Genomic DNA, 72,089 nt, shown 5'->3' with positions numbered 1-72,089 from the left:
ATAGGTTTCATTCCCCTTGCACCGGATGAGAAGGAATGTGGTGCTCAGCAGAGTGGAGGTGGCCAATTTGTCCCCGAGCAATAGATAAGTCATCTAAGCCACGCGCCAGAGAGGAGGAAAACTGCTCAGCTTCCTGAGGGAACCCTGGTAAAGAAGGGTGCCGAACAGGCATGCCAAACACTCAAGGCATGGCCAGGTCAACTGCATTTTATTTCTCTAAGCTCTTGCTGTCCTGGAAGACAGGGAAGGACTTCAGTGCAGCAGGGCGAAAAGCAGGGCTTGCTTTGGAAAGTATAATTTGAATCCAGGAACGTGACTTAACTTTCAGATGTGGGTGAAGAAGGTGGCAATATCGTTTCAAGCCTGAGCCTGTGTGAGTCACCCAAAATGAGACGCCGCTTGCAAGAGCCAGTGGTGCAGATGTTTTATGATATAATTGTGCATGCTACTGGCTGGTCCTTGGTGGGGCTTATATAGGTCCCTGCAGTTGCTGTTATTCCTAGTATTAATGAGGAGCATATAATTAGTACTGTTGAGAATGTATTAATTTATGGTCTCTGTGTGTGGTTTGGGAGCTGCATGGTCAGGGAAAACACAATGCGGTCCAGGGTTGTAAAGACTGCGGAGAAAATAATTGGGTGCACTCTTCCCACCTTGCTGCAAATCTATGCTTCCAGGTGCCATAAGAAAGTTGCAGAGATAGTGCAGGATAGTGCGCACCCCGGAAATTATCTCTTTCAGCTTCTCCCTTCTGGAATAAGGTAGGGTTATAAAGACTAGGACTAGCTGCCTGAGAAACAGTTTTTATCCAAATGCGATTTTGGTTTTAAATGCAGTGTAAGGTAGTCTCTGTGGGAGTATATTGTATTTAATTATGGGGTATCAGAGTTTTTAGGAGGTTAACCAGGCTGATATAGCTGGGATAGCAGGCTTGTTGGTGTTTGAATGTCTGATGTAGATTTTTTCAATTTCGTTGTTCTGTATGGGACAATGACAATAAAGATTATCATATTGTATTGCATCGTATCGTACCGTAGACTACACATGCATGCAGCCCAACCTCTGCAGGAGGACAGAATTGAATTGGAGGGGAATAGTAGCAGCACAAGTGTTGTAAATATTGCAGATATCATGCAGGATAATTCCTGCATCAGGAGTAGGATATTGGTTTCACAGTCACTGTGCACACATTGGTCTATTGCTTGTAGGAGCAATGTTGCTGTGTATTTCAGGAAGTAAAATTTTGGACACAGAAGTTGTTGAGCTTTTCCCACCACCACCCCGGACGTTATTCTGGACGTATAGTAATCCTGTGTAGGCAGTGTGTAAGCGATGATAGCATATACACACACAGATATGGATTTCCAGTTTAAACAGAAGAGTGTCTTTGCATTACAGCGTGCACAACATTTAAATTCCTGCCAGTCTGATCACATCCAGGGTCAACTGACATGAGCAGAATATCAGTCTCTGGAGGATCCAATATGGGCTTGTGCATGTAGAACAGGGGTCAGCAACCTTTTCCAGCCATGGGCCGGTCCACTGTCCCTCAGACCATGTGGTGGGCCGAACTATATTTTGGAAAAAAATAATGAACGAATTCCCATGCCCCACAAATAACCCAGAGATGCATTTTAAATAAAAGGACACATTCTACTCATGTGAAAACACACTGATTCCAGGACCGTCCATGGGCCAGATTGAGAAGGCGATTGGGTCGCATCCAGCCCACAGGCCTTAGGTTGCCTACCCCTGATGTAGAACCTGTTGGGATACTGCCAGGGAGATATGGCCCATCACTGCATCCACGTCGACTGGACGTCCATCGATCTCCCGTAGATACAGTATCAGCAATTAGCGACACGAGCTCCAGAAAATAGCTTGCCACATTCCAGAACTGATGCACGCTCTATCAGCAGATAATGCACAGCGAAATTTGCACGCAGGAGAGTATTATTAAGAAGTTTATTCAGCGTTGGTCAGAACAAAGAAAAAACATGACTGCCTGCTTCGGGCTGCTCAGGCACAGAGAGAAAGACAACAGCTCTATCAAAACAGAAACATCCTGTGAACAGGAAATACGCAGACTCTGTGACTCACATAGCCTGCTCCCTTTTAAGGTGGAATGGAAATATCCTAACAGAACCACCCAGCTTAGATTCATCACATAGGAGGTGGAAGTAGTTGGCTTTCACACAACAGCCTCAGCTTATAGCAAGACAGCTAGAAGTTGGACAAGTGCATCTGGAAAAAAATAAGAGCTGTAAATAAAGGCCATACATCGTAACTACCAGACTCTGAAATAGTTTCATGGATGAGCTCGTCAGCAAACAGAGGCCTTGCAAAAGACCATAGGGTGTCTGAACACAGTCACATGTAGAAAATGCCAGTTCATGTCAGTGGGATGGGAGTCTGGTTCTCTGGTGTACCAAGTGGTTCCGAGGGCCAAATCAGATGCAACATTTGTCATCTGGTACAGAATGGATGCCATATTTTTTTTTCTAAAAGGAAATAGCTAATTTGGGCCCAAGACATGGGAAGAGGGTGGGTGGGACTTTAATCTTTTGTCCATGCCAATATGAATCACCCCTATGATTGTTATGTGCAATGTTATGTTATGCGCAATGAAGGACAGCTTCAACTGATGCCAATATATGGAAATTCTGAGTGGGATGGTGGCAAGGGCAAAGAGTTGAATCTCTCCACATATCATGGACCTGATCTGACTCCCACCAGGAAATTTGTTAAGGTAATCTGCCAAGCCATGATGAGGTTATGGATGATTAAGGAGGATACAAATCCTGATAAAAAAATAAGAAAGAAAGAAGGCCAAACCACATCAAAAATGTTATGTCTAGTTGGCTCAAGGTTGTATGTGGCTTTGTGATGAAATCCACAGTTGGTAAATAAATATTTCAAAACTTCAGGATCATAGAGGGTTACATAAATGTTTGTCTTTGAGCCAAACATGGATATTCAGGTACAGACATATCCAAGTGCAAGACTGTTATTAATGAAATTACAGATAAATTGCTAGATAAATTACTATTCATTACTTCTGTAGGCATGTTTTTAAAATTTCCCAGATTAAATCCCAAGAACAAGTGATTTCTCCAGTTGCTTGACATAAGATATAAGTGAAGTCGAAGTTGAAAGTATCTCTTTTTTCATTCCTCTACAGGGCCAATGTAGTGCATCTCCAGCTCTTCGATGCAAGCCTTTTAGAAGAGGTACACAAGACTGTCGCCTTGCTGAAGTTCAGCAGGCCTGGGTCTAATCCGGTTTCTGGAGGAAGACCATATGGGACCTACATGCACACTGTCTTATACTCCATCATGGAAGAAAAATGGGATATGAATGTAAAAAATAACAAAATGAAACGACTCTTCCTTAAAATCACAATAAAACCATCAACATGTGCAATGAAATAATCATGTTTCTGCCCAAGCTGAATTCTTTGAAGTTTGCTTTATTTAATTTTTTAAAAAAATAATAATAATACCCAGATCTTCCTCCAGATTGGAGCACTGGAGAGCTTACAACACAACATACAATATCAACAGTATTACAAAATGTAATTGATTCCAATAGGAGAGTTAAGCTAATGCATTAAAATAGCTCCCATCAAAGTGAGTGGCCCATCAAAGGGTTTAGCTTTGGCTGGATCCTGCTCAGGATTTAAAATATAAAACCAACTAATTCTCCCAAGGCTTTACGAAAGAGCAAAGTTATGAACTTGACATGTGTTTGCAAACTCACATTTGTTGCATTCATACATTGCATTTTTAAGTGCACAGTTGCCCTGTTCCAACAAGTGTGAAGGCCATGCAGTCATCTGGTAGGGATAGCAAGAACAGATGCTGAAAGGCAGAGAATGGCCAGTAAATCAAAATGCCAGGAACTGGAACTGGAAAGTAATAATGGTCAGTTGCAGGTCTTTCAGAACCCTGGACAGGTCTCTCCAAACAGGTCCTATGGGGAAAACAATTTGTTCTAATGCATACTGGATGTAAACTGTATAATACCTGACTTGGTTTTCCAAGCCCAAATCTTTTGCTAGAGAATGGAAATATTTAAATGAATAGCCACTTGGTTGTCAGTGCGACTCCATTAATTGGAGCTCGACACTCTGCTGTGGTGAACAGGTTTGACCTGTGAGGTCTTTGGGGACAAGGATGCTGGTTCCTCAGTACAGTATGTCCAACATGGGGCATAGCTGTCAACTTTCCCCTTTTTAAAGGGGAATTCCCTTATTCCGAATAGGATTCCTTGCAAGAAAAGGGAAAAGTTGACAGCTATGACATGGGGACTGCTGCTTCTGAGGATATTGGCTTGGGGTAGGATCTTAGTTTTAGTTTTAGTCTTAGTCTTAGATTTAAATAGTTTCTGTAAACTGGGTGCAAGCTCAGTGCCAGGGTCCACAATGAGTGCTTTTGTGAGTTGTGCTCCTGATTCACTTGGCCCCTATCCTTCTAAGTCAATTTCCAAGGCACAACTTGTGTCAGCATCTTGGGTGCAGTGTGTGAGGCAGAACTCAGCTCATCATTTAATTGGGACCCGATGCTCAGGTCCAAGTCAAAGATAAGCCCCAAAGTATTTCTGCAAAAGTGTTCCCCTGTTGTTGGCTATCAACTTGTCATTTAACACCTCCATTTTTGTAGACGAATACCACCAGCTTCTGTACACTGATGAGCTCGTTGGGGAGATGGATGTTGAGTTGAGCATTCTTTTCTTATTTCAAACATGCCAGGAGGTGAAGGAAAGGCATTACTCCCTGCAGTAAGGTAGATCTCAGACCAACTACACAATGCGGCCGCACAGAACACGAATCCTACTGTCAGAAGTGCTACTAATTATTCTAATCACTTTTGCATGGCTTCAGCAAATCCACTTTCCCCACTCCCCTTTCAGAAGCCATAAGACCAATGCTCCCATTAACCCGTTTCCTGGAACAATGCAGAGCTGGCAAATAAGCCCCATTATTATTCCGTTCCAGAGGAAATATAAATGATTTACATTTATATGCCAGCGTTTCCCTCCTTGTTGCCCCAGTAAGAGCTGTGAAATGATTTATAAGGATGCCGAAGTGCTGGCACAGATGTTATACAGCTTGAGCCTGTTTGCCTTGCACAGTGTGAGAGGCCATTCTGAGTGCGTGCCAAGGCACAGGTAGGCTATGAAATGACACTTGTGCCAGAGGCATCCGCGCAGTTGCAACACGAGACCAGCAGGGATCTTGATGGTTGTGGAAATATTTTGGCACTCTTCCTTTGAGGAGGGTGTTTCGGTGCGGTGCAAATGCAGGGGGGGGGGGAGAATGCTTAGTTCTCATAATTAGCTGCCTCATTTAAATTCCTAATGGACTTCGGGTTCACAAAAACCATTCTGCTGTAGAACAGTAGGCAGCGATGTTGGGCCCTTCGTGAGGTTTTCTTTCATCCAGGAAGGTGAAAAGCTGATTATGCAATGGCTGCCTCCATGTCTCCTGCGGGGAGGAGGCCAATGGTACCAGGAAGATAGCAATTTTTGACATGAGCGAGGGAAGCAAGGGCCTCAGACTGTTGAAGGTGCCATGAATGGTGCAATAACAAGTGTAAATGTTATCTTATAGTGCAGGGGCCGGGAATCTTAGGCTAGCGCATAGCTGTCAACTTTTCCCTTTTCTTGCGAGGAATCCTATTCATAATAAGGGAGTTTCTCTTAAAAAGGGGGAAAGTTGACAGCTAGGGGCTAGGGTCCAAATACTGGAGGCAGTGAGAGATTTTACTTTCTTGGGCTCCATGATCACTGTAGATGGTGACATTAAAAGACGCCTGCTCCTTGGGAGAAAGGCGATGGCAAACCTAGACAGCATCTTAAAAAGCAGAGACATCACCTTGCTGACAAAGGTCCGTATAGTTAAAGCTATGATTTTCCCAGTAGTGATGTATGGAAGTGAGAGCTGGACCATAAAGAAGGCTGATCGCCGAAGAATTGATGCTTTTGAATTATGGTGCTGGAGGAGACTCTTGAGAGTCCCATGGACTGCAAGAAGATCAAACCTCTCCATTCTTAAGGAAATCAGCCCTGAGTGCTCACTGGAAGGACAGATCCTGAAGCTGAGGCTCCAATACTTTGGCCACCTCATGAGAAGAGAAGACTCCCTGGAAAAGACCTTGATGTTGGGAAAAATTGAGGGCACAAGGAGAAGGGGATGACAGAGGACAAGATGGTTGGACAGCGTTCTCGAAGCTACAAACATGAGTCTGACCAAACTGTGGGAGGCAGTGGAAGACACGAGTGCCTGGCATGCTCTGGTCCATGGGGTCACAAAGAGTCGGACACGACTAAACAACAACCTGGTGCTTTGGTCTCTTCCCATAACCCCCCCCCCTTCACAGTCACATCCACTTTCCTCAGGCCACAGCCAAACCCAACCCTTACTTCTTACCCTTCCTGAGTGTGTTTTGCCTGTCTAGAACATGTCCTTTGACTCTGAACATGCTTCTCACATGAAGCGTAGATGTGCGAGTGTGTAGAAACGTGCCTACTGTACGAAAGTAAAATGTCTATTTGTTCCTCCAGCCTCAAAATTGGCCGGTTTTTGCACCTGGAGAAAGCAAATATCCCATGGGTTGCAGACGTTGGAGTGCCCTTGTACACGAAGAGTCTGAGCGCAGTGTCTGGATTTAAAGAGCAAATTAGAGACTAGTGACTCTGTATATTGGTGTTCATTTCCCCCATGGGTCTCCCAAATAGACTATCTTTCTCATTCGGCACAGAGAGATCTCAGTGCACCGGTTCGTAAGCAACCCAGGCATTTTAGTGCACTTAGATTTTTCTCCCAGGGGCTGCTCTTGGCTCACACTGCACTCCCTTTATCTCAGCTTTAATCTTAAACAGCATGATTTGGGTCTTGTTTACATGTGGGCATGCACACTCCTCATGTGTGATTCCTAAGCTGACAGCTACCTTTCTGGCAAACTGAAAAAAATGTGCCCGAGCACAAGTCTCACCATTCGTTGCATCTGCATATTTAATTATTCATTTTGCATTTTATTAGAGTGCTACCTGACTCATTTTTTTAAATTGTAGTTGCAGTGTACCAAAAATAAAAAGTAAAAAAATAAAGAATGCTTGACCACTTCTGTTAACTGGCTACTGGCTTTAAAAATAACCAGATGTCTATCTATCTATCTATCTATCTATCTATCTATCTATCTATCTATCTATCTATCTATCTATCATCTATCTATCTATCATCTATCTATCTATCTATCTATCTATCTATCTATCTATCATCTATCTATCTATCTATCTATCTATCTATCTATCTATCTATCTATATCTATCTATCTATCATCTATCATCTATCTATCTATCATCTATCTATCATCTATCTATCTATCTATCTATCTATCTATCTATCTATCTCTATCTATCTATCATCTATCTATCTATCTATCTATCTATCTATCTATCATCTATCTATCATCTATCTATCATCTATCTATCATCTATCTATCTATCTATCTATCTATCTATCTATCTATCATCTATCTATCTATCATCTATCTATATCTATCTATCATCTATCTATCTATCTATCTATCTATCTATCTATCTATCTATCTATCTATCTATCTATCATCTATCTATCATCTATCTATCTATCTATCTATCTATCTATCATCTATCTATCTATCATCTATCTATATCTATCTATCTATCATCTATCTATCATCTATCTATCTATCTATCTATCTATCTATATCTATCTATCTATCATCATCATCATCTATCTATCTATCATCTATCTATATCTATCTATCATCTATCTATCTATCTATCTATCTATCTATCTATCTATCTATCTATCATCATCATCTATCTATCATCTATCTGTCTATCTATATAAATCTAGTCCCCTTTTGCTAGCCCTAATGACATTTATAATAATTATTAATATTTATTGGAACTGTCTTTCATCACCTTATATATTAAATATTCAGAACTCTGCTGTGGTGCTGAACGCCATTTCATCGGATGGCTTTGCCTTAAATCATTCCCTGTATAATTTTGTAGCTGGATTCTGCCCATCCACAGCCTCTCATTTACCTCCTTTTCCAGAATGACTCACAACGCAAGACAAAACAACTTGATGCCTGACCATAGTTTTCTTTTTCTAGCTGGTACCATAAGAGCAGGGAAATCCATTAAGAAAAATGCAAGCTCTCTTTCTCCTCCCCAACCCCGGCCACTTCTCCTAAAGCTTCATTTCAGGGAGAATTGGGTGGGCTGGCTGGGAATGGTTTTCTTTCAAAAACCATTAACCTGAGCTTGCGCCAGGGTTGCCACAAGTATGCATTGCTTCCCATCTCCCGTTCAAGACATGTTTCTGGTTTTGATTCTTTGTCTGCAGCGCTCCACGACAGATGGTGTTTTAATAAAGTCCAGTAGGAATATTACTGTGAGTAAACAATCCAGGGCATGCCAATTTTATAATTGCTGGGTACCGACGCAGCCTCTTACCTGCTGAATCCAAATTGGGAAGGAACCAACTGTGCACACACATATACCTACTAGAGGCAGCCAAATTCGCAGCTGTGGTATGCTCCAGCCCTGCGCTTCACCACGGAAGGTAAATTGCAGCTCCAATCAGGCGCCTTGGCACTGGGTGTGAGGAACTACTGCCATCTGGCTTGTCATCAAAGCGCGGTCACTGAGTTTTGGGGAGATGGAATGACTTGCTTTTAAAAAACAAAACCGAAAAGAAACAAAACAAAAACCCAACCTCGACGAGCAGGGAGATTGCTATCTCCACCATTATAGATTCATTTTAAAATAACATTCTTGGCTTTCCTTGCTGATTATGGAACTGGGATTTTCTACTTTAAGTCATTCCCACGCCCTATGGGGGAAATGAGAGTCTAAACCTGTTATATGCTAATTAAGGATTCACACCCACATGACTTGTCAAAAAGATAAATCTTGCTCATTTGTTTTCATCATTAGCAGGATTTTTCTTTCTTTCTTTTTTGAAAAAGAAAAGAGCACAATTCTGTTTTCAGCGAGTATGTCCTTAATATAATATTGATCCAATAAGAAATGTTTCGAAAGATGCTTAGGTTTCATTTTCATCATCATCAAAAAAAAAAAAAGCCAACAGTTATTCTTCATTCTTAGAATTTATTTCTGTGGCTTTAAGGGAAAAAAGGGTTCTCATGCAGACTTGGCAGCAAGGGCCCCATCAGAAAATAGATAAAGAACCAGAGAGATAGAGATAATTTTAGTTTGAGTTGCAGATAATTAATGTAATTTCTATATCACTTTCATGAACGTGACAGAAGCCAAATGTCTTTGGTTGAACAAGTGACATTTGTTCTCTAATGTCTGTATTCGGGAACAGACCACCTCTAAGGAGAAAAATCTCAAATAAAATAAAATAAAATAGATGGGTGCTAGTGGAAATTATAATATTGGGTGTGTCAGGTGGAATGATTCTTGGTTTCTTTTCACCCACTTCTATCAGTTTATATATTTTGCCAGGACACTTTCATATTTATCTCTGCAAGTGTAAGATATATAACTTGGGTCGGGAAGGAGGATGTGGAATAAGTGAAAGGTGGCATTGTCATGATTCCAATAAATAAAATAAAACCATACATTGTTACAAAACAGTCTATAAAGATGCCTCTTCAGTCAGCTAGCCTACAAGATTGTATAATTTTTGACCAAAGCCACTACCCAAAATTCCCCTAAAGTACCATTTGAAATTAATGTGAAAATTCCTCTTCAGTTGAAGCATGGAAAGAATTTGGAGTTAAACCAAAAGCACTTCTTGAGCGCGAGCAGAAGTGCCTTGTTGGCACGGAGGATGGCTATCTTAGTTTCCTGGTAGGTGGACCACTCTTGTTTATCAAGAAGGGTAAGCATGGTGCAAACATACTGGCAGGACTGACAGATTGGCTCTGTTTTGCACCACCCTGCCTCACCCTTCGTCTTCCAGTAAGCAGCCACAACCCACCTGCAGGGCGCAAGTGTGATGTCTCAGCCCCACCATGGCCAGCTGCTTTTGAAGATTAGTGAAGTTCCTGGAGGAGGAAAACTTCTGCACATTCCTTAGATGCTCTATCTAGCTAGTGTTGTTGACACTGAAAGGCATCCAGGGTTTTAGAAAGGTAAGTTCCCCAGCTGGGAACTAAACAAGAGATCTTTTGCATTACAAGTATGTCCTCTCCTACTGAGTTATCCCTCCCACCCAAAAAACCATGCTTGCTGGAGTTTCTGTAGGCCCATCCCTGCAAAACCCCTCCTTTGACAAAATGTGAAGAATTTCAAGGGAAACTAAAGAGCCAGTAAGACTGGTGTGTACAGTGTGTTCTGAATTCTGTGTTGCTTCCTAAATGCAACAGAAGTTATTTCCGTAATCTTGGCTAGCCAAGGCTATGATCCATCCTTTCTTTGCTCTGAGGGCAGAGCATGGAAGCTGAGAAGGCACCTTAGCAAAGGATGAGTGATGAGAGATACAGTGGTACCTCTGGTTATGTACTTAATTCGGTCCGTTCTTAACCTGAAACTGTTCTTATCCTGAAGCACCACTTTAGCTAATGGAGCCTCCTGCTGCCGTCGCACCGCCGGAGCACGATTTCTGTTCTCATCCTGAAGCAAAGTTCTTAACCCAAGGTACTATTTCTGGGTTAGCAGAGTCTGTAACCTGAAGCATATGTAACCTGAAGTGTATGTAACCTGAAGCGTATGTAACCCGAGGTACCACTGTAGTAGGAAAGGGAGGAAAGAGGAAAGGGAATTTGGGAATTTGGGAAGAACAAAAGCTATGAAGAGATGCAGGGTGTGTGGGGGGGAGCATGAAAATATGAAAGCTCCAAAGAGACTTTGGACTCTTTTGAACCTTGTGGAAGTTCAAAACAGAATTGTATTATTTATTCACAGCGGAGTGTTACATCACCGGATAGCACATTACCTCATGGGACAGCTCAGCATAACATGATTTATCTGCAGATATGTAGTACACATCTCCCCTTCAAATATTGCAGATGGACACCTGCACACACAATAAATAAAAAAGGAAACACATATGTCATGCAAAGTGTGAATCAGCCCACTGAGTTTTCAAATGCAGAATTAAATTACACCGGGCTCTGGCTCTCTTCAGTAGAGACTGTCCATCTCAATGAACTGTAGCAGATGCTTAACAACATCTAAAAATTCCCCTGGAAAGAGAGGTTACCATTATTTAACACCAGCTAAGAGAGCTTCCATAACTCACAGAGGATCTGCCAGATCCAATCCGTTTTTGTTGTTGTTGCTAGAATGCCATATACAAGAAGTGCCTTAATTATTCTCCAGGGCAGAATTGATACTTAAATAAGACCTTTTTTTAAAATTTCTAAAAGAAGTGGATGTTATACTACTTTTTCTTTCAGAATTCTCTCCAACATGACTATCAAATGGAAGTTGCTGGTTTTAATGGTCATTCAAACAACTCTGCTGACTTCTCAGATGTCTTTACTGGGGGGTCATCTTTGTGATATAACAGGATAGGCCTACCCACACATAATCTCATGCATCTCTATCATGTCCCCTGTTACTCGCCATTTTTTCTGAACTAGAAAGCCTCAGAAGGTTGTAGCCTTTCCTCACAGCGCAATTGCTCCAATTCCTTGATTGCTTTTGTTGCCATTTTATAGCTCTGTATAAGGCTTTCCAGACAAGTGTGTACCTTAGCATGTATGCTTCAGACAGGGCTGGAGAGGCCATTAGATGGCAGCACACAGGACAGGCCAAGCAGTCTGCCTCAGGAGAGAAGTAAGCAGTTTTGAGGGAATTTGTCACAGTCCGATTGGCCCCCTCACATCACCTGGCTTCCCAGGCCCAGAGCATTATGGAAGGTTGTGTCAATCTCTCAGCTAGAAAGATCTGTAGTTCCCTTCACCTGATGTTGCAGATATCAAATGATGTGAGCTATTTATAAGTCATAAACAATTGGCCAGTAACAGAATACTGGAATAAATGGACTGCTTCCCTTCTCTTATAGCTGTCTTTGCACATCCCTATTGCTTCAGATATTTCCCTTAGAAGGCTGTGTTATAACCTGATAGATTTTCTTTGCCAGGAAGCTGTTCTTGACAATCTGGCTAACTGGCAGTTTTCTTAATTTCACTTCATTATTCTTAATTATGAAACCTTGCCCCACCTAAAATGCTAAATTGCAAGCCTGCAATTATTACTACAAGCACAGTTCTGAATTAATGACTCTTATGTATGGAAATGTGGAGTTTTGCACATGGGTGTTTCAGGAAGAGCAGCATTGATTTCGAAATCCCATGTACTGACTCAGAGTAGACTGCATGCTCCTCTTGAAATGAGTTTTACCCCCCCGAGTGTGCATAGGATTGCAGCAGTGAAGGCATACTTGGATTTACAATTGCGGCTCCCACAAATACGTGGCCTGGGAGAACTGCTAATTTACTCCCACACAACCTAAGGAGATTAACAGAAAAGCACCAGCAATACTCTGCCCTTTGCATCTACTTCCATCTCATAAATCAAGGAGACTCACTAAGCAAGACTGTTTTACATGTGTAAATAGCAACAACCACCATGACTGCAGAAGTTGCCATGGACTAAATACATGTACAGGCTGGTTCACAATCTGCTGCCTTCAAACAATCCTGTATGCTTGATCATGCCAAGTTAAAAGAGCAGCTGGTTTGCATTTGGAAATGAGCCCTTTAAAAATGCAATCTTCCTGATGATGGGCCTTCTCATTCAAGGGTCCCACTGGTTTGGTATTGCATCTAGTGATGCATGAATCCCATCCTTCCTGCACACACACACACACACACACACACACACACACACACACACACACAGTCATTCCATGCTGCATACAAAAGTGGGATGTTGCTGGTTCTCTCTGCCCTCCATGATACACCATTTTTGCACTGTTCATTCATGCATCCATGTGAATTTGGAGAAAGGCATTCCTTAATACGTCACACTCTAGAAAATCCATGCCCAAGAGCATTTGGTGTTTTGCATTTGCGTTCTAAGTGAATAATGTGCACTACGATGACACTGTCATTTATTTGTTCTCCCACCCTTCATTCAAGGAATTCACAGTATTAGAGCTTCCAGGTTTTCCCCCATTCAGACACCAGCCAAGCTGAGACCTGTTTCAGAAACGTTTCTGCCTCATGTGCCTTCAGATCAGCCCCATGACACCTGTGCCATGATAATGTCATTTCTTACTGTCATATGTGCGGCAGATCCCAAGATATGCAACATTTTTTGATGGCAGTAGTCAATGAAATCAACACAATCATGCAAGAAAGAGTACTATGTGTTTTGCTCCACTACCTTTGTTTCAAAATGATGCTAAAAACAACAATAAAAATACATTTTCATTTGGTAAGCTGTGAGACTACTTATCAGCACACATTGGAAGGATATTGATAACCTGACAATGGATCAACGTGATGCCGAAATCTGGCAACATGCTCTGCTTGAAGAACTTACACTTCAAGTTAAAGCAAGGAATAGACAGAGAGACAATGACAGTTTTGTTCAGATCAGGTTCTGTTTTAGACAGGATGTGAAGGAATTAGGTTTTGCTTTCATGAACTGCTTGGATGGACCTTGTTTTATGGAATTTTGTGAATGATATGGCAATGCAAATCTTTCTTGTCTGCTTGTTTGGAGAGTATAGGGTTATCTCGTGATGCCTGATCTGCCCTGGGGCTCAGATGGAAGGGCAGTACAACACCATTGTGGACGTGGAAAATGGCAGATCTCTTGTCTGAGGGCAGGAAAATGAAAAAGCTCCAAACTTCACAGAGCCTCTAACCAGAGGGGCAGGGCATGCGGTTGGCAGCAGGCAGATAGACAAATGATATAAAAACGGTAGTGAGCCTGAAGGCAAGCAGATCAAGGTGGATCTCAGCATGATAAGGAAAAGCTGGCAGAGAGTCAAAGAAAGAATAAAAGGCTGCTACTTGAGAGTAACAGTCTGGTAAGGAGAACTCAGGGGAAGTGGGTGGTGTTTTAATCAACTTTATTTTGCATCACTGGGGAACTGGCTAAATATCATTTCCTTAATCCTCCCTATTTTCCCATCTTAATAAACTTTTTTACTTGTTTAAAAAAGCTGTGTCATCTCAGGTCCTCCCAAACATCCTTACACCTGGAAGCCCAATGCTACATTGAGAAGTTTCAGTTACACCCCAGAGAAGTATTTAGATTCATCGATGAAGGACATCATAGGAGAAGTAATCTCCCCCTTTATCTGCTGGTGTCAGAGTGTACCCCTCCCTTGCACCCTCCTTTCTCCACTGAAGAGAGGGGTACGATATCTGATGTGACCAGATCTCCCTTCCAGACCCAGGGTGGCTGAGACACACAGGGCAACAACAGAAGACCTCCAGGCACTCGTGTCCATATCTGGACAAGCCTGGACCAATAGAACCAACTGCAACAATGTTTTGTGTAACTATGTGATGGGTTTGCAGCAGACCTGGGACAAAATGAGCTTCTCCAGGCCTCTCTATCTGGTCTCAAGAATCTCCCAATGCAACGCCCCTTCTCCAGGCTATTATTAAGTGCTTTTTGTAGCTGAATTTTGCCCTGAATTCTGATGTCTCTTGCTTCCCTAGATGGAAAGAAACCTCTAGACCAGGCTTCCTCAAGCTCGGCCCTCCAGATGTTTTTGGCCTACAACTCCCATGATCCCTAGCTAGCAGGGCCAGTGGTCAGGGATGATGGAAATTGTAGTCTCAAAACATCTGGAGGGCCAAGGTTGAGGAAGCCTGGTCTAGACTATTACATGGCTGGAATGTCTCCTACAGCACAAGGATAAGAGTTACATCTGCTGCTCCACCCACTTTTACCTCTGCCCCCAGGGATCACTGACATTTGGTCCCCGGAAAGCTGCTCATGAGGAATGCACCCTTGGGCTGAGAAAGGTTGCCACTCCTGGTCTGTAGACTCACATAACTAGATATGACGACAAGCTGTTCCTGAAGGGGAGAGTGAATGTTACATTGCCGTGTTAAAGGATTGTTGTCTATCTGATCTTTCTTCTGAAAAAGCAATAACCGTTGTTGTTGTTGTTTACAAAAGTGACACTCAGAGCAGAACTAGGTGTTCAACATAGGGCCACTGAAAATGGAAATCCCACAACAAATTATCTCCATAACTTCAGTTGCTTGCATTTGCCCAACTCTGCCAGTGACAGCCATTGATGTGAAGAGAAGAAAGGATACATGCAGTGCTTAAATGTTGGGGGAAAGGGGAAAAACTCAACACTGGGTTTTCTATGTTTTTTAGCAACCTCATGGTGATCATTCATCACATGTTTGTTTTGCTAAGGGAGAGATGCTTCCTGGTGCTGCTAAGCTTTGCAAGTGGAGGGAACTGCATGTTCTCAAATGTTCTCAAACTTGCCAACAATATTCTTTGTGCAAGAATAATATATTTTAACATCTTACACACATGTCATGATTCCGGCTGCACTTTTCCCATGTCAGAAATATACAGTTGTTCTTGTCCCAAGAATCCTGGTTTCTTCCGCGGTACTTTGTAAGGAACACAGTGCACTGACACAACAGTGACACAACACACATTCAGCAGAGCATCAGTCCCTTCACATTAAATCCCATCACATCACATCAACTGACATGACTGGCAGAACCTGACATCTCATGCCACAATGGGAAATATCAGCCTGTGCTGCGAGTTACAAAGGCATATTTTCATTCCAGGATGGAATGAAATTGAGAGAGGTTTACTGTCCACAACAGCTCATAATAATTTCACCTCGGCTGATAGTCACAATCAGTGAGAAGGATGCATCCAATTTACTTACATTGTATTTGATGTTTAATGATTCAAGGAGCTGTGTGCTAAGGTAAAGTAGAGGTGCTGTGGCAGATCTGTGACTAAAAGTGACCCACATAACAGCCTCCTCTTTCACATGATGAAAGAGAAAGCATTATATGAGACCTTCACAACCCAAGTTTCCCCACCTATGTCTTTCTTCATTGGTTTCAGAGAACTTACCATATATCAATACTTACTTAACCATTTTCAAACAGAATGTGATTTGTGCTTGCTTTCCCATTCTGTGGAAGCATCAGCCTTACTACCATCAGTTCCTTCCTTTTATTCTGATTCTTTCCAATATACTGATATGGTAGAGATGGGATCCAGCACCGAGGAAATTCTGGCGGTTCCCACACTGTGAGAAGTGCTGTTACAGGGAACCAAACAGAGGGCCTTATCAGGGGTGGCACCAGCCCTGTGGGACGCCCTCCCATCAGATGTTCAGGAGATGATATAGGAGACTTCTGAGGAGACATGCATAAGATTGTGATGCAATGTTTTTAATCCATAATGCAGTAATATTTTTAATTTACTTGCCCCACCACCTGTGACACATCCATACTTCCAACGATTAGATGAGACAATACTACAGTTTTTTTATATAAAAAATGACAATCTTAACACTTTAAAGACTGAGATATATTTTGAAAAATCAATCAATGTGAAAAGTCAATTAGGACTTTGCAACCAAATACCAGTTGAAAAAAATGGGGGTCTAATTATTTGAACTATGAGCTAGAATATTTCCCTGTGAGCATCACAGGGCTTTTTTTTTTTTTTTTAGTTTAAAAAACTTTGGCTATCTTATAAGATTAAGTGAAGTACGTAGCACCTCCCTTCCAAAAATTTCAGAGAAATGTCTTCCTCTCACATAATCTTTGGAAGGGTTTTGTTTCACCTCTACCTGCACAATGGATGGTTCAAAAAGCCAATTTTAAAATCTTCGGTCCGGCTAACATTTGCAACGTTCTGCTTTAGCAGGTTGCTTTCAGCTGCTCCTTGTGATATCAAGGAAATCCAGTTGATTGTTAAAATGCAAATGCTATGACTGGAAAATGCTACCAGGGAAATAAGAAAAGCACATTCCAGTTGAACTTTATAAACAAGCTGGCTAAACCAACGTTAGACGGCCTTGTATCATGTACCAAAAAGTCGCCAACGGATATGATTGCATTAGTGCATATGAAAATAAGTTTTATTGTGATCATCCAACATTACAAGCATGCCTGGCAGCTTCTCATTCATAGTAGCTTTTGGTAATCCTTTAATTTATTTCTTACTTTATATGCTGGCACTGTCGTCCGTAGGAATGTTTTCTCTCTCTTCTCGATGCACATTTTTGTGACGACTGGTAATTTAAAAAGTTTTTGGCTGGCAGTCCTAGCTGGCCATTTCAGCGGCTCATCCCATGGACCTCAAGCCATCTGTTAAACCCAGTCCAGGATGCTCAGAATAACTATAGGAGAGCTGAGCAGAGCAGCTGGAGCGAGGCAAGTCAGCTGGAACTGCAGGAGCTGCTCTGGGTGTCGGGATAGTTGTATTTCAATCCAGGATGAGAAAATGATGCCTTCTTTCCAGCCTTGCAAATTCAGTTAAGTCCCACTCCCTGGCCTCTCAACATGATCTTGTCTAATGAATGTACTTAGCTGTACATTTATATAATAAATATAGGCACACAATACATTTATATGATAAATAAAGCCACACTATACAGTATTTGTATTTTTAACTTGCTTTCTCCATGTGTCTCTTTGTATGGGTTGGGACTTCTCATCAGATTCTTGAAGCCCTGTTTTTTTAAAGTTAACCAATCCACACTATTTGTTTTTCGGGTGGAAATCTTAATGGGGATCAGTGGAGAAATGCCGAGCATCAGTTTTTCCTTCCAGTATTTCCAGACTGTTAGCAAAGATTTGACAGGGTTTTTAAATATACTTTTTACATACATACATACATACATACATACATACATACATACATTTGTATTTTGCCTCGCCATATGCTCAAACCAAGCTCAAAGCAGCTTACAACATGAAAAAATATATTTAATTCCTAACTTCCCACACAACCCAAAATTCAGCTATCTTTCAGAACTACAATACAATTCTCCACTCAACTAATGCATATATTAAGGAGGAAATGTGGATAGAATTGAATATCTTAATACACTGATGAAAATAACATACAAAAAGTAACATATTAAATGAACATTGCATACAAAAAATGTGTTTATTAATGCTGGTTAATTGTCACGAGGCCTTTTTTTATTTTTTAAATGCAAACCGGGAATGCGGAGAACTAAACTGTAGATTGAAAAGATGAGAAACTGAGATAATTCAAGATTGACTCATTGCCAGGGCAGCACTGGGTTGGAAAGGCTGTCCCTACAGTTGTTGGGAAACAAGCACTCAATTAAGGAAGAAGCAGAGATGAAGGTTAAAATGTAACACTATTTTATTTGCAAAAGAGGGTGAGTGTTACTGAACTCGCAAGCTGTTTCACCATGAAACTGGTGAAATGAGATATATGGCTCATGCACAGAGAAAAGGGATACATGGCTGCGAATGACATTCATCAGTGATGAGGGAGCATGTCAGTTTCAACTGCCGTATCTTCTATTTCCAAGTGCCTCTCTTTGTTTATCCTTCAGATACAATCTATAAAGCAACTGCTCATCTCTTTGGTCCCGGGCAGCACATAGGAATACAGGAGTCAGTCCTGAAATTTAGTTTGTCATTTGCCTTCTCAAAAAGAGATGTGATTTATGTTTATGGTAAAATATTTGAAATGTCGTTTAAGAGGAAACAAATGGCACTCAGGTTTCAGTGAAAGAAAGTGGGGGGGGGGAGGAGAATAAGAGAGGAAACGCGGAACTTTTGAAAAACGCATCTTTGTCTTCTCACACTCAAAGTCACATATTTTTAATTCTAATTGTAAAAATTATCTGTCTCTCGGCATGTCTTGCCCAGTCTCTTTTCCTTCAAGGAGATTCATCAACTATGTTAATGATGACACCGGATTTTAATATATACATTAAACATTTAAGTTATAATACGTTAACATGACATAAGATGTGAATAATAACAATGTTTTATATATGAAGCAAAAACATATTTTATGTTGGGAATGGGCTAGAATACTTGGCAAGTGACTTATATCCATAACAATTTCATTTAAATATTGCTTTTGCATCCCATCTATCTTAGATGCAATTTTATAGTCCCTTTTTAAAAATTCATTTCGGCATGACCTCTTTGAGGCTGCAGCTTAGTGCCTCTAGCCTACATATTCAATTGCACTTGTACTTGTTCCTGTTCAATTACATTTCAAAGTGCAGGAGCCAGTAAGTGCCCAGACATGAACTGCATTTACTATTCTGGGACTCTTCACAAATTATAACTTGCATTTGGTTATGCACAGAAATGCAGGCAAAAAGCCGAAAGGGAACCCATCACTTCATTCAAAATATGGCCTGTCCGATTTGACTTAGAGCTTGCACAGTTTGGAAATATACCTCCGCAAGCTGCATTATTCTGGAAATCTGTCTGGGTGAGTGAGTGTGGATTTTGAATAAATGTAGACTAGGATACAGCAAATGAATGCTTTCTTGAATGGCTGAGTCCCTGCATAGCTTAAGTATGCACCTCCGCCTCCTCTGCCAAATCTGTGCCTTGAAGCCAGCTCCGTTCTTTAAGATCCGCTCATCGTGGCTTGGATCGAGTTCCTGTGGTCTCCCACTGGAGGAAGTGGAGGCAGGAAGGGGGAGCTGAGTTGGTTTTGAACAATCCCTTCTTCCAGCTGCAGCCCTCTGGAAATTTGCTCTGGGTGGTTGTGGCACCTTCTGGAGCAGCACGGGAGAGGTGGTGCAAATGGACCGAAGGAGAAATGGACAAAAATGGCCTCCTTCATACCTTCAAGCAGAGGTTTCCACTGAATAATAATAATAATAATAATAATAATAATAATAATAATAATAATTGGTTTCCCCAGCCACTCTGGGCGGCTTCCACAAAGACCACAAAAGATGTCACACATTAAAAACTTCCCTGAACAGGGCTGCCTTCAGATGTCTTCTGAATGTCAGGAAGTTATTTATCTCTTTGACATCTGATGGGAGGGCGTTCCACAGGGCGGGCGCCACTACCGAGAAGGCCCTCTGCCTGGTTCCCTGTAGCTTTGCTTCTTGTAATGAGGGAACAGCCAGAAGGCCCTCGGCGCTGGACCTCAGCTTCTGGGTAGAACGATGGGGGTGGAGATGCTCCTTCAGGTATACTGGGCCAAGGCCATTTAGGGCTTTAAAGGTCAACACCAACACTTTGAATTGTGCTCGGAAACATACTGGGAGCAGGTGTAGGGAGCCAACTGCAATGTATTGCAGTTCCCTGCACGAATGGACAGAACTTTCTGTTAGTGGTAGGCCTGTGTAGAACCCAACCCATGGCCTTGATCCGTGTGAACCATAAGTTAATTCTGAAGTCTAGTAGACACATATCTTTCTACCCATGCTTTCCCTGACCCATAAGATTGGATCCTGTTTTTATAATAACTGCTTCACTGGCTTTTATGTTGTATCTCTGTCTTTAATGACACTGCATGGTTTTAATGTTGTGGCTTTGCATACCACTCAATAGACTTTCCAAATACTAGGTGGCTTAGAAATGCCTTATAAAGAAACGAACCAATAAAACGGCTCATGGTCTTTTATGGTTTAAAATTTAGCTGAAACAGAAACACTACTGGGAAAGAAGGTGCTAGGCATTATATGGTAGACTGGGAAGTTTTCTGTACTCCCACTCAGCCAACCTTGGTTTGGGATTGGCTCAATATATAAAGGGTTGATTTCCTATTCACTGTGGTAGAATTAGGAACCTTAGGTCAAAAGATTGAATGTAGTCCTTCAGGTCTAATTATCTGGCCCTCAAGACTCTCCCTGGGTCAAACCATGCTCTTTGCCCCCGCTCTTTGCCCTCCATAAGTCCTCCTGAGTGGCTGGAATGCGTCTGTGAATTACGCATCTTGCTTGCTTAGATGAATGATGAAGAGATGTGTGTGTGTGTGTGTGTGAAAGCTGGCCCACCCATTAGGCAGGGAGAAGCAGCTGCCTCAGGTGCCAGAAGTGCAAGAGATGGTGCCCTGCCCACCCCACCACCTCTACCACCACTGGAACACCCTCCACTCTTGCTGAGTTTGATTGAGAGGGGGGCTTTCCCACACACAATGTTGCCACTCGTCTTCCCTGCCCCTAGGGCAGAGAAAACGAGCAGCAAGGCCTTGCAGAATGCTTCCTTCTTGCTGAGTTCACTGAGAGGGGCTGCATTCCAGCAGTGGCAAATGTGATGAGGGCAGGGGGTGGTACATTTCTGTTTCATCTCAGGTGGTGAAATGGGACAGGCCACCTTTGGTGTATGACTACATTCTAGTCACCTTTGGACTTTGTGTGACTGGAATGTAGCCTACTATACAATGATAAGTGTCACATCCTTTGTCCTGCCCACGTTGGCCTCTGGACCTACTCACCACTAACAAATATCTCCCAGAAGGTTCCCCGCAAGAGAATTCCATAGGCTGGAAAATTTCTCAGTCTCCAATCTAAGTGGTAGACATGGGTACAGCATGTTAAAACAGCAATCAGGTAAGGCACAAGGTTAAGACCCATTCTGCAAAAAAACTGAGACCAAACTTGCCGACCATTTGTTATTTGAATGGTATTTTTTTTAGATGTGAAACATATGCTAGGTAGATTAAATTTCATACCTGCCTTAAAAAGCTTTTATTCATTCAGTACAAAACCTTTTTGTTGTTGTTGTTGCTGCTGCTGCTGCTGCTGTAAACAGCTCTTCATACTCTGTTCTAGAGCAGGCTTGGGCAGAAGATGAACAAATAATAGATTACTTGTGTGTGTGACCAGGGGAACCAAAGACCTTTTCATCCTGAGAAGGAGGAGAAGGAGAAGGAGGTAGGTTTTGACAGGTTGTTTAGATCTTGCAGTTGGAGCAGGCAGCATAACCAATTCTGAGTCTTGTGGGCCTTCAAAGAAATCTAAAATAGTGGTGCCAATATCAAAGATTGAGTTGTCAGCTTGAATATCATTCATTATCATTTCTGTTTATATCAAACGCCTTTGGCTAAAGACAGATGTTAGTTGAAAGTAGAATGTGAGGTGCATTGTTGTCCATAGTGAATACACCCATCACTCTTGATCTCTTTTATTTATGCTTTGTGAAGTACACAAGATGGGGGGGGAGGGGGAAGAATAGGCATCCTATATATTAAATATGAAGATGTTGCCCATACTCTTGGTCCGTGGTCTCAGGCAGAGATCTCTTCCAGCCTTGTTGTCTTGGTTTCTTTAGCAGAAATGCTGCAGAATCTGGGATGTACTTTCTGCCAAGGTGCCAGGGGGCACCTCCAATATACAGCCACATAGTTGGAGGGCTCTTTGCCCTGCATTCTACCAGTGCAATGCTATTAATCATTAAAACACATCTTCCTGATATCGCAGCACATGCAATTGCTCATAAAATTAAAAAAACAGGTGACTTTGCGCTGTAAAGGGTAATGTTAGTTAATCTGAGCATGAACAGTGAGATTTTTCAGAGATTTTTGCCTATTTTGGCTGGCATTCATTGTTTAAAATGCAATGTTTGGAGGAAGTGTCCCATAATGCAAGGAAAATAGCACACCAGGAAGATAATGGAGATCAGGAGAAGGTTGGCGTCTTCTCAAGACTTCAGGCAAATTCATGGAGCCAAAGGAAGTCTCCAGAATGAAGATGCTGGAGGCAGTTAGTTGAATCCTTCATTAAATGGATGAATGGGAGGGGGGGGGGTCTTCCTAGGATGGTTTCAGGAAAGCAGTTTTCAGGTTGAAGTTCAACCCCCCCCCCACACAAACAGAAACCTATTTCTTTGTGAGAACACAGAGTGTAAAGAGTAATTTATTTCACTTTAGACAAGGAGGGTTCAACAACAACAACAGCAACAATTTATTTGTACCCTGTCCATTTGGCTGGGTTTCCCCAGCCACTCTGGGTGGCTTCCAACAAAGATTAAAAATACATTAAAATGTCACACATTAAAAACTTCCCTAAACAGGGCTGCCTTCTGATGTCTTCTAAATGTCATGTAGTTGTTTATCTATTTGACATCTGATGGGAGGGCGTTCCATAGGGCGGGTGCCGCTACTAAGAAGGCCCTCTGCCTGGTTCCCTGTAGCTTTGCTACTTGCAGTGAGGGAACTGCCAGAAGGCCCTCGGCGCTGGACCTCGGCAGAACGATGGGAGTGGAGATGCTCCTTCAGGTATACTGGGCTGAGACATTGCTGTCAAACTGCGGTCAGTTAGGTTGGCAAGCACATGGGATGGTGCCTTCTCGGTGGTGGCACTGTGGTTGCAGAATTCCTTTCTTATGGAACCATGAAAGGTTGAGTTCAGCACAGGCCTAGAACCATGCCTTGAAGACTCAATTTTTACAGTCCACCTTTTCTTGATACACTGTGCTACTGATTTCTGAGTCTTTGGTATGCGTAAACCATACATTTAAAGGGCATCACTTCCCTAAAATAATCATGGAAACCGTAGTTTACTCCTCACAGTGCTATGCATCATCCAAAATAGGAAAAGGGTGGGGTACAGATTGACATAAAATTTGCATGTCCTAATCTTGATTTTATACATGCAAATTTAGAAATAATTACTATAATTTAAATAGAAATACCATACACCTCACCATAGCAGGGGAGACAGTGATGCAAGGATCTGTGTGCTTGCTCAGTCTGGAGTCCAGGAGCTGTCAAAGGGCAGCTTCAAGGTCTCTTCTGTTCTCCCTTCTTTATCTTTAGATAGGACTTGGACAGAGGATGGTCATTGGACACCCCTTGAAACTGAGAATCACCTTCTATAATGTAAGCCCTATGGCCAACATGCAATTCCCTGCATGTAGGCTGGAATAGCACAGGGCAAGAAGAATTTCATCCCCCTGTAGGAAAAAGAAGGAAACATGTAGACAAGGGAATAATTCTCCCTTGCCTCCAGCTCTGCATTCTTCTGGTAGTTCTCCCAACCCTTCCCCAAGCCAGAGGAAGGAGACGGGAAGCCTCATTGTGCAAGCAGAAGTCATTGCACGTGCTTCAATTGATAAGGCTGCTTAGGTGAATACAGAAAATTCCAGTAGCTGAAGATTGACAAAACATTCTTATTTCGTTTTAATGTCTGCAGTAATATTTTTAGCCCAATAGCCATGCAAACAAAAGCAAATTACAAAGAAATCAAACTGGTCCATATGAAGTGCTTTATTATTATTATTATTAGTAGTAGTAGTAGTAGTTGCAGTACCATATTGAATGGTATTCAGCTGGGGTTTACTCAGAACAGACCCACTGAAATTAACAAATATGACTAAGGGCTCGCCCACACTTGTCTCTTGCCTAGAAAACATGAGTCCAAGTGTTTTTCCCCTTGTCCTGCTCCTTTCCCAGGGAAAACCCACTCTTTAGTACTAAATCAAAGTGAAACGCCAATCCAGAAAACCCCCCGAACTGCTGTTTGCTCTGATTGAGTACTAAAGAGCAGTTTTCCCCAGGGGAAAGCAGCGGGCCAAGAGGAAGTGTTCATGAGCCCTAAGTTAGGTTACTTAATTTCAATGGGCTTGGTTTACTCTGAGTCAAACTTAGTTGAATGCCCCGCTTTGACTCTTGAATGAGACAATGACTTTAGAAACCGTGGGGACTGAAATCCCCCCCCCACGTTTCACCTCCTCTCTTTTTGTGAATAATTTATGCGTCGGAATGGCTTCATCGCCGACTGTTCTCCTAGCCATTAAACTGAAATAGAACTTACAGAAAATGGGGCTCCAGAAGAGAAGGTCAGCCTATGGAAATACTGCTATTGCTTTTGCGCCATTATTAACACCTCCTGACACGCGGTGCTCAGAGAGGGGAAAAGCTAATCTGTAGACTAAAATGATATGGTGATCTAAGGATTGTTTCCAATGTGTGCGCAGGAGGTGAATATCATTACAAGAAAGTGGAAGTAAGAAAAGCGCATGGAAACGGGGAGAGAGAGTGACGGAAATAAGATCTTTAAGTTGACACGGGAACAAACTCTTCGCAGGCTGCTTGGGAGACCCACTGCCTGGAATCTACAGGGTGGCCTCGTAGTTCCAGTGTTCCAGGCAGGGTGCCGATCTATCTGCATTAGAAATCATCTGAAGAACAGCCAATCAGATTTGTCTTTCATTTTTTAAAATAAAAGAATGCACTTGGGTTAAGTGTTAAAGTGAAAAAATGTTTTCGTCCGAAGATATGTGTGCTGCAACATGTACAGTGTGTTAGCCATTATTGTCTATTTGAAGCACATTTATCTCTCAGAACATTTTATCATCTCACCCCTATGGTTTTCGGGCTGAATTGTTTCCGTGCTCGGCGGAGATGTTTTGAAGCAAGCAAATAAAATTAATCCCACTCTCGTGATTTCTAAGTTCATATGTCAAGATTTTCATTCCCCCAAGGTGAGTCAAGTTATTTCCCCCCAAAATTGATGGCTAACAACCTGAAAATAAAAGATGGCGGCAAATGGTTGACATGTCCACAAACGGTAATTTGAATCTGCCAGGATCATTATTATTTATTGTTACATTCTTATTCTCCAAAGACTGTAGAGCAATGTGCATGTAGATGTCCCATTTTACCCCCAAAACAATAGTTTCAGGTGGCTGAGAATGACAGTGACTGAGAATGACAGTGAAATCTGTGCCTAGAAGCTCTTGAGATACTTGAGACGTCCAAGTATGCAGGTGCAGGATTGCAACCTTACATGTATCTGTTTACTCAGATGCATGTCTCACTGAGTTCAGTGTGGCTTATTCTCAGGTAAATTTGTATAGGACTGTACCTTTCTGTACAATCTTACCCTTTCTACTTAGACATACAGTAAGTTCAGCAAGGTTTAGTCCAAGATAAATTTATATAGACTTGCAGCCTGAGTGAGTCATCCAAAGTCATTGATTTGAGTAGCAAGTTTCATGGTTCAGCATAGATTTGAACTGAGACACATAACTATGTTATGCTGACTCACAAAAAAAGAGCATATCGGTTTTGTTCAACGTACACAGTTCAAATATACCAATTAGCCCTTAACTCATGATATCATAATAATGCCGAACATTTGTGTCAGGAATGGGGAACCTATAGCCTTCTAGAAGTTGTTGGGCTTCCATTAGCCCCAGCCAACATGGCCAAAGATCAGGGATGATGGGAGGCGTATTATGAGAATACCAGGAGGCCCACAGGTTTCCCATCTCTGCTCTCTGTTATCTATATGCTCATTAAAGAAAAGAAAACTTTGGGTTGGAGGAACTACCATATTTCCTACTTTTTCTTAATAAGGAAATAGGAAATATATGGAAAGGGAGGAGGGATCTCCAGAGCAGAGCAGTGTTTGCATTAAGGCAGTGCTGCAGATACATTCACACTAGTTGCTAGTTCTCAGAAAATGTGTAGCCGACCTACTCACATATAGATGTATTCAGGATCTGTACAGTGGTACCTCGGGTTACAGACGCTTCAGGTTACAGACACTTCAGGTTACAGACTCCACTAACCCTGAAATAGTACCTCAAGTTAAGAATTTTGCTTCAGGATGAGAACAGAAATCGTGGCAGCGGCAGTGGGAGGCCCCATTAGCTAAAGTGGTACCTCAGGTTGAGAACGGTTTCGGGTTAAGAACGGACCTCCAGAACAAATTAAGTTCTCAACCCGAGGTACCACTGTAGTTTTGTTCATTCATTTGTGCTTGATCTTCAGGTACATGAACCATTCATCACAAAGCAGTTTTCTACTTCGCAGCCATAAAGCGGGGGGCCGGGGGGATGGACTGATTTCAGGAGCTGCTGGGGTTTGAAGAACCTTCATATCTGTCTGTAGGGGCTCCACTTGTTGAGGTGAGGAAGGGTGAAATTGACACGTTGCTACCAGGTGGTGAGATGAAGAGTGAAACTGACGCATTGTTATGGAAATAACCAGTCACAAATTGTGTGGCTGTCACACACTGGGCTGTACCCAGTGCTAGCCCTACTCAAAGTAGACCCACTGATGTTAATGGCTATGGCTAACTTAGGTTCATTTATGTCAGTGAGTCTCTTCTGAGAAGAAGTAGCACTGAATACATTTCACTGTCTCTGAACGAAGGCTGCAATCCTACACCTACTTACATGGTAATAAAGCCCACTGAACCCAGTTCTGGACAGACTTCTATAGGATTGCACTAACTTTCTTTTCTGTTATTGGTTTTAAATGAAACCTTTTCTTCTGAAGATCCTCCTGCATAATAATAATGATTACAATTTTCTGAATGCTGTTCCTTCTGTAGCCACAAGGACACCACCCACACAGAAGAGGAACATGGGGAGTTGAAGGGGGGCAGGGTTTACATGGGGGGGGGCTTTAGAAAAAAGCCTAAACTGGATTGCTCAAAAACAACAACAACCATACAACAACAAAAAACAACACGCATACCTAAGAGGGCACAAAATATTGTTGGTCCCACTAGTAAAGAGTATATTTGTTAAAGCAACTACCTTAAGTCATAACAGCAAGGAATAAAAGGATTATGAGATAACCTGACAGCTTTCTAGTTCTGATTTAGACGTCAAATAAAACTTCTGAGCCAAGATAAATGAGATGCACTTAAAGGCAAAAGGTATGGGCCAGTGAAATACCACTTCAATAAAATATTCCTGCATCATTGGCTAACATGTTGGTCTCTGCTGTGTTTTTCGTGTGTTGCAGGGCTGAAGAACCTTACTCAGCCTGAGGACCACATTTCCAAGAGCCAATTGCTAGTGGTGGGTGGGGCTATTCTACTACTCTAGATTAGGCTTGTTTCTACATACATTCATATGTCCCTCTCTAAGCTCCATCTAGGCAACCCAATCCCTCCAATCTAGGGACTCAGCTATACAGCTGCAAATAAAAAGTTTTAAGTGTGTTGTAAAGGGCAATATACAAATGTGACACTAGATGGCAACAGTGAACTATGACAAATTCAGTGTATTTTTCAAAACGTTTTTTTAAAAAGCATTTTCACATCATTTTTTTAATGTGTGTGTAGGACAAATGGTCTGTGTTAAAGGATACACTTCAGCCAGGCAAAAGCACTCGAGGTAGGATCTGTGAGGGGTGTTTTTGTGAAAGCCTGGAATGTGCTCTTGAACTCTGATAATTCATCTTGCTTGCTTGGAAATAACTTTTTTTTTTAAGTGAGGTGCCAGCAATCATATATTGATGAAATTGCAGAACAGAAAATGGTGGCCATGGATAGCAAAAAAGAGCTGCCCCAGCCCAAAGGACCTGGCTTCACCCTATCTGAATGTTTCCCTCCAAAATTATGATTCCTTCCTTCCTTCTTTACTTTTTTCCTTCTTCCTGATAACAATGGTGTCTACTATTATTAATAATAATAGTTATTATTATTATTATTAGTAGTAGTAGTAGTAGTAATAATAATAACTATTATTAATAACAGTAGTAATAATAATGAGGGAGTGGCTGTTATAGCTTCTCTGAGCCTGTGCTTCAGCATGGATTGGTTCCCCATCCCAGCATAATCAAAGTTCTCTTATTCTGCATTAAGATACTTGCACGGAAAATAAATGGGTCATACACTTCACCCATATGCACAACTTTGCCTGAATATAAATGGAAGGATCTGATCTGACTGTCCATGCCAATTTGTTCCCTTCCTCCATTCACCTAAATGAGAAACCTGGTGTTCCTGGCGGATACATTAGAGGTCTTGCTTGTAGAGCTGATTTCATGACCTGTGGTGCATGCTTTTTTGATGAATTAATGTTTTACTCATAATTAGGAATTTTCTCTGGGAAACTAATTGTGCACTGGTACTTCTGAATCAATTTATCATTTCCCCCCCTCCAAAAAAGGGTAAGATGAATGACTTATAAATGAATGATTTAGTAATGCTCATAAGGGACTAAAAACCTGTAGGTCCCCTTGATTTTGCGGTATCCCAAGGACAGTATTTTTAACCTCTCTGATCACTGTTGACTTTATTGAGCTCCATTTCTAAGATACAGCATAATCAAGGTTCGGTTTTGATAATGAGTTTCATTTAATGGGTCTACAGGAAAGCTAAATGACAGCAAACACACACACGAGAGAGAGAGAGAGAGAGAGAGAGAGAGAGAGAGAGAGGATCTTTTGGAGCCTTTATCCAGTTACTGTAAATCATGCCATTCAGGCAAGCTGGGGTGATGTTAACTGCCAAATTTCATTTAAGATGTACCTTTATTTGCTCTGACAAGCCACTCAAAATCCTTCCAGATTTCCATAAATGAACTCCAGAAAAACATTAAATTAGAACCGTTTGTGGCAGGTCCTCATTACATCCTGAAGAGTATACAAATTAAACTATTTTTATTAGGAAATTGGAAAGAAGGAAATGTTAATAAAAGCAATGGTTTAAAGGCACTGAAATATTTACTTTTTATTTGAGAGAACCCATTAGTGATTTTGGGTCCCATGCCACATTTTTAATCCATTCCCTGAACCTATCATCCAATAGAAAAAGAAAGGTTCATATTAAAGCAACATTCATGCCCCACCCTCCATTCAGATAGCACTTGATTCCATTTCTTGATGTTTCCACACCTAATAATTTCTGATAAAAGCCACTTCTGGAAATTTAGCAGAATCTTGTAGAAGTTTAGTGCTTCTTTCTGTGTTAATTGCTTCCAGGGGGGAAAGAAAAAATCTCCTTGCCACTCTGTTGACTCAGAAAATCATGGGACTTTTTGCACAGGAAGGTTTCTGCTGTTTTCATGGATCCTGCCATATATGACAAAATTTGGGGCGGTATTCCAGCATACAGTTCTTCCCTGCCATTTTCATGGGCGAGGGATCAGAAACACATTTGCGCAGAAAGCGTGTTGGTGTGCCTGATGACAGCTGCTGTTGTGTCACACCACACCCACTGAGGTGACTGAGGGGATTGTGAGGTGGCAGCCTGTGGTTCAAGAAGCCACAACAGAAACCAGGACAGAAGCTAGCATTGTAAGCAGGAGAACTAACACAATAATCCCCACATCTGAATGCACACTCCCCTTCAGTGTCGGAGGAAGCCTCTTGGGCACCTGGGGCGGTGCACCAAGGGGCAGGGCTGCCTGTCCATAGGGATGGCGCATCTCTATGGACACCACATGCCCCATCCCGTCCACTGTCTGCCTGCTGCCTCCCCCCCCCCCCAGCTATAAGGCAGCTGAGGCCCCACAGTGTGCCCCGTCCCTATGGGCACTGCGCGTCCCGTCCCTATGGGTGTCCCTATCAGTGTGGTGGCAATACGCCCAGGGGGGATTTTGTCACACACAAACCGGGATGATGATGATGAAGAAGAAGAGGAGGAGGAGGAGGAGGAGATGGAGGAATTTGGATTTGATATCCCGCTTTATCACTACCTGAAGGAGTCTCAAAGCGGCTAACATTCTCCTTTCCCTTCCTCCACCACAATAAACACTCTGTGAGGTGAGTGGGGCTGAGAGACTTCAGAGAAGTGTGACTAGCCAAAGGTCACCCAGCAGCTGCATGTGGAAGAGCGGAAACACGAACCCGGTTCCCCGGATTACGAGTCTACCACTCTTAACTACTACACCACACTGGACCGCCCCAACCACACCTCCCTTTCTCCGCCACTAACACCCCTCTCTCTGTTTGCATCTGAATTGCATTGACCTCCCTGCCACCTCACCCTTCCCTGCCCTCTCTCCTGGCCAGCAGCAGCAACCCACTGCTGAGAAGCTAGCGTAGCATCCACCCCACCTGGTGAAGTCATTTCTGGTGAGGACCAGCTCTTACTCAAAGAGGTAATGTCGTCCAGCGAAGGTCCACTCACTCCACCCCCGCCAAATAGATACACCCAAAGAGCCTCTGAGCAGAGGGGCAAAACTGTGCCTTCAGCACAGTAGATTCCAGTTTCAGAGCTGTTGACTTTGGGAAACCAGTGTACTGACTGCATTACAGCCACACCCATCTAAACAGGTTTGGACCTTGACATCCGGCATGATAACCAATGCTTACAGTCTTGCATTTGGATTACGTGTGCAAAAAAATATAACGGGCACGATGCACACCAGGAACGCCGACAGTGGAAGTCTTGTTTAAGGACTTCTGCTTGAGCAACAAGGCTTTCCCCCCATCCTCTCTATGATTTCCTTACACAAGTCAATGGACAGAGACCTCCATTGTATCTCCAAATTTCCATGGCAGGGTCAGAAGGCTAACTCCTACCAATGACCCTCAGGGTATTAGAGTGTTTACTGTAGGTGACATTTCCCCTATCCCAGTCTTTCCTGGCTATTTTGCCATGATCTCTTTCCCTATGCAGGTCAATAGTGTGATCTCTTTCAGGGGACAAGATTTGACACCCCCTAACTTTGAGTAGATACCTGTATAAATATAGGTTTGATGGTGATGGTTTTGCGCCCCTTTGGCTCAACGCCCTGTGCAGAAGAACCACTGCACTGATCTAAACTGGCACTGTCTCTTTTTCTGAAGGAGTATATGCAGTATTCCCAGAAACCCATGAGGGGATAATCCCACCTGCCAATGACCCTTAGGGTAACAGAATCATTGCTTGGAGGGTGACATTTCTTCCAGCCCACTCCTTTTCCCCACCCCATGATTTCTTTGTACATCCCCTAAAATGGTAGAGTCTGGCCTCACAGGAGAACCATTGCAGCTATCAAATTCTGTCAGAAAACGAAAAAGATATAGAATTTTCCTTTGTTTAAAATGGATCAAAATGTAAAGGTGCCCTGCATTGATACCCCTGAATGTTCCCTCTTCATAGGGAACTCTAGGAAATGTAATTCTGGGAGGAGAATACAGTCCTCCTTAACAACTCAACCAAAAGAAGTTCCCAGAATATATATATATACGGAAGCAATATATATATATATATATATATATATATATATATATATATATATATATATATATATTGGGGGGGGGAGCCAAAACTGTTTAAAGTGGTACATAGCACTTTGAATGTATGGTGTGACCTCAGAATAAGGCGTATTCTGATTTGGGATGAGACTCAGTCTGACTCAGAATATGTTCATTTGATTTTTGCATTGATTGTTCTGGGCCAGGGGTCGCCAAACTGGCGCCTTCCAGATGTTTTGGACTATCATGCACATCTGCCCAAGCTAGTAGAGCTGTGCTGATTGGGGATGATGGGCTTTGTGTTCCAAAACATCTGGCAGGGGGCAAGAGGTTGGCAAAGGATGTTCTGAACTGTGTCCATCTCGACACTACCAACTACAGTGAGTTCCCTGAATGAATCTCAGTTTGTTCATGTTTCACAGCTTTCACGTTTCACAGCTTTCTTACACATGTGGCATGTGAACAACAATAGGTTCTCCAGATTAAAAAAAATACACCAATCCCTTTGCACTGGGGCTCCCAGTTAGTCTTACCTAAGATCCACTGAGTTTATAAATCTGGGAACCATGTTCATGTTGAGGCATGTAATGAAGAGATATAAGACAAAATGACACTTCAAACAGAGCAAGATGAATCCAATGGCAACTATGAGTGTTCCGTGTGGCTTTAAATATGGAAATCTCTAGTCAGACCTTACTGTATTGGCATTCTCAGAATGTGGTTGGTGCATATTCGTGTTGGCGTGTCGATATCCATTTGGACCAGGCCTTTGCAGAAGTCACTTGTGCTACCCACACAGACAGGGCTTTAGGATTGCTCAGGCTGGGCCCTTCTGTGCAAAATTGGGAATGCCCATATGGAGGTCACGTTGCATAAATGTGGCTCTTTTATGTCAGGCGAAGGCCCAGGGCAATTACAGATTGCTCAAAAAAATTGCATTTATGGCATACAACATTACTCAATTCTCATGTGACTTGGTTTGAAGAGGGAAAATGAAAAGTGGTATTTATCAGCTTGATAATAAATTTCTCTCTCTCTCTTCCTCCCTTTATTCCTTTGTAAGCCCGGTGGATATTCTGGGGTGAGCAGAATGCACAAAAAAGATGGTATTTTCTTTAAATGGTTTGGTTAATGGTTTCCTACCCTCTTAGACGGCCATGTGCTCTGATTGCTCTCAGTTTGGGCTGCGTTCCTCTTCTCCTTGTTCTGCAAAGCAGATTGGTTACATTAAATGCTTATGTTAATGTTCCATCAATTAGCTTTTTCTTTCTTTACTTTTTGTTTTTCATTGTTTTGCTTTGGCTTTGTTTTTACTCCCTGTATAATTAAAATGTTTAACGTTGTTCCTTCCTGTGGTCAGGACACATTCACTTAAAGCTATTTTATTCTAAATCAAGACAGAGGGCAAATGGAAGCAATTAGAATTAAGGGCTAGTTTATCCTCCCGCTGCCCCCCCTCCTTCCACCCCATAATGCGGTGATGTCTCTTCTGTAAATTACACTATCATTGCTGCTTCATCCTCCAGATCCCCTTATATGAGATTATATATATATTCACTCACAAGAACGCTAGCCAATGCAACATCATCTGCAATGGGAGTGAGGGGCCCGTAGACAGAAATCTCTGCTTCTCGACACAACAATTCATTTGCAATGTCCATTCCAGTTTAACCAGATTGAGTTGGTGATATAACTAATTCCAGAAGAGCTTGTCATTGCGGGGGACGAGGGCAATGTAGCAATGCTTCAGTAGGTGGCGCTTCAACACAGCTCACCTGGTACACTGGCTCAGCTTGTACACAAACATCTTGGAAGAATACTCTCGCATTGTTTCTAAGCCTCCTTCAAGCGAGAACATACTGCCAGATCGTGAGCTCTGGTCTCTAAACCGACAAAATGTTGGGACACTGCTCCTTGCAACTCAAGGAACTTCTCCATCTCTTGGTTTCACTTTGTTATCATTGTATAACTATTATTTTTGGAGGAGAAGGAGAATAAGAAGAATCAGACTCTGCATTGCTGATGTGCGTTTGTTTGTTTGTTTGTTTGTTTGTTTATAAAAATATTATTTTTCCAATGGGACATTTGAGACTGGAACTAGATTTGACAGGAGATAGAAAAGAGCAGACCGAGATGAGATATGATAGCCATCTTCAAATATCTCAAGGGCTATCACATGGAAGATGGAGCAAGCTTGGTTTCTCCTGCTCTGCAGGGTAGGACTCAGACCAATGGTTTCAAGTTACAAGAAAGGAGATTCCAACAAAACCTTACGAAGAACTTTCTGACATTAAGAGCTGTTTGACAGTGGAATGGTCTCCCTCAGGAGGTTTTTAAGCAGAGGTTGAATGGCCATCTGTCATGGATGCTTTAGCTGAGATCCCTTCATTGCAGGGGGCGGACTGGATGACCCTTGGGGTCCCTTCCAATTCTAAAATTCTATGGTTCTACAGTGGTATCTCAGGTTGCAGATGCTTCAGGTTACAGATGCTTCAGGTTACAGACTCCGCTAACCCAGAAATAGTACCTCAGGTTTAGAACTTTGCTTCAGGATGAGAACAGAAATCGTGCTCCGGCGGCAGCGGGAGGCCCCATTAGCTAAAGTGGTACCTCAGGTTAAGAACAGTTTCAGGTTAAGAACGGACCTCCAGAACGAATTAAGTTCTTAACCCAAGGTACCACTGTTTATATGGATGCTGCCTAAAATAGTCACCCTGCACCTCTGCTTCCTATCTTTTCTGGGAACATACTACAATACGTGTGTTGTGAGTTTTAAAAAATGTTTTACATTCAACCCCCCCTGCCCCTTTCTTCCATCATGGAACCCATGGCAAGGTACATTTGATTCCCAGGAGTCTCCCACAAAGGCACTGACCAGACCTGCTTCACTTGCGCCTTCAGGAGATAACTTGGGACCAGCACTGTGTCATGGTGTCCCGTCAACCCATGCAACTGCAGGCCCTGAAATAAAGAGGGGAGAGCAAACTCTGAGTGTGGAGACGCCATGTCAAATGCCTCGTGGTACTAGGCAATAGTGTCGAAGGAAGGAAAAGAAAGGGGAGAGGGAGATCTCAGTGGTAGACTGCCTACTTGACATGCAGAAGATCTCCAGTATCTCCAGCTGAAAGGATCCCAGACTCTCCACATGGGACCAAAGAGAGCCTGGCGGGGCCCATTGTAGCTGCAGGAAGGCCCGGCGGGGCACACTGCAGGCTGCAGAATATTGAGGGGGCCTGTCTTGAAAATTGGGGGCGGCTTGGACCACCCCCGATGGCGTTGTGACGTTAACATATGAAAGTGCTGGAGGTGAAATAGTTAAACAGGTTACCCAATCAGGACCCAAGGGGTGGAGTCAGAGGGACTATAAAACCAGCTCTGGGAGAGGCAAAGGGAGGAGTTTGTTGGTAGGTTGGTTGGAATGGGAGTGAATTGGGATAGAGATTGTGGGTAGGTTGAGTTAGTGTAGCGAAATAAGCTGAGTCAGGAATAGTTAGGGGCTAGGAAGACAAGTAAATATCTGAGAGGTGGTTTAGTGAGTGAGAACAAGTAGCGGAAGTTATAGGTCTGGATAGGCACCCCATGATTGTAATTGACCGATAGCATTTATGAAACCACACACTTGTTAAACTGCAATAAATAAACAAAAGTTTATGTTCCAATTTAACCCTGACTGGACTCAGCATTGTACCAGGTAGGGCCTGGGTGGTGGCAGCGAGAAATAAATTGGTGGCACAGGGATCAATAGATGGTGAAACGTCCGGTGACCCTGTGTGATCGCCACAGGTGTTCCTGGCTGCAATCCTATACCCACTTTCCTGGAAGGGATCCCTATTGAACACAATAGGACTTTGCACCGGCAAGTGTGATGTGCAACAATGATGATCAGCAGAGAACTTTGTGGCTGAAGTTCCAGGAGTGGAAGTTAATGGCACTGAAAGGGAAGTGAAACTACTCGTCTCTCTTCCTCTTTCCTTTTGCTGCGGGCGTCAGCTTCATAATACTGGCAAGGAGAAACATTCCCAATGGTTGCCATTTCCCCCGGAGACAGGGCTATATAGTGAAAATGGCAGTCACCATTTTCATTCGCCAAAAATTCTCTGGGACCAATGCTATGTCAGCAGTGTATTCCCAGATGCATCTGGGAAGGAAATGATTACAGAGAGAATTCACCTTCAACTTCATTTTACCCTCATTTTATCTGCTACCTCTCACTGATGGCAGGGGGCCATTTTGGCTCAGTCTGAACTTTAATTAGGAAAAAGGCCTGTTGGGGGGAAAGGAACACACATTCCTTACATTATCAGGTGAGGATATAGGGTTGTATATAACATTAGTCATACTCAGAGTCGACTCACTGAAATTAATGGACCCAAGTGAGTCATGTCTAGGGTTGCCATATTTCAATTCTACCTTTGAGATCCCGGTAATATCCGGGGAAATCCAGGAGTAAGGCAGGCCTAGCCGTGTCCATTAATTTCAATGGTTCTGTTCTGTGTAGGACCAGCATGAGATACAACCCACAGTTATAGTGGGAGACGTGCTGGATCCTGGTATGTTTAGGGCATGGGTAGGCAAACTAAGGCCTAGGGGCCGGATCCAGCCCAATCGCCTTCTAAATCCGGCCCACGGACTGTCCAGGAATCAGCATGTTTTTACATGAGTAGAATGTGTCCTTTTATTTAAGATGCATCTCTGGGTTATTTGTGGGGCATAGGAATTCATTCATTTCCCCCCCAAAAATATAGTCCAGCCCACCACAAAAGGTTGCTGACCCCTGGTTTAAAGAGAGGCCTGCCTTCCTTAGAGTCTGATTCCCCATATCACTGGGTGATATGGGTGCTTGAATGCATTCTTGCCATTGCCACAATACCAACAACACAAAAGCAACAAACGATCCCTAAAGGCAGGCGGAGTCCAAATCTTTTTCTGGCTGCAAACTGGAAGAGTAGCTTGAACTATGTATACCTGGAAGGTTGGGGGGAAAGCCAGTGCAGACAGATTCCGGAGCAGTCATAATACGCTGCTTTGTATGCCCAGTAGCTCACCTCTGCTTTAGTTTGCAATAAGTGCAGCTTCTCAACAGTCTTCAAAATCAACGCTGCACATTAGAATAGTTAAGCCTGGAGGTTAGGAAGGCAGGATTGACAGCTGCTAGGTATGAATCAGAGAGAGCGGTGGGGTGGGGGTGGGGAGCCACAGTCTTTTCACAGCAGATGCTTTGTAATGAAGTATACAGTGGGAAGAATTTGAACAGTACTCATGAATACTCTCTTTGCAAAAGCAAAGGTTTTTGTTTTCTCTTTTTAAAAAAACAACAACAGCAACACCTTGCCATCTTGATTATTTGCTCTTATTTTTCATTCTGTCTTCTTGACGGAGCCATTACAGATTTTAAGCAAACATCAATCCAAAATCCAATTTTTAAAGATGTGCATTTCTCTATATAACTCACTTAAATGTTCTAATTAATTTTTTTCTTGGGGAAAAATTGTGTGTCTTCTTTGTGATGGCTTGTTCTCTTCATACCTTCTTTTTTTTTAAGTGTCCTTTCCCCCGTTTATGGGGTTGGGAGTAGGGGGGAGGCTGAACTCTTGGGTTTGCGCTTAGAATATATTGATATCTCTTGCTTCATTGATTTTTTATTAAAGTCCTGAGGTTTGAATTAATGATTGTCAACAGCAGCTTTTGGGGTTGTTCGTTATTGGTTGTAGCTTTAAATGATAGCTTTTACAGATGCCTTGTGTTTTTCTTTGCCCAGTGGTTTGCAGAACCCAAAGTATTTAAAAAAACACACACACACGAAAACCCCCATCTTCTCATAAAGGCTTAGCAGTTAGCGCTACTATATGCCAACATAAAAAAGGCAGTGTGAAGTCAAACTGCCTTTGCTACTGTTAACTGTGCCTGCATCTTGGCATCTGTCAATGAAAAGAACGTCCGATCCAGGCATCCCTGCTGAGGTGAGATATGGCTGCGTCCCCAACAGTGAGGCGTGCGAGAGCAGTGCCAAAAGCACAGCAACAGTCTGGTTCAGGTCTGTCTTAATGAAGGTCCAGCGTGGGGCTAAATGAGTTTCTTCTGCTGCTGGGTTAGGGGCTAATGACACAAGGTCTCCCTAGGCTCACCACTGCTGCTGGCGTTTCGCTCGTTCTTTTTTCTTTGGTCCGGGCATATGGCGGTAAGCTAACTGTGGTGCTTATGGGATTTCTGTTGTGTTTTGTTTTGGGTTCCCCCCCCCCCCACATTCTGGAACTTGTCTTCATTTTCAGCTTACGACATCAGGCCCACCGGTTGTCATTTTGCTTTCGTTCTTAAAATGTTTGTCTCTGTGTGTATTGGATGAATATGTTAACTTCAAGTTCTCCCAGTTTCTAATTTATGCCCAGTTCAGTTCTCCGCAATTCCACGGTGCTTTGTGATCTTTCACAAAAAGTACTCATTGCATTTGATCACGCTTCTTATAAAAATCAATTTCGTTTGGGTACCTATCTGGATGTTTTGTTGGCTTATGTCGATTCAAATGTTTAAATGTGGATGGGTGTATTGGTGGTGAATTGCATACACAGTGTGAGCTGATAGGTTTCTTTTCTTCTGTTACTCTTTCTTTGTAATAAAAATAAAATAAAATAATAATAATTGTCTGCGAAAATTCGCCAGAATTTTTGTACAAATTTCTCCTCATGTACACAAGGTTGTATGCAATGTTACTTCGTATACACATGTTTGCGAAGCAATTTCCCCTAATAGAATTCATTTTTCCATGTTATTTTCACTTATGCACACACACACATATCTATGTGCACAGTTCACTGTAGTATATGCATTTTGTTCACATTACTTGGCTGGAGATGTGCATTGCAAAATTTGGAGAAAAGTGAATTTCGAAGGATGACTGTGCTTCAGTTTGCATATTGTTTAGGAAAGAGTAAATGAGGTCAGTTCCTTTAAATGTGAACTAAATTTAAATTAACCCCCTCATCCCTAGTGTGTGTGCATTTGTGAACTGTAACTAAGCTTCCTGTGACTGTGTTGTTAACACAGCTCTTCCAGTTGAGGCATGGAGGCCAGGTTAATCAGTAAATGCAAACTTTTTAAAATACAAAAAACCCTGGCATCAAGTCAAACTACCTTTGCTACTGTTACATTGCCTTCTTGGCATCTGTCAATGAAGAGCTTGCTAAGCTATCCCTAGGGAATCACGAGACATGTCTACTTCTATCTCTCTGCATGCTAACATGGCGAGTTTAAGCCATTGATGCACAAAAGTGAGTGGTGTTTTTTTCCCGAGGGGAGGGCAATGCTAACCTGCTTGTCTATAACATGCACATAATCAATAACAGTACACTGTCCTTTCGAAAGCACAAAAAGTATCTTGCACACACAAGAATCCAGATTGTTGGTTAACCGTTGGATATGTGATTCAACCACAATGGAAGTCCTCCCAAGAAAATGCCATCCAGCTGGTCCAACTAGGCTAGGATTCCAGGCTAGGATCCATATTCCAAAGTTCTGTATATGTCCTTTTGCTTACAAACTGTGTTGCTTCAGGCTTCTCATTCCAACTACTGTGTCACATATACTGTATTTTTCTGTGTATAACGTGTCCTGGTGTATAAGATACCCCTTATTTTTGGGGACTCAAAATTAAGAAAATGGGGGGGGGGAGATTGCCCCCGTGTAAGACTACCCCCCTTTAACATTCTTTTTTAGTAAAAAACAACAACAGCCTAGTCTTATACACAGAAAAGTACGGTATGTGTACAACCAAACACTCTTTTGAGGATAAGGGAACCCTCTAGAGTGGCACAGAATATTGGGCTAGGCAGTGTAGCTGGAAGGGAAGGGTTGGGAGTACCACCTAAGTATACAAAAGTGCCTTAGGGTGCCATTCTCTACACACTTACTGAGATTAAGGGTGGATCTAAACACAGGGGGGAAAACGCTATAAATAATTTTAAAAATAGAATGTTTTAACAAAAGAAAAAATCTCTATGGAAAACCACATTTTGAAATTTCCTGCTCTCTGGTGTCATCTGGTGTTGCATGTCCATAGCGCATTCAAGTCACTGATGCTTTACTAATGTAGTAAGACTCTTTCAACTGAGTTTACATGGGTAAGCCCACACAGCTGGGCATGTCAAGGTGAGTCCTGAGCCCTGGCCACAGTCTTCTAGAAAGGCATTCTTGCTCACATATGAAACAACCCTGTGTTATTGGAGTTGCCTCTCTGTTTTGTCACATATCAGCAGATGTGATAATTCTACCATGTGATTAGAACTTCAGAAGTTGCCTTATATCGAGTCAAACCTTTGATCTATCTATCATGATTGGCACCCCATCCCCACCTGGAGTTGCCAGGGATAAAACCCAGGAGCAGATTTGGAGCAGATGTTCTACTACTGAGCTATGGCCTTCCCACACTTGAAGCCATTTTCATTCTTCCCACCCCCAAATAATTGTCTGGAACATGGGGCCTAGAGATGCATTGTACCAATGTAATTTTAGTAAAATGAAAATGAAAACCCTTGGTTTTTAGGATAAGTTATTTGCTTTGGCTCCTGCCAACCTAGCAGTTCGAAAGCATGGCAAAGTGCAAGTAGATAAATAGGCACCGCTCCAGCGGGAAGGTAAACAGCGTTTCTGTGCGCTGCTTTAGTTCACCAGAAGCAGCTTAGTCCTGCTGGCCACATGACCCAGAAGCTGTAGGGCGGCTCCCTCGGCCAATAAAGCGAGATGAGCGCTGCAACCTGAGAGTCGGCCACGACTGGACCTAATAGTGAGGGGTCCCTTTACCTTATTTGCTTTGGCAAGCTGATATAAAATACTCTCAGTTTCTAGTTTTATTTCAGAATAAAACTTCTGAATTCCTTTAACGTGTGATCAAATAATAGACTTCAAAAATTCGAAATAATAATAGTTCGAAAGGGATTCAGAGCTTCCTGGGCTCAACAGAATGATGCTGTCCATGTAGGACATGGCAACTGCTTCTGCATAAAGGGCTCCTCCAATAGAAACAATCTAATTTAGATCGTATCACCAAGACATTTATAAACAGAATCTCATGAAGCACTCGCTAATGCATGTGTTGGTTTAATCCAAAATGTGGTTTAATTTTAAAAGGCTAAATTGAACCGGCTTTCTTAAAAAACAAAAACAAATAAAAAACCTCGGGAACGGAGCCTGACTCTGTACTCTTGCTTTCTGCAGAGAGTGCAACATTAAAGGTGATAGCATCTTTTCAATCAAAGGCCTTGAATGCGATGCAAGATCAGATAGGTTCAGAAGCAGCTGGCAAAATAACGGTTTCATTCCATGGAATCAGGAGCATGGCTGTGGTCAAACATGACTGGGTGACCTTCTTCCAGTGAGCATGCCGTCCTCGTCACATAAAGGCTAATTATCCACTGCAATGTATTGATATGGGCAGTTGAAATACTTTATTATCACTTGTACAACTTGTATACAGGGAGATTATATATTAGTAACTATTGTATGTTTGATCGGTTTATTGCTGTTTTATCCTGAACAAGGTACATATATCAGGGTACACACTGAAGGGAGGGAACCAACTGCTCCTTTAGATCATCTTAGATACGGATTCAATAATAACCAGCTTTCTATTGGAGAGGAGGAAGGGAGCTGTTTCACGCTGTTGCACAGTGACATATACAGGCAACTCCTTATTTACACGGGGGTTACGTTCCAAGGCAACCACACCTTGCCAGTGTGGTGTAGTGCTTAAGAGCGGTAGACTTGTAATCTGGGGAACCGGGTTCGATTCCCCGCTCCTCCACATGCAGCTGCTGGGTGACCTTGGGCCAGTCACACTTCTCTGAAGTCTCTCAGCCCCACTCACCTCACAGAGTGTTTGTTGTGGGGGAGGAAGGGAAAGGAGAATGTTAGCCACTTTGAGACTCCTTCGGGTAGTGATAAATCGGGATATCAATTCCAAACTCCTCTTCTTCTACCTTTACGTGAAATTGTTTATATTGGGAATGGCCCTTGAAAAAGCCTCTAAGCCTCTGGAAACCCTTTTTAAAAACCAGCAGCCCTTACCAGACGGACATGAACTGTGACAAATGTGGCTCTCAGCACAACTGGCTAAGGAGCAAAGTGGCTGTGATTGCCGATCTAGGAGAACCAGGCCACTATGAAAAACCACCAGTTGAAAAGCAACACTGCATATAAAAGGAAATTCTGTGCTGTTGATCAACGATCCACTTAAGAAGTACAAAATGATATGTGATCATCTCTGTGGAAGCTCATCATTCTGCTCTTTAGTTTACTTTTAACTTGGTTCCACAACTGTGGGTGCTCAGGGCTGTGGGTGCCATGCAGCGTACTTGGCCATGGCCCTGAAATTTGTGGGTGCCTGGCCCCTTCACGGGGAATGTTATGGGTGCTCGGGCACCCAGGGCCCCAGGGAGTTGGCACCTATGGCAGTGTTAGTAAAAGGAGTACTGGATGTAATTTAAGCACACTCCAGTGTCATCATCTGTTTAATAGGTCTCATAAATAGGGATGAATAAATCTGCCACTTTCGGTTGCTCATTCTCCCCCTCTTAATTTCGGATCTCCACATTTCCACATCAGTTTGCAATTCTTTCTTTTTTTAAAAGTCCTCATGGAAATTCACCAGCATTTCAGTGCAAATTTCTTCTAATATACACATTTTGCTTTGCAAACTCTACATATTTTTTGCAAAGCCATATTCCCTAATATGATTCAGTTTGGTATGTTATTTCCCCTAATATATATGCATTTCAATGCACATTTAATTATAGCATACACCATTGCTTGGCTAGAGAACTGTGTTGCAAAATTCAGAGACATGTAAATTAGGTAGGTTCACCTGTAAATGGAAAACTTCATTGAATTCCTACTCCCCTCCATCCTTACTGGTATAGTATCCATTCCCCTTTAATGTGTGTATACAGATTCTTGAGGTGTTTCTCCCCCTCTGGAAATGTGCTTCAGGTCGAAGATCACATTCCACTTGTGCTGTCTGAACTTTCACAGTACTTAATCTTATTTGCCCCCTACAAAGTGTGTCTACTGAATTTAGCATTTTAGTGCAGGGCTGTGGCATCTTTCTTAGAGCAAGGTCCATATCTTGGGGTGGGGGACCAGAAGCCGCAGTGGGTGGAGCAATGGAAATTAATTTCATGTTACCTTTGTGCAGTAGGCAGGTTTCTACAGATGCTCACACACCCTTTGCTAGCCTTCATCCAAACTAGGAAGAGGCATTATCATGATTCAAAAGCACTTAGAGTATGAAGTGAGGTGGTGTGTGGCCTGAGGAGAGTTCTGAGGGCCAGGTGGAAAGGCTTGTGGGGCCGCACTTGGTGCATGAGCCTAGTCCTGATTTAGGCAGTGAGGTTGTATAGGACACTAAAAATGGTATGAAATTACCTTCTCCCACCAAGTCCCTTATTTTGCAAACCTAAAGCATCAGAGTGCAGCTCTTCAGTAGAGTAGGGCTAGAGATTACTGAGCTGTCATCAGCTTTTTTCTTTCCTTTCCTTTTTTCTTTGCTACCATTCCATCCTTCTTTGACCTTCAACAAGCCATTTAACCTTTTCACATGTTTCCTCCATCCAGAAAACGTTAATATTTAAGTCAATTAGATATGAATGGTTAATTATCTGCATGCAAGGCCTTCTGAGATTTAACCAGCAGACGTTTATAAAATGAAGCCGGGAAGCAATGTTGCATTGCTAAATGTCCTCGCTTGAAAAAGAAAAAGAAAATTACAGGAACATTTTTATATTCACGGAGTGACGTTGCTTAGATCTTGCTATATTGCTCAGCAAGAGCCAACAAGTTTATGTGGCATAAAACTTTCAGCTGCCGTACTCTAAAGAAGCGATGATTGATAATAATAACTGCCTTTAACACACACCCTGCTTCTAAATTCAGAATTCTATCAGACAAAATTGCATCGTTCCTGTTTTGATACACTGATATTTAATTAAGATTCCAGCTGGTTGAGGATTCCTTTTCTCTTTCTTCCTATTTATTAATTTTTTTAAAGAACGAAAAGATCAGGAGGCTGATTTCATCCAAACAAGTTGGAACATTCTCTTTGAGGAATGTCCAACCCTGTTCTTCCCAGTTTGGTGGGGCAAGGTCACCACTTACCGAAAAAGCTCAAATTAGCATGAACCCAACCTCCCTGAAGAGTTCACTCAGGTGCAAGTTGCTTCAAGTCACTTCACATCCCAGCATCCTATTCAGAACTTTAGCAGCACATGCAAAGATGTAAATATGGGTTGGTGGCTAGCAAACTTGACAGGTTAGCTAGTCTCACGTACACTGTGGACTTCTTGACTGAGTGGCCTTCAGTTTCAACTTCCCACTTTCAACAACTGTGACCTAATCCTGACACACAACTATGATAAAGGTTATGACAGACTTTGGACAGTGGAAAAGAGCAAGCAGTGGTAAGCAGAAGCAGCAAATCGAAACTAAGAGTTTTGTGTGGATATAGGGGTCTCTATTTTGGAGAAACATCCATCTGTCATGGATGCTTTAGCTGACATTCCCAAATTGCAGGGGGTTGGACGAGATGACCTTTGGGCCCTTTCCAACTCTAAGATTCTATGAATCTCAAGGGCTATAACCCTCCTCTGTTTTCACAAAGCTAGCCCCTCACTGCTGCCTACTTCCTCTGGCCCCTTCCTTCTCTGCCTCACCAGCTCATTATAATGTGGGCAGCATTATCTTGGAAGATGTTCAGTAGAGCCAGTTCTGGGATGACTTCTAATACCTGCTTAGTTACTTTGCATATTTCTTATATGACTGATGTCCAGAAGAGTTGGCTTTGGAGACATTCCCACCACATGTGGAGATATGTGCCTGTGGAGGTGCAGCCTCTCCAGCATTTTGGTGAGGCTCCTAGGCATATCAGCGCTAGTTTCCATGGTGTTAGGTAACATCTGTAAGTGAGTTTCAGGGTGAGTTCTTTTCTTTTAGCTGAGATGGATTTAAAGAGATGTTTAGACCACATTCTAGTCCATTGGGTGAGGTTAATTTCATAGCCTTTGAAATTGTTTTTTGATTACATTGAGGGGGTTTGTGGGATTTTGGAGCATTATTTTGTATATTGTGGATACCATCCCTTTGTTGTTTGGGGGAGGTTTTCAAAGGTTGTCAGGGGCCTAGTTGCTGCTGCTTTTACTACTGGATTGTTTGAGAAGGCATGTGATTGGTGGTGTGTTAGCCAGGGCATTTGGGTGTCCCCTAGTTTGCCTTGTAATTCTTGTGTCAGTGTGAATTTGTTATTTTGGTAGAAGTCTGCTAGACGGTATAAGCCTTTGCCTTGCCAGGTTTTTATCTGGAAGTTTTGTGCTGCTTGGTGGAAGAATGAGTGGTGAGCCAGGGGGATTAGTGGGCATAGGGTTGGGGACAGTTTGCCTGCTTCTGTATAGTGTATAGTGTTGTGGGGATTTCCCTTTGTTTGGGAGGAATGTATATGCTGTGGTGGATATATTTTCGATTATGGCTCTCTCCAGGTGTACCCATTGTTTTGTATCGTCTTCTAGAATGGATGGGATTATGTGGCACACTTGGTTGGCGAAGTAGTATAGTTCTGTGTTGGGGATTCCCTACCCTCCTTCTGATGAGGGGAGATGTAGGTATTTGGGGTTTATTCTTTTGTGTGTGTGAGAGAGAAGATAAAGGAGTGTAATTTTGTCTGCCATTTGTGGAGTTGGGATGATGCCCCTTATTAAACAGCAGCACATGTTGTAGTGAGGCTGCCCCACTCACTTGACCACCATCTGGTTGAGTCTCTGCAGCAAACTGGGATGGAGAGGGGAAGGGGCATGCTGGCATGGTGCATACGTGCCAGCAGAGCCAATGCAGCATTCCTGCCAGTCTGATTGCACTGCACTGACCTTGCCACTGCTGCACCGCTTCCTCTCTTTATCCTCATCTGCTGCAGCGACTTAGCTGGAAGGAGGTCACTATACTGTCCATTGTTGCCCTTAAGATTGCCTTTATCTATTTTAACACTGCATGGAACACCTAGGCACAGATAACAGATTTTATTGATTTGGCAGTCCTGGAAAGCTTTAGGGAGCTACTTGACCTGGCACTTAAGACAAGGATGGAGTATGCTATTTCTGCTGTTGAAGCCCTTACCCTAAAATTGTGTGGAGATAGGATGTTCTTGTCCATACTAATTTAAATTTGGTCAACACACTGGAGAGGGACAGGATTGTGTAAGGAAAAATTATGCTATGTGCTTGACTGGTTTGCTCTCATGAGCAAGACCTGCCCTGTTGTGACACTTCCCATTCCCCCAGTTTTGCGTAATGGTAGAATAAAAAACCACAGACTGGATGTGACTTGACGGTGATTGAATGTAATTTATGTGGTAATCTAAAGCCATTACGTTAAAACTGCAAATGCACCCCAGGATAACCAACAGAACGACATTGTTCCTTTGACGACATTGGTCTCCATCGACTAGATATGTTAATATTTGGATTCTGGAGGTTTAGCTAAGATATGTAATAACCACATGAGAAGACCAAATTTTATTTTATTTGTTCATTTTGGCAATTGATATCTGTTAGCTGTTTTCATTTTCGTTCCAGATAAAACATTGGAATATTTCTTTCTTTACTAGATCGTAAGTGTTGATTTACTTTCTTTCTTCTTTGTGATTGTTTGCAGCTGGGACCCATTTAGGGAAAGCACATTTTTATTGCATTATTTAGATTAGAGCAAACAAATCCTTCTCACTACAGTAGGCAGTAATTACATTAATTTTATTTATTGGTGTGCTTTTAAAAAAAATATTGAAAATGAAAATTGCCCCTCATTTTTATCCTTGTTTTAAGTTCTTCGTATTAGGCAAGACCCTTCCAAAACACAAATGGTGCAACGAAATAACTTTTGGAAGAGTTCCCCCAGAGCATGATGTTTGAACACATCCATCAATGGAGAAAAATAAGTGAATTTAATCTTGGCTCTCAGGACCAAGAATGGGAAAGGCCCATTGGTCAGGTGTTGTCCTTGGAGGATTCCCATCTTATTGAATTCCAGATAGGAAAGTGACTTGAGGAGATTTTGGACCAGCCCTGGTGAGGGTTGTAGCCAGGGGAGGAATTTGGGTAGTCTGGAGAGAGTTCTGAGATTGGCCTGGAGGACTATATTTAGGCACAGGTCTAAGGCTCCCGCTAGGTTATGTTTCGTATAGCTCATACTGCAGTTTTGTTCTACATTCAGCAAGTCAGCAACGTAGACCGATCTCCCAACAGCTCTCCCATGGATCGCAGAGATGTTCATGAAAGCTGGGGATTAGGTTCAGTGCACTGACAGTGCTGTTGTGGGGAAGCCACACCTGACCTGACAAATATGTATAGAACATTCTTACAGCTGTGCAACACTTTCCAGAAGGGAAACACTAAGAACAGGCTGGATACTAGCTTCTTCAGTCTGAAGCTGCCATTAAAGTTGAATAGCACACATTTCCTGCTTCGACTAGATCCTGATAACTGTGGCATTTAATTTATGCGCAAGCATGTCCCACTCTGGATTAAGGGGTTAGTGTTTATGAATGCATTAGTGTTCCTTTCTAATTTTATGGCATGTGCTTTTGAAATAGCGAGACATCCCACTGTATTACTTAACGTTTGCTTTTAATCACTTTACATATAATCTTGATTTTATTTTAGGCTTTAAATTGGATTGCAGTGGGGAAAGGCTTTGTGCCAAAGTTTTGTCACTTGTCTGTTATGCCTCGTCGTTTTATAATCTTTTGGTTATGTGATCATTTGCTGCAAATCCAGAAAATTACATTGTAGGAAAACATTAGGCAAAATGCTTTGGCGTCCAAATTCACTTTGGGTAAGTTGAGTCAATTAATTTTAACACTACACACTATTATATGCATTGATTTCTACCGTTGTCCAATTGATTTTTATACATATCATTTATGTTCAAATTAAAACAGAGGAGTAGAAAAGTAATATTAATCATATAGTCAAGTTAATAAATATTTTACATAGAATCCAAGGAAAGTATATAACATTAAGTCTGCCATTCTTTTAGGGATGGCAGAAAGAAATTAATTTGGTTTGCATTTAGAGGGAAACCTATCTGATTTGCACTTCCTGAAACAATACACAAACTGAAACAGAGCCATACTTCCAAATTTGCACTTCTCCAAATTTTGCAGTGTGGTTTTTCAGCCAATGTGTACAAAATGCATATACTAAGGTAAAGTGTGCATAGAAATGCACATATTAGTGAAAATAACATGCAAAATTGCATTATGTAAGGTGAAATTTATTTGCGAAATTGTGTATATTTGTCAAAACTGCATACAAAAATGTGCATATTAAAATAAATTAGTGCTAAAATTCCGATGAGGATTCTTTTTTTTCTTTAACAGTTTGTTAACTGATGTGGAGAACTGAACTTAAGAATAGCAAAAATGAGAAATGGAGGGAAATCAAAACTGACAGATTGACACATCCCTAAATCCTATGCATGTTTACCAGAGTGAAAGTCCAATTGAACTCACCACATGAGATTGCCCTGTTGATCTATAAAATAAAAATATTGCTTTTGCTTAAAATAAACAAGCTCCCACACCACAAATAATATTCTTTTAAATATCCCCCCACACAAACACATTGTTGCTTCTAGCATGGATATTTGGGGATAGAATAGAGATCTCTCCATTGAGTTGCATAGTTTCACAGGTTTTAAAGCCCTTCCCCAAATTTCTGTGACTGGAGTGCCCTTGGAAAATAATTCATTGTGATTGACTTCAACAGATGAAAATGATGAATGCATCTGGGGAATTAAGATATTATGTGTGTGTGGATTCACACATATTACCAAAAGCTTCTGGTATAAGCCTTACACCACTTGCTTTGGAGCTGTCTCAAGGAAGTTGTTTGGACTTTTTCCAGACTGCCACAAATGGGTTAGAAGATTCCATCTCATGTCAGCTACAGGCCAGATGTCTAGCCCTTTAATCAAACCAGAAGACTGACTTCACATTGAATGTTTCCAGTAGCTTCAATACAATTTAAAGTCTTTCATACTTGGGGTTTATAAAGTCTCCATTCTGTATTATGAAAAATGGTACTTTTTTATGATCTCTGAGTAATACAGATCTCACAGTAATACAGCATATATAGACACGCTTAGCTGTACACAAGATCAAATCTTGTGGAGGGAGGAGAAAAATGAAAATTACTTTAGGGTTTTCAGTAATGAATCTTTCCCAGGGAATCGTTATGCTGGCCTTCTCTAAAAAAGACACAATTTATATCAATACCACACTGTATGTATTATGCCAGGTTTCGGGACAGAACAGTGACAAGTTAACCAACCACTTTTTTTAATAACATTTGCTGCCCTTTATGATGTTAACAAATCTATTTTTCAAATTTCAGTCATTTAAAATATGAAGGAAAAACCATTTGTTCATATGATAAAATGCAGCTGCTGTGTCTGGAATCAGACTACTTTTTTTGTTAATTTGATTATTCTGAGATGATTGATAAGATTAATTAACTCTAGCTTGATTCAGTGATCTTCACAGAACCAACGTGCACACTCTTCTCTGTTATCACTTGTATAAGATCATACCAGAGTCTGTGGGAAATATAGCATTCTTCATTCCGCTCCCCACCCCTCACTCCCACCATCCCACACTATCTCTGAGATACAGTGATAATCAATATTGTACTCCTTTTAAAATATCCATTAAAAGCAAGTAACGTTTTGTTATTTGGAAGGCCTCATGCATAAAGAAGGCCTGTGAAAGCTTATCCCACAAGACTCTTGGTTTTTCAGTGCAAAACGCTGGGCAGTGTAAAAAAGCAGATTATAGTAAAACTATGTTGTTATACATACACTAGTGATCAGTACAGTGGTACCTTGGCTCTCAAACTTAATCCATTCTGGAAGTCTGTTCCAAAACCAAAACGTTCCGAAACCAAGGAACGCTTTCCCATTGAAAGTAATGCAAAATGGACTAATCCGTTCCAGACTTTTAAAAACAACCCCTAAAATGGCAATATAACATGAATTTTACTATCTAACGAGACCACCGATTTATAAAAATGAAATCAATAAACAATGTACTTCAGTACACAATCAATCAATCAATCAATCAGTAGCTGAACTGGGTTCCACACAGTCACAAAACAAAACAAAAAAGCGTCGCAAAAACAAAAATGCAAAATCAATAGCAAAAACAGACAGACCTCAGTGTCACACTCAAAATGGAAGTGTGGCACTGAAAACAGAAGTGTGGCACTTAAACAGGAAGCATAACATTCAAAATTGAAGCGTAACACTCAAAACGGAGCACGTTCAGCTTCCGAAAAAGGTTTGCAAACCGGAACACTTACTTCCAGGTTTGCAATGTTTGGATTCCAAGTTGTCTGAGAACCAAGGTACCACTGTATCAGCTAGCAGGCTAATATAGGGTGAAAAATGGGAGAATAAATGTACCACTTCCTTCTGTTTCCATTGTCACAGAAGACTCAGAGGACACACCAGTCAGGGTAGAAGACAAGAACTTCATTGTTTCCTTCCCACAAGAACAGGAAACTTCGGACTCCACCCAGATACAACCAAGTCTAATGCCAACTAGTGAATAACATATACCAGTACATAATGACACCATCCACACAACCATTGTATGTGGTGGAGACAAAATGTAGGGGCTGAGAGATGAAGTTTCTGCTGAAAGACAAGCCACATGTCACAAAAACTAAAAATCTTTTTCATGCCGAACAATGCTCTCTATGATTATTTCCTCACTTCCTCCAGACACACAACTTTACTCAGAACTTTATCAAGAGGTGGAATTGGTTTCTGTTGGTCTTTAAACTGGCACATGGCACTCACTTGAAGGCTTAAAAACATATCCAACTGTACCCCTAAAGATAGCTGAAACAGTGGGTATATATATTTTTATGACAGGTTTAAAAGTTTCACAAAGCAGGATCCTCATTTCACGTCCCTCTTAATGTGATTCAGAATTCATAGAGAATCAAGTTGCAATGCCCAATATGAAGTCAATTAGGTCATTCTGCTGAAGATTGCAAAATCTTAAGCAGACATGCTATGTTAAAGGATTTATCATACTGGATTTATTTTTATTTTATTTTTTAAAAAATGTTTCCAAAGGAACCACATTTCCATCCCTCTGGTGCAGGGCAAGGAATGCTACATCTGCATAGATTACTTTTTTTGTAAACTCCTGCACAATGCAGCCAGCATTTGCATGTGAAAAGTCATCAAAATGGGAGGAAAATCTGCCTACCTCAGTCATTTTTAAATAACTCAGGCCATTAATTGTTAACCTTTGTTTCTCCTACTTCCACAGTCATAAATTAGTTTTATAGATTAGGCAAATGTGAACTTTTAAAATTGCTTCTGTGGTGCTTTTTTTTTAACCCATCAACAGGCAAAGCTTGGGTGTTCTATTTTTCTTGTACCTTGCTTCTAAATTGTTGCCATACAAATTAGCCTAGTTAGTAATTGTTAAAACCAACTCAAAGGTTCACAGCACATGAGATTAAAATGATCTTAGAGCAATTGATGTCTGCAATGCGAGGTACTAAACCGTTTGTTTTGGGAAGAAAGAGCATGCCTTGAAAACAAACAATGGTTTTATACCAAGTTATCACTTTGAAAGACAAAACAGGGGTGAGACAGAAACAACAGCCAACAGCAGCACCTTATAACTTCCTTCAAGTGGTACCTGTAACCGCATTGTCACTTTGATCTCCTTGCTTATAGAGATTGGTGGAAGCCCACTGTGATCCTTTAAAGTCATGAAATAATCATAGGTTGTCTTTTTTCTGATAGGTAAAATGTTATGCCTTTTCTTTTTCTTTCTTTTTTTTTAAAAAAGATTCACAGTTGAAGGAGGTATGACAAGTTCATTGGGGCGGGACAGATTCCGTCTCCATGGCCAACATTTTGTGAGTAGCAACAGCAAAACAACTTGACTGAGTTCTCCTGATTCATGGCTTCCATTTCAAACTATTCATCTTCTGTTTTTTTTTCCTGTATGAGGATCACTGTGGTTTCTAATATCTTCTTCTTTTAAGCATGGTCCAAATAATGTCCTCAAAATATAGTGCTGATGTAATATAATGGTGTGATTGCAAACCATAGCTGAAACATTGATAGGTAGATATATAGAGAGATAGGTTGGTTGCAAGTATATTCTGCCCTTCTTCTAAGGAGCTGCAGGTGAACTTCATGCTTACCCAATTCAATTTTATCCTGACAACAATCCTGTGATGTCTGTTGGGCACAGCAACCCTGTGAGGTAGGTTAGGCTGAATGAAAGAATCAACAGCAACAGAAGTAGAGTGTCCAGATCAAGGGAACTAATAGAAGCACTTTCTTTTGCCTTGGCCAGACCGCACCTGGAATACTGTCTCCAGTTCTGGGCACCACAATTCAAGAAGGATGTTGACAAGCTGGAACTTGTTCAGAGGAGGGCAACCAAGCCTTATGAGGAGCGTTTTCAGGAGCTGGGTATATTTTGCCTGAAGAAGAGGAGATTGAGAGGAGATATGATAGTCATCTTCAACAATCTCAAGGACTGTCACATGGAAGAGGGAACAAGCTTGCTTTCTCCTGCTCTGGAAGGTAGATCTTGAACCGATGGCTTTAAGTTACAAGAAAGAAGATTCTAAACATCAGGAAAAGCTTTCTGACAGTAAGAGCTATTCAGTAGTGAAACAGACTCCCTTGGAAGGCAGGTGAACCTTCCTTGGAGGTTTTCAAGCAGAGGTTGGATGGCCATCTGTCATGGATACTTTAGCTGAGATTCCTGCATTGCAGAGGGTTGGCTTACAAAACCCCTGAGATCCCATCCAACTCTACAATTTTATTAAAGTGAATGGTTCAAGGTGACCCAGTTGGCTTCATGGTTTAGTGGGGATTTTGCATGAGGTCTCTCCAGCCCTGGTATGGGAGACCATGCCAAGGTGTCTGTCTCAGAGTGAGAACCTCCTGGTGGAGGGGAGCATGTATACCCTAGGGGAGAAGTGTCAGGGGATGACACCTGGCATTGGGAAGTCAGGTTAGCAATGCAACCTAACTTTCACCACCCCACTGGCTGCTACTGCAGGAGACCCTGCTTGATAGGGGTGGGCTGAGGCATGAATAACTGAGGGGGGAGAGGGATCTCCTGCGCCGGAGTCCTCCTTAGTTAGCAGAATCCACCCAGCTCCCAGGAGAACGGTTTTTGTGGGGCTGAAGTGGGGAGGCTGTGTGGGGAGAAGGGGTCAGGGATGTCAGCTTCGGCCATCCCTTTCTGTGGGCTTACATCTGGAGCCACCACCACTCCAAACTCTGCAATGTGTAGATCATTCCTCTCAATTCTTTAATGTGAGAAAATATGTGAGAGCCAGCGTGGTGTAGTGGTTGGAATGTTGGACCTAGGACCTGGGAGACCAGGGTTCGAATCTGCACTCGGCTTTGAAGTTTTCACTGGGTGACTTTGGGACAGTCATTGCCTCTCCACCTAACCTTCCTCCCAGGGTTGTTGTGGAGATTAATTGAGGACAGAATAAACCTTTGGCCAGGGGGCAGTCTGACCTATTTTCCTTTGTATAAGAACAAGCATGAATGAGGCCTCTCAGCCTGTTCACAGGTCCTTATATGATCAGTGAAACAGTTGGTCCTGACAAGTATTAACCGCTCTCAATCTTAACCTGATAACTGCCATTTGTCCAGATTTTAATTTGTCTGAATTAATCTTAAAATGTATTTTAATTAATTGATTCCTGTTTTTATGTGTACTGTGTTATTTGTATGATGTTAGCTGCTCTGAGCCTGGCTTCGGCTGGGGAGTGCAGGGTAATAATAATAATAATGATAATAATAATAATAATAATAATAATAATAATAATAAAAGCTCCTTGAAGGAACTGGTGGGCCATAAATGCAATAAATAAATAAACAAATTTTTGAGGTCCTCCCCTTAAGGAGGGCACACACCTGAGAATTTGATAGTGCTTTAGCCCCTCTGATTACCACAGAATAAATGCTACTTTCCTTGCCATGGGGATTTTGCCAGGCTACATGCATGGCTACTGTTTTCAGGATTTCACCTTGTGGCTGCCATCACAGATATAAAGACTGTCCTACCAATTTCTAATCTGTTAGAAGTGAATTTGAGTTAGAAATTATCAGGTGTATTTTTAAAAAAAATATATTTATGCGTATGCTCACTCCACTCTTTTCTTTCATAAAATTGCTTCATTTCAAATATTGGTGACTTTGCTTTCCATGCCCGTGACAAATGCAATCTAATTAATTTCTCATTAAAATATTTAATTCTTTTCCATTTGACTGCAATTTTTCAGTAATTTCATAGACCAATCCCAGTTAATTCAGTGTGAAACCTTTGCCTTCATTTTTTCCCCCTTGCCACAAAGTGTCTGGGTGTATTTATTTAGCACTTAGCTTCTTTCCCTTGGTAGTTCAATGGCAATCAAAACATTCTTGCTTTTTACCATTGTACAGAGCATTGTATGTTCAATTAAAATCTATGCAATCCCATCCCTGCCCAGAGCAACCCCATTTTTTCCCCACTTCCACAAACACACAGAAATCTCTCTAAAAGCCTTTGCACGCTGTACTAATTCATCTGCTTTCCCCTTTCCTATCTTTGTTCAGAGCTTGCCGCAGCGGAGTTGATCAGCTCCCGTTTCAAATACGCATTGATTTGGCTTTACAGTACGTCAGTCTAGGAAATTTGACAAAAACACTGTTTATCTGGCTCATGCTGAGGACTCTCAGCCTCCAACGGCGTTGAATACAGCATGTATCACCACCAAAAAGGGGGGTGCATGGGAGCCACGCTGAGCGGAAGATGGCAAGAGGGAGGAGGAGACCAGAGGAAAGACTTCATATGTAGCCTCGGAGAAGAAAGGAAACAGACAATATTGCTGCCAAGAACATCTTTTGTAGTGCATCGTTCCTGACAGGACTGTAGGAATGGATTTGTTTTCCAGGATCGCCAGTGTCACCTGTTGTAGGATTCATTGCTAGTGAGTCAATCCCGTCTATTATTGATCGCTTTCTTACAACACCCTACGGAAGTTTCTGACGTTTCCAGCACCCAGCAACTAGAATTCTGTGTTTACTAGGGATTTGGCTCCACTTTGGACCCTCTCCAGCTACTGAACCAAAGGGCCCACTTTGGAGGTGTTTGAACTACCTCCAAATGGAAGCCAGTCTTCTGCAAGGCAGTCTGAATGGAAGTGTGGGACAGATGCATTGGAGTGTTAAGGTGTGAGCTGGGGCTCTGGCATTAGCCCCCCTGTCCTATGAAGTTGTGAAGCTTTGGGATCAGGCCACATCAGTTAGAGCCCCAATGTGCACCTTAACACCCTCTGTGCATGCCAAGGGGAAAGAGTGCTGTCTTCAATAATACTTGCTTGTTTGTGTGCTGTACCCCAGAAATGGACGGTGGAGGCGGACCCGAACTCCTACCAAGGATCCCTCAAGAGGTTAGCGCTGACTTTCTCCTGCCACATCGAACAGTGAACTCTATGAAGCACAGACAACCAGCAGCAATTTAAAGTTGAATTGGGAGTTCCTCCTCAATTATTATTATTATTACTTATTGAATTTATATACCGCCCTATACCAGGATGTCTCAGGGTGATTCGCAGAAAAGATCGCAATATATAAAATCAAAATAAAAACAATAACTCAATTACACCCACCCCAAAAGAGCCATCTTTTAAAAGGGTATAGGATGTCAATTAGGTGAACCAAAGGTTAAAAAGGAACATTTTTGCCTGGTGCCTAAAGCTGTATAATGAAGGTGCCAGGCGAACTTCCCTGGAGAGAGCATTCCACAGATGGGGAGCCACTGCAGAGAAGGCCCGTTCTCATGTTGCCACCCTCCAAAACTCTCATGGAGGACTCACACAAAGAAGGCCCTCAGAAGATGACCTCAGGGTCCAGGTAGGTTTGAAGGCAGGTTCATATGGAAAGAGGCGGTCCTTGAGATATTGTGGTCCTGAGCCTCAAGCAGGACACCAAAGGATGCCAAAAGAGCTATACGAGGGGGGAAACAGCAGAATTTCTGAGGGTTCCCCCCACCCCACAGACATCACAACAGACACTCACCTATCAGCAGGCTAGGCATGCCGGGTTCTGCCCCACACTGCCTGGCGTGTGTGTGTGATGTCCCATAATTCCTATGTGGCCCTGCACAGATGGCACGCCTGCAACTGGCAGTGGTTCACTGAATAACCATAACCTGATGCTGAAAAGGTAGTGTTTTGGTTCAATGATGGGGAATCTGTGGCCCAGAAGTTGGACTGCAACAAAACCCACCACCCCTGGGAGTTTGAATCCAACGACATCTGGAGGACCACATAGGTTGCCCACCCCTGTGTTACATGACACCTCTCCTAAAAAAAGAAACCTGGGCATTTTACAAGATTAACTTGGCAATAAGTACCTATCTGAATCATTTAAACCTACATCAATAGCTTATGGAACAGTTATCTTCCTCCAGGTTAATTTTCTATGGCTGTCCCAGATGCCTTCTTGAGTATCTGCTTCTGTGGGGAAGATTCCACCCGGGTGGCGAGTACAGCCAGGTAGGTGTTCTCAAAGGAACTCCACCCAAATGCCTCAAGAGGCAGATAAACCTATTCATCACTCACCTTTCTGACTCAGCATGCAGTTCAAAGGGACAGCCAAGGTTGCGGCCCTATAGGAAAGTCTCTTCAGCTCCTCTTTTAATGAGATAAGGGTTTTTGCTATCCTCTGGAGTCTGTGATTCAAATGCTCTCTTTCCTGGCTCAATTAATGGAATCACACTCACTCCATCTGTAATGTAGAAGCTCTCTCAGGGGTAATCTGCCTAAAGGAGGCAGATTGAGGAGCTTACACCTTTAAATATAATGCAGTAAGGGAGAATTATAATTATTGCATGCATTAACTCTGTGCACAAGTCCCAAATTATACAGATCATGAATCAAATGGGGGTGGGAAATGGAATGAGGAGAAGCTCATCATTGAATGAAATATGCCTTTAAACTTCTTGGTGTTATATATTTATATCCTACCCTTCACCCAAGGAGTTCAAGGCAGCACATGCGGTTCTCTTTCCCACTTTTTATCACACAACACACCAGAGAGGTAGGTTTAGCTGATATAAGGTGAATGATGTAAGACCATCCAATGATCTTGGGGATTTGAATATGAGTCCACCAAGCCTGACACTTTACTCTCTATTCCATACTGGCTCTCTAGAATTCTGGTGCTGATTTGTTCTTTACAAACCAAGTCTTTCCTCCTCCAGTTGACAGGTTTGTGAAAATCTCCACATCTTTGTGAAGTTTCCTGGAGGAGCATGCATCCCAGCTACATGCCTGCTGGAGAATGAATGTAGGAAGCCAAGTCCAGCGATATGGAAGTAATTGTAGGATAATAAGTCTTATGAAAACTTTGGAACAACTGATCTTTTCTCAACTTACCACTGGGTGACCTCCCTTGTGTTTAAAAAGGCACGATGAAAGATTTGCACACTTTCTACTTCTAATGATTTCCTCAGTAATCGGGGAGAGGAAGTCATTAAGCAGAGCAAGATCAGGGAAGAAATTTGCTTCAGACTTTGGTTCTCATGGGCTGAATGTAAACATTAACATCAAGATCCCCCTTCCTACCAGAGTTTGGGCAGCAATCAGGCCAATTGCAGTGACTAAAGTTTTAGCAGTTGTTCCATAAATTGTAGACACATGAAGCAAATTATAATCGAGACTTCCTGGGTCATAATCCCACCAGTTTTTAGTTTTTAGTTTTTGTACTCTTCAAGATCTACAGCAGGCATAGGCAAACTCGGCCCTCCAGATGTTTTGGGACTACAACTCCCACCATTCCTGACCACTGGTTCTTTTAGCTAGGGATCATGGGTGTTGTAGTCCCAAAACATCGGGGGGGGGGGCGAGTTGGCCTATGCCTGATCTACAGGGTTGGAGCACCATTAGATGTGATTAAGAGCTACATAACAAATAGAAAAGAGACAGGTGCAGTTTTCCTCACCACACAAATGCTCCAGACCCCATCTGCACTACGCAGTATCATACCACTTCAAATAGTCATGGCTTCCTGCAAAGAATCCTGGGAACTGTAGTTTGTTAAGGGCACTGAGAGTTATTAGGCGACCCCTATTCCTCTTACAGAGCTACACTTCTCAGAGTAGTTAAACAATCAAGTCCAATTCCCAGGGAACAGGGTTCACTTAAAAATGGTATTAAGACTGTTAAAATGGTATAAGGGCACTTTAAATATTCAGTTCGGATGTGGCCTCAGCTGTGAAGCCTAGGAGCCAGAAGAGGACAGTGGGTATTGACACACAAACAAAACCCCTGTGAGCCTGTCTCCATAGGCTTTTGCTACTTGTGGGTGACACTGAAAAAGAAACAGCAATCCACTTCTAATGAGAACAGTGTTCATTTAAGCTTCCACCTGATGAAGATCAATTAATCAGCTTTGGAGATGTCACTGAAACCTTCAAGCTCTCGTGACAATGACAACAAATTGACTAGAAATTGACATACCGCAGTGCAGCTACGTGCCAAAGTAGATAACAATAGCATGGGAAATATGGCAATCTGAGTCAATGAATGCATGTGGCTTTGAATTTCAAATAGGCTCCCAGCTGCAGCAAGCCAGAGTTTACACAAGCAAATGTACACCAACACAGCTACTTTTTTGAAAGTTCTAAAAAACATTAAAGTTCTTTAGACACACAAAATTAACATAAGCAGAAATGGTACATGTGATTAAAAAGAAAACTTAGGGTGCATATGGTGGCGCTGTGGTCTAAACCACAGAGCCTAGGGCTTGCTGATCAGAAGGTCGGCGGTTCAAATCCCCGTGACAGGGTGAGCTCCCGTTGCTTGGTCCCTACTCTTGCCAACCTAGCAGTTCGAAAGCATGTCAAAGTGCAAGTAGATAAATAGGTACCACTCTGGCGGTAAGGTAAACAGTGTTTCCGTGCGCTGCTCTGGTTTGCCAGAAGCGGCTTAGTCATGCTGCCACATGACCTGGAAGCTGTACGCCGGCTCCCTTGGCCAATAAAGCGAGATGAGTGCCGCAACCCCAGAGTTGGTCACAACTGGACCTAATGGTCCAGGGTCCCTTTACCTTTACCTTTTAGAGTGCATATATAGCCACACCTGTACCCTGTATATGCATGCAACCTGATATAGTCAGGAATATCCTTCCTGCAGGAACAAGCTCAGGAGAAACTATAGTCGTACCTTAGAAGTTGAAGGGAATCTGTTCCAGAAGTCCGTTCAACATCCAAAATGTTCACAAACCAAAGCTCGGCTTCTGATTGGCTGCAGGAAGCTCCTGCAGCCAATTGGAAGCTGCAGAAGCCCCATCAGATGTTCAGGTTCCAAAGAATGTTCGCAAACCGGAACAATCACTTTGCGGTGTTCAGGAGCCAAAACGTCAAAGTACCAAGGCATTTTGGGATCCAAGGTACGACTGTATTTCTATTTTTCCAGAGATAAAGGAGTGTGCTTTGCAGAGAAAAAAACCACCCATGAAGAAAATGGAAGGTGACACTTGAGTGCCATTACTGTATTAAGAATTAAAGATAGGCCAGTACTGCCACGTGAAAAGGCTTTGTGTCTGCATGCACATGCATGTTTGTGTCATGGATATATGATTGTGTGCCAGTCTGGCCTCACCCACTTTATGGTCTGCCGCTTCCCGCTACTGGAATTTCCCAACAGCTTCTCATCAGCATCAAAACTGCCCCCTCAATCCCCAAAGGTTTCCCACCCCTGGTGTACAAAATCAACAAAGTAGCACGAAACTCAAAAACACTGCAGTAGATTACGCAAGTTACAGTAAATATCACACCGCTCCAGGAAAGTGTAGTGCATAATTTTAATCCTCAAGGTATCGTTTTGTTTTCATTTGCTATAGACAATAGAATATGCTAAACGTGGAAGGAGTGTATTGCCACACACTTGGCAGAACAGACTATAAGATCTAGTAAAAAATATATATCTGTACATTTGCATCGCAATAAGGCCCTGCCCAAAAGCTAATAAAAAGAAAGGGAGATGTTCCACTGGCTTTTGGATCAAGCTCATTTCTGCCATTTGGGCAATCTGACTCAGTTCAGCCTTGCATTAGTAACTCAGCCAGGGCAGATGAGTGATCTAGGTGCAGCTGTTGTGAGTTCTAAACAACTTATGTCAGACTCACGACATCTTTCGCAAGATGAGCAGAGATTGCTTTTTCTCTTTTCCATAATTATATTTTGATTCATTTCCATTCACAGAACAATTTACAATAACAATGTAATGTAAAATCAAAAATGAACAGAGGCTACATTTAAATAAACCCATTACTGTATTTTAGATTGTTCTGAAATACGCTTCAGCGTCTAATTTTCCAATGCTGTATCTCTATATTACTAACTCAGCATCAGTCCTGATGTGTCAAGCATCTCTACTGTAGATTAAAAAGTTGGGCATTCTTTTACCGAGCAGAACTACATTTTGAGAATCACCAGCAAATACTTTATTTGTTTGCATGGTATAAGTCAGGAAAGGATTCTGTGTTAGAAGGAAATCTTCAGGATTTGTTCCTCTGATATGATGGGAGAGTTTCCACATACTGAGGAGAACACACACTTTCCGCAACTATGGATTCACTGATGAAATAACACCAGACCTCTTGTTTGTTTGAAGGCTCTCTTTTTACTGCATTGGGAATGAAAGCCATCCCATTTGAGCCTGAAGGAGAATTTTGCTCAATCCACATTTTTAAAGAACCAAGCTAATTAGCACCTTTTTTTGTAGGGACCGTGAGCATCATCTATCCCAACCCCCTGCAGCTGTTCTATAGGGGATCGAAGGCGCAACCTTGGCGTTATCATCACCACGTTCTAACCATTATACAGTTACGGAGTCAAAAAGTACACTTGGTACAAAACCTGGTACACTGACATGGTCAGTGATCAGAGATGTGTGGGAGCTGAAGTCCAACCACATCTGGAGGGCCACAGGTTCTCCTCCAGAGATCTAGCACTAAGGAGATTGTTCTGTCAGCACAAGCTTTACTGCTTTCCTGAAGGAAAAATCTCCCCTCTCCTCCCCTTGTGTGCTGTTCTGGGGGTTCTCCTGACCCCGGAAAGCAGATTTGGAGAGGGGGCAGGAGGTTTGCAGTGGGGAGAGAAGAATAGACCCATTGTGCTCGAGAGCATTGTTGCAGTGTCTTCTAGAGCAACAATGTAGTTGAATACTGCTCTGATTTTTTTCATTATTTTGTCTGGGCAAAATAGCTTCTGTACTAAGAAGACTAAAAACAGCTTGAAAATGGATCAAGCAATCCCCCTTCATTGTTTGAATGTGGAGGGAAATGAAGAGTGACACAGGCACCAAGAAGAAAACCAGCTTCAGGATGAACTAGAAAGTTTCACCTCTAATTTATGAGTCATTTATGTGTCTTCATTTGGTCTTATGCAACTCTAAATTTCTCATTGATCACAGCTCTGCCCATTCATTGGTTAAAATCTCTGAAAGTTGGGAGCAGGCTCATGTATCTCAGAAAGCAATTGATTTGAAGTTTGCCTCCACATTTTGTTTCATAGCTTTCATTCCAAAAGTGTTGGAGACTTACTTTTTAAAAAATGGAAGCTCAGAGTCTGAGCCCCCTGTTGGCTCTGGGCCTAATCCAGCAGTGACCCCCTCTTGGTGGCTCTTCCTGTTGTGGTCTCCTTAATTTCATCCTCCGACCTGGACTCTTCCAGCTTTCCTACTTAGACTTTCCTGTAGCTTGTCATTCTCACCATAAGGGGCCCATAATGCACTGCTCTGCGTTAATAAGGGCTAAATCAGCAATCATTAAAATACATGTAAAGAAAAACTTTAATAAAGTATAAATAAGAAAAAAAGGCCTGCGAATTGGACATTCTGCTTTATTACCCTCTGCATAGTTAAGCAAGATGAGGAATTATTTTTAATTTATACTTTAATTATTGAAGATGAATATTTTTGAATGTTAATAGGAAAGATATTGCAAATATCTGTCATAAGGGAACATACAACATGAAGTGTACAGATGGAAGCAAGGCTTTAATTAGTTTATGGGACAAGTTTAGCCAGGGAGATTCAGAAAGCTTCATGGTTTTCATTTTAATAGCAAAACTTTATGTATTAGAGTGGCTTGGTGAACGCTGGAATAATCTGATATGCATATGAATAGGAGGGGTGTTTATTTTAGATTGCCTTAATATGAAACTACATTATCTGGATAATTGGATTTATCTTACTTGTTCTTATATTTCTTCCTCAGTTTAAAGCACAAGTAAGCATGATGGAAGCTAGAAAGCACCACACTGGTACAAAAACTGTTAATTACTGACAAAATCGTGGGTCAAGATGTATCCAATACTATGACTTCTTTGAGAACTTAGTGTCCTCTGATTCCATGAATCATTTCACTATAGAAATAGAAAAAACAATAGAACCAAAGGTTCTGAAACACCTGACACTGTATTCAACTGCTATAGCTAATGACAGGCATATCAGAGAGTTCTAGTGAAGATGGAAACAGGAGAAGAAATGTGAATATTCGCTTATTCATCCCAATCCACTGAATGTGATCAGTATGCACGGTTTTCCTTGCTTTCATTCCACAAACGATACTCCCCCATTTGCATTGTGTTTCCTTCACACTGAAATGAATGAGGAAGAAAAAGACAATGACGTTGTTGGTTGGCATCCATCTGCCTCGAGAGACATTGGAATGTGCCTACGGTGGATGAAGTCAAACCAATGGAGAATCACAGCGCCTGCTGTGGCTGCAGAGACTGGTAACTTGTAACTGCTGCCATCTGTGTTGTTTTTGCTGCATTAGCAGCACCAAAGTGACCTCTCTAGGCATGGAGATAATGGACTGCCCAGATGACAAGACCCCACTCTCAGCCTTGCTGATGTGGACCAAAGGAAAGCAGAGCAATGCATTGGGCGCCAGCTTGGCTGCAGGAGTTGCTGGGAGGAGGCGTACAAGATGTCTTAGAGACTCCACTCCGGATTTGTGTAGGGTTTACTCCTAAGCCTCCTAAGATGTCCCACAAGGCAGAGAGTAAATGACAGTGTAATGTAGTCAATTAGTGACATAAATTACATAAGCTATGTATTTGCTCCACAGTGGAGAGCTAGACAAATCATGTCATTTTTAAAGGAAGACAAACTGCAGCAGAATGGAAACAGTGCTGCATGCGACAAACATGGGACAGGCCAAGAAGTGATGCCTGGTTACATCCCTAGCTAATGGTGGAAGCATTTGGTGACCACATTAGTGTAGGGGTGACTCCTCAGTTCTATCCATGAGCTGAAAGATCAACTCATGGAGGTGTGAAGATTTAGGAATAGAAGAAACTGCCTTATACCAGCCCAGGCTGTTTATACATCTATCTTGTTTGACAGCAGGGCTCCGAAGCAGAAGCTTTTCCCCACTACTGAATCCTTTTAACTGGGAGGTTGAACCTCAAACCACTTGCAAACAAATCATGTACTCTACAGCTAAGTTAATTCATTTTGACTGACATTCCGCCTTATTCTGAGGACTTTGGGTAATTAAGAACAGCTTCACTGTCATCACTGCCTCCTTGAAGAATGATAATCTATTGAAGTATCAAACTCCTAATAATAATAATAATAATAATAATAATAATAATAATAATAATTTATTTATTTATACTCCGCCCATCTGGCTGAGTTTCCCCAGCCACTCTGGGCGGCTCCCAATCAAGTGTTAAAAACAATATAGCATTAAATATTAAAAACTTCCCTAAACAGGACTGCCTTCTTTTAAATATAGGATAGCTGCTTATTTCCTTCACATCTGAAGGGAGGGTATTCCACAGGGTGGGCGCCACTACTAAGAAGGCCCTCTGCCTGGTTCTCTGTAACTTCACTTCTTGCAATAAGGGAATCGCCAGAAGGCCCTCGGCGCTGGATCTCAGTTGAACAATGGAGAATAAAATAGTGGTAGATTATCTACTTTGCATGAAGAAGGTCCCATGTTCACTTCCCAGCTAGGAGTTTCCTCCCTGAACCCCTGGAGAACTGCTACCAGTCTGTGTAGACAATACTATACTGAGCAAAATGGGCCAATGGCAGCTTCCAATGCTCCTGACATCCTTCCTGAGGACCAGCATTGGCCCATGTTTCTAACTGCAGCAGGACTAAATGAGGCAGCTACCAAAGCATGCATGTGGAAAGAAATGCGAGAAGGGAGCACTGGCCTCTGTTTCCACTGCTTCTGACACCAGTGCCCTCGTAATAAGTGTAAAAAGTTTAGTCCGCCACCTGTGCAGGGAAAAGCTAATCCATTAGGGCCAAGCTGTCCTGAGAAGGTGCTGCGGTGCCTGGGGCAGTCTCCTGAGTTGGGCTTCCAGCAGCTGCGGCAAAACTGGGGAGTCTGGGATGGTCCTTGTTACAGAAATTAGATAGATCAGGAAGTAAACAAAGCTCACCTTTCATTCTTTTCTGGCTTTGAGATGGAAAGGTGGAGGAAAGGGCAAATTCTTCCTCTAATTACTTTATGGGTCAGTTCTCCTTATGTCAATGTTGGACACTTGCATTCTTTTTTTAAAAGAGAGGGAGAGAGAGAATGAAAATCACAAGCTTAGCCTACACTATCAAGATTTCAAGATTCTTCAAACATATTCCATGCACAGGGAAAGTTGTTTCCAGTGGCCTCAAGGAGACTCTCCCTACCCTCTCCTTTAAAGTAGCATGCAGTATAGCTTTACCAAAGTTGCAGACAGCTTTCACCACAGGATTTCTCCCCCTCCATATTTAATATTTAAGGCCTCGCCTTCTGTTTCAAATAGTTTATTCTCTGAAGTGTGTGCACGGCACATGGAAGGGATCGTAAAGGTAACAGATTGACAGCCCAGCATGGCCAAATTCTGTTTCTGTACGGTACAGGTAGGTGCACAGCAAACATCTGTGTGGGGTTTTGCTTTGTTTTTTGCTACAGGCTTCATCTCCATACAGATCTGAAAGGACCATCTTCAGCGGTAAGAAGCAAAACAATCCATTATAATTATATTCCTAATTAAGGAAAACTCTTAACTGTTATGCCCAAGATAGAGGGCAAGTTGGACCTTTTCTTCAGTTTTTAGCTGTCTTCTAGTCAAATTTTGGGATAATATGTAGATTATATGTAGATGAAAACCCACAGGGTGTGGCTTGGCTCACTTATCTGAGTAATCTGGGAGTATATGTCAGTAGACCCCTTGCTGTGGTCTACTTTCTCATTCTGGGTAGCATGGATGTGATCTCAGTTTCCTATATATGTAGGAAGTTTATGGTTGCTAATAATTAGCCAGGGAAACTCATCTAGAGATGGAGCTTATTCTGTAGCTTTCCAATATTTTAAGTTAGGTTAGGCTAGTGCATCTGCTCCTTGGGGCAAGAACCTGAAGCCATAACCCTGATGAAGGAATAGCCAAGACCAATGCTACAGCTTAGGTCTGGACCAGCTAATAACTATCTATGTCAAAGCTATCTTTTATTGGCTTGTATAAACTTATGCTGGGACACAGGTGGCGCTGTGGGTTAAAGCCTCAGCGCCTAGGACTTGCCGATCGAAAGGTCGGCGGTTCGAATCCCTGCGGCGGGGTGTGCTCCCGCTGCTCGGTCCCAGCGCCTGCCAACCTAGCAGTTCGAAAGCACCTCCGGGTGCAAGTAGATAAATAGGGACCGCTTACCAGCGGGAAGGTAAACGGCGTTTCCGTGTGCGGCTCTGGCTCGCCAGAGCAGCGATGTCACGCTGGCCACGTGACCCAGAAGTGTCTCCGGACAGCGCTGGCCCCTGGCCTCTTGAGTGAGATGGGCGCACAACCCCAGAGTCTGTCAAGACTGGCCCGTACGGGCAGGGGTACCTTTACCTTTATAAACTTATGCTGGTTTTACATATGACTAATATAAGGACATGCTTTCTCTGGTTCCAATTATAGTGGTGGTATTACAGATGCATATAAGATAAGAGTGAGGACGTGTTTTCAGGCCCTGCCCACCCATGAGGAGATCACTTCGGGTGGTAGGATCTCCAGGGTAGCTGATCTGACCTCCAAGGAACTCATCGCCCATTGCCATGGTGGCAGCAATGGTTGCAGAGTGATCCTTGGGGGACAGATCTACTGCCTCCTTGGCAGTCCCCCAAAATGCTGCCTCCACAGGTGCTGCTGTTCTCTTCCCACCCTTAGGGGGGGAATGGTGGGGCCCTGGGGGTCTGCATTTGCCTGGTGTGATTCAGAGCAGCCCCCCATGACAGCCTATCATTCCCACGTCAACTGACCTGTCGAAAGGACTCTATGAATTGAAAACAGAGATGTTGTATGTGTCCTTGTTAACTAGGAAAATCCTTTAATAAAAAACTGTGAGGTTGATTTGATGCTCCCCTCAGGCGCACACCCTTGTTCCCAATGTAGAGCTTCACTTCTTCCTGGGTGGGGTGTGTGAGTGCCATTTTGTGGCTTGCCTCAGGTGCCAAAATGTTTTGGGTTGGTCTTGCCTGTGGTCGCTGAACTAGGCCTCTCATCATCCCTGACCATTAGCCCTGTTAGCTGGGGCTTATAGGAGTTGGAGTCCAACAACATCTGGTGGACCCAAAGTCTCTCATCCCTCCTTTCAAATGACCAAAAAAACCCCAACAAATTTCAGAGGTGCTACTGAGAGGCCCTGATGCATAGAATAGCTGACAGAGCCAAATTAGTCATAATGCTAAGTGCATCTTTACATTTAATAAGTAAGGGTTTTTTTGGGGGGGTACATTGCATTCAGAGGGAGGGTGGCTGCAGTTATTGGAATTAATTCATTTCCTACTCTCCTTGCATCCTGTTGAAAACCACTCATTTGAAGGTGCTACCTACATCGACAACAAAACAAATGAGGGGTTTTCCGAAAGGCTGCAGCAGAGGAGGAAGTGGTTAAATTTGTCTCCTCCACATTGCTGCAATCCCTGTCATTAAACATCCTCCTAGCTAAAGCTATTTAAAAAGAAAAGAAAGCCAGAGCGACCCTACATATTAGATGCAATGATGCAATTAATGTAACATCTAGTTTGACCCTCATTTGCTGTCAAGACTTTACATGAAGATGCATTATGGAAAGTGTCTTCAGGACAGGACATTCACAACGTTTGTAAATCTCAGGCGATTATGTGGATGCTTCCTTAGGTTTACTGCGCCAGGGGTTGTTACTCATTACTTGGCAAAGACAGCAGAAGGTATTTGCCTCCTTAAACATTTCTGCTGATATTCCTTATTATTATTCTGTAGAAACGGAAACATAAGCTTGAAGAGGGTTTTTTTTTTTGTAGGCCATTTCTGTTTCTTAGAGAGATTCAGAAAGGACTTAAGAAGGAGAGTTGAGTGATTTCTAAATCCTCTGAGGATTTAGGAGGCTATGGATAGAAAGGAAAGTTAAATATTGAATGCATTTAGTCCTCTAGACATGAAACTTGATCTGATAATTTAGTCCTTCTGGCCTTACCTGTGCAGCCTTGGGCAAACGTGTGACCTTGACACAGGGGGACCAACTAAAATGAGCATCTTATTTTGAAAAGAATACCTCCTTTCCATTGATTCCTTGGCGTATATCTTCCACTAGGAGAGATGCAGCTTTTTCCAAGTCATTACATCCTAGTGGTTATTATCACTTTGTACATCTGCACTCCAGTGTACACTTAAGCTCTTTCCACACATTTCTCTAAACATGCCAACAGAGGTGGGATTGTATCCACTCCCTCTCTCTCACACACATGTCTGATCAAAAAGTGTAATGTGTACAATCTGAACATGCAAAGGCTCTGTTTGTACTCTTAGCCTGAGGAATGGGTTCTGTTCATAGAGCTAGGGAATACATGCCTGCAGTTTGCATGCACACAGGCTATTTCACCCCTTCCACCAAATGTGGGCAAGGGGTTGCAGGACAGCAGAACTGCGCAGGCAAATCCCACCCCTTTCCCTCTCTCTCCATCTCACATTCCGAGGAAGATATAAACAAGTGATATCCTTAATAGGAGAGTAAGTCATAGATTAGTGGGACTTTCTTCTGAGTAGTGCTGATCTAATTTTTCCCCCGTTGAAATATGCATTTTCAAGACAGAGGTTGGGTTTTTTTAGTCAAGTGTATGCTAATTAGGGATGGGGAGGATTTTCGTTTTGTTTGCTTTGTTTTCACGAGAAACTACCAAAATCACACTTCTCAGACAGATACGTCATCAGAAACACAATTGTCCTTGAAATTTGCAGTTTTTGTGACCTTTTCAGTTTTTGCAATGCAGTTGTCCAACCAAACATGCATGTGTTGGGGGGGGGGGGAATGTGCTTAAGTGGCACGTATTGGTTAAAATGACATACAAAATGCATTATATTAGGGGAAATTGCTTGCAAAATGTGCATATTAGTTAAGAGTGCATACAAAAATGTGTATATTAGAAGAAATTCACGTTGAAATGCTAAGAAATTTTCATGAGGGTTTATTATTATTTATTTAAAGAAACAACCCACAAACTGCTCTGGCAATGTGGAGAACTGAATTTAGGATTGGAAAAGTGAGAAACTGATCCAAATGAGAAACTAATACAAATTACACGAAGTCTGAAACTCTTTGGCAGTTTTTCCATCTGAAACCTAGTCTATAATATGTCCCCAAATTCAAAAGATATGAAATGATCTCATAACCTACAATATTCCTTTCCTACATAGAAAAATACATCCTTCTTTCAACCAGAACAATTAAAACTCATACTTTATTGTCCTCAGCCTTCTGAGCATGCATGGCAGAGAGCTTAAGTTTTTCATTACATCTTTCAGAATGTGCACAAAGCATTCGATTTGTGGGACTTCACATAGACATTACATTATGGAACCATCTAGCTGAGCTGAATGGTTTGACAAGCAAATAACCACCGTTGCCCTCCCATCTATGTGAGATTATTATTACCCTCACTGTGTATATTAATGAGTTTCCCATGAATGGCATTTAATAAAATATCCCGTATCTGTTCACCGTTCCTCCACTTTTCTTTCTCATTCTTGAAAATTAATTATGCAAGCCCATATTTAACCATGCTGAAAATGAGAATTGTGTGGAACCTTTCCAAATATTCATTACATATTTAATTGTTAAAATAATCAAGCCATTTATCAAGTATTCCAAAGCCCAATCATCCATCACCTCGGAACCACTCAAATCGGGGAGAGGGAGGGAGAGATGAAGAAAAGGACATTATGTGCATCCCACAAACATTCTCCATTTAATGGCTAAAAATGCTTATCAGTCACCCAAGCTACAACAAAAAGAGATCTAAATACCAGCAGTCCAGGCCAGAGATCCACAAGTATAGTGGCACTTGCGGATCTCACCCACCACAGAAGGTCGCAGGGAGGGCGAAAGGAAGCGCCTGCGCTTCCTTCTCTTTTAGGATCTTCTCTAATAGGATCTTCCAGGTCCAGCACATCATAGAATCATGGAAAGCACTGGGGATACCAGAGAATTCCAGTGAAAACGGAAACGGGAATTGCCAACGTTCACTTATTCATCCCATGTCTGGAACACAATTCAACTCAGAAAATACGATTGGCATTTGCTGTTGTTGCTTTCAGTCTGCAAGCAATATGTAATTGATTACAAACACACCCCCATTTGCATCGTGTTTCCTTTGCGCTGAAATGAATGGGGTGGAATAATACAGTGACAACAGAATTCATTATGTAAATTACATAATTACGTAGTTTACATAATTTCACAACACTGGGCAGTGAGACAAATAATGTAGTTTTTTGGCAGAAGATGAAATGCAGTGGAAGAGAAGCAGTGCCACATGCTACTAATACTGGGTGGAACAGAATATGCTTCCTCCTTACATCCGTATTTAGGATCCAATGGATCCTTGCCCAGCCTAGCTCCAGCAACTCCATATCCACTCCATATCTCCATAATGCCTCAGTTTAGGGCTTTGCACTGGCTTCTGTGCAGTAAGAACCTCTGAGGTGGAGACCCCTCATTGGTTGAGCCCAGCAGAGTCAGGAGGAAGGTCAGAACCACTGCTCCAGTGCAGCCAATCAGGAGTTAGAATTGCTCTGCTTGTGCCGTTTATCCATTTTAGTAACCCAGTTTCCCTCACTTCAGACCTCAGATGTTTTAATGTTAGCATCTGAGAAGATGTTTCTCTACTTTTTGTTGAAAATCAAAATTCTTTCCCCAGAGCCATATTCAGTGGGATTGAACCACACCCTGCCCTATGAAAAATGGGATGGTGGTGGAAATCTGTAGAAATCCACGAAAAGCCCACATTTCAGAAAACTGTGTATCCAGCACAGGATTGCTGATAAAAGTTGCAAAACATTGTTAAATAAAAGGAAGGATATCTTACTGAAATATCTTGTTGGTCATATGTAGCTGTGCAACCAAATAAGTATAAAAAAGAAACATGCCTTTAGCTCTCTGACTGAAATTTGGGTGCCACCAATTAGTAAATTTGGGCTGTCATCCTGGGCATACGTTCTAGAATGCAAGCCCCACTGAACATAGAGAGACTTACTTCTGCATAAAGATGCACAGGGTCATGCTGCAAACCAACCTAGTGAACTTCGGAAAGCTTGCAGCCCTGCTATATATTAAGCTGAAAACAATTTACCATATTTTTCGCTCTATAGGACACACCAGACCATAGGAGGGGGAGAACAGGAAAAAAATATTCTTCCCCTCGCTGCTCAGCGCCCCTTCAGTGAAGCGGCAGGAGAAACGGAGCCCCTTCCATTTTACCTCCCGCTTGGCTGAAGAGGCGCTGTGCAGCTCTCCCTCAATGCTGAAGCCAGGAGAGTCTTGCTCTCCTGGCTTCGGCAAAAGGAACCCGAAGCCTTTGGAGCACATCGCGAGGTCCCGCTGCTCTCCAAAGGCTTCAGAGATAGCCACCTGAAGCCTTTGGAGCGCAGCGGTGCACACCGGCCCCTCTCACTCTCCAGGCTTCAGCTAAAGGAACCCGAAGCCTCCAGAGCGCGGAGGGAGCGCTCTCTCTGTGCTTCGGAGGCTTTGCGTTGCTATTGCTGAAGCCAAGGAGCCGCCTGCACTCGCTCCATAGGACGCACACACATTTCTCCTTAATTTTTGTAGGGGGAAAAGGGTGTCCTATAGAGCGAAAAATACGGTATCTTAAAAAGGGGGCATGTGGCACTTGTGTATGTTAACAGGAATGTGCATGGAGTATCATACAAGACTCTCAGACACCAGCGGCTGCTGAAAAAAATGTCAAAGACAGAATCACTGATGTGAATGATCTATCTTATAAATTAGACTTCAACCTCTGTAAAGGAAGTTGAAGTGAAGGCCCGGTTGTTGTCATAGCTTGTTGGGAATGATTTCAAACCCAACAGGAAATCGAGACTTGCTGTCCGATCTCCCAGATTTCAGTGGTCGTTCTGACTGATGAGCATAGTCACAAGGTAGAAATCATGTTGGCAACAAGACATACCTGCCAACATTTCTCTGATGAAAATAGGGATGTCCTAAGGAAAAGTGGGACATTCTAGGATCAGACTGGAAACCAGGACGGCTTCTGTAAATCTGGGACTGTCCCTGGAAAATGGGGGTACTTGGAGGGTCTGGTCAGTATTCTGCTCCAAAATAGGCACTCCTTCCAAATACAGTGGTACCTCGAGTTACATACGCTTCAGGTTACACACTCCGCTAACCCAGAAATAGTGCTTCAGGTTAAGAACTTGGCTTCAGGATGAGAACAGAAACCGTGCTCTGGTGGCGCGGCAGCAGCAGGAGGCCCCATTAGCTAAAGTGGTGCTTCAGGTTAAGAACAGTTTCAGGTTAAGAAGGGACCTCCGGAACAAATTAAGTACTTAACCCGAGGTACCACTGTAACAGAGAAGCATGGAATGGAACTGACTTCCCCCCTCCTCTTTTCACCCTTTCATCTTGCTTCCCTTCCTTCGGAGGATGGTATCGAAAACCAAAACCCACTGGCAGATCTAGTAACAACAACATCAAAAGAAATTACATTATCATCAAACCAGCTTATAATATCATTAGTGACCTAAATTAAAGCGAGATAATTGCCCTAGCAGCCAGCAAACAACCATGGAAGCATACTAATCTAACTCACGGAGCACGTTCCAGAGCCGTGCCAAGCTAGAAGGTGCTTTGCAATCGCACCACAATTAT

The 72,089-nt window shown here is 42.3% G+C and overlaps 3 long non-coding RNA genes across 3 annotated transcripts in view; 2 read left to right on the top strand and 1 right to left on the bottom strand.

Annotated features, from left to right (window-relative positions):
- LOC309373840 overlaps positions 1–3,431 on the top strand; it is a 3,623-nt gene extending 192 nt beyond the window's left edge. The window contains exons 1-2 of the long non-coding RNA XR_014170225.1: positions 1–373; positions 3,182–3,431. The exon at positions 1–373 is cut by the window's left edge and continues 192 nt beyond it. This is a non-coding gene — a long non-coding RNA (uncharacterized lncRNA). The remainder of the gene's footprint in view (positions 374–3,181) is intronic.
- LOC309373853 lies at positions 3,229–8,797 on the bottom strand. Its single transcript, XR_014170239.1, has 3 exons — positions 8,512–8,797; positions 3,760–3,860; positions 3,229–3,318 (listed from the first exon to the last, which is right to left on the bottom strand). It is a non-coding gene; the product is annotated as an uncharacterized lncRNA (long non-coding RNA).
- A 10,314-nt stretch (positions 8,798–19,111) lies between these two features.
- Positions 19,112–56,392, top strand: LOC309373868. Its single transcript, XR_014170255.1, has 4 exons — positions 19,112–19,431; positions 21,717–21,838; positions 51,731–51,800; positions 56,375–56,392. It is a non-coding gene; the product is annotated as an uncharacterized lncRNA (long non-coding RNA).
- Positions 56,393–72,089: the final 15,697 nt, after the last annotated feature.

This window comes from Podarcis melisellensis, assembly GCF_964234715.1.
Source record: "Podarcis melisellensis genome assembly, chromosome: 7".
Classification (NCBI taxonomy): Eukaryota; Metazoa; Chordata; class Lepidosauria; order Squamata; family Lacertidae; genus Podarcis; species Podarcis melisellensis.
This window is presented reverse-complemented; position numbering and strand designations above follow the sequence as displayed.